We start from the raw sequence: 72,089 nt of genomic DNA, 5'->3' as shown, positions 1-72,089 counted from the left end.
TTTTACTACTTTTACAAGTAGTTTACTAATTTTACTTTATATTTTTCCGTCGATTAAGTGGTATGAGGGCTTATTTTTTGCGGGATAAGCTGTAGTTTTTAATAATACCATTTTGGTGTAAATGCGATGGTTTGATCACTTTTTATTTCATTTTTTGTGGGAGATTAGGTGACCAAAAAATAGACATTCTGGTGTTTACAGTTATTTTATTTTTTTACGGCGTTCACCGTGCGGGTTAAATAATGATATATTGTAATAGTTCAGACTTTTACGGACGCGGCGATACCAAATATGTTTATTTATTTATTTTTTTACTATGCTCTAGGGGGAAATGGGAAAGGGGGGGGTTTGAACTTTTAATATATATATTTTTTTTTTTACACAAAAAAAACAAACTTTATTGAACAAATTTTTACTTTTTTTATTAGTCCCCGTAGGGGACTTCATCCAGCGATCGTTAGATCGCTTGCACGATATACTGCAATAATGTATTGCAGTATATCGTGATTCTGGCAGGCATCTCAGGGCTTAATAGGTGTACAAAGATGGCTGACCTGGGGGCCTTTCATTAGGCCCCCCAGGCAGCCGTAGCAACCATCGCCCCCCCCCCCCCGCAATTGCGTTGCGGGGGCGCAGTGAGCTGTTAGAGGGGGTTGCCCCCCTCTTTCTAACTATTTAAATGCTGCTGTCTCTGTTGACCGCGGCATTTAACGAGTTAAACTAGCGGGATCGCACTCGAGCGCAATGCCGCTAGTTACTCTGAGGTGTCGGCTGTAACAAACAGCCGACAGCGGCATCGTATGAAGCGGGTTCACTCCGTGAGCCCGCTCCATACTTCCCCTACCCGACTTTGGCGTATGGATATGTCTACAACTACAACTGCCAGTATGTCCATACTGTTATTATGGGATATCAGAGGACATTACAGGAGAAGGTATAAGAGGAGAGGACTACAACTACCAGCATGTCCAGACTGTTATTATGAGATATCAGAGGACATTACAGAGAGGAGGTATAAGAGGAGAGGACTAGAACTACCAGCATGTCCAGGATGTTATTATGGGATATCAGAGAACATTACAGGGAGGAGGTATAAGAGGAGAGGACTACAACTACCAGCATGTCCAGACTGTTATTATGGGATATCAGAGGACATTACAGAGAGGAGTTATAAGAGGAGAGAACTACAACTACCAGCATGTCCAGGACGTTATTATGGGATATCAGAGGACATTACAGAGAGGAGGTATAAGAGGAGAGGACTACAATTACCAGCATGTCCAGACTGTTATTATGGGATATCAGAGGACATTACAGAGAGGAGGTATAAGAGGAGAGAACTACAACTCCCAGCATGTCCAGGACGTTATTATGGGATATCAGAGGACATTACAGAGAGGAGGTATAAGAGGAGAGAACTACAACTCCCAGCATGTCCAGACTGTTATTATGGGATATCAGAGGACATTACAGAGAGGAGGTATAAGAGGAGAGGACTACAACTTCCTGGCTCCATTTCTCACACAACTGCTAACAAAATAAAGAAAAAAAACACTTACCCTGCCCAGCGTTAATGGCTCCTCTCCCTCCGTCAGGCTTCTAGTGGGAAGCGGTGGGCGGTACTCGTAACAGACGTCTGCGCGTCACGTCTGCTACAACGTTGGGGGCGGAGCTTGTAGCAAAAAAAAAAAAAGTGGACAGCTCTCGCGGCACCCCGGTTGGGAACCACTGGCATAGAGTGAGGGACAGGAGAGTATCAAAATCATAAGGTCAAGAAATAAGGAAGATCATAATAGCGACAATGTGCATGGTTCTCACCCACACCAAAAAATATCCAAGATCCTGATCACATCTTACAAAGGTGTATTCCCCACCTGTTCCTGGAACCAGATCATTGATTCAAAGTAGCATTTTAATTTTCAGTTGAATATTATGTGGAAGCAATGACAGAATTAAATTTAAGCCTATGCGGAGGATTTGCAGCTCTATATCAGAAAGAGGGAACTCGACACGCTAGACGGTCTGTGAGTGACTTAATAAGGTGCTGGTCGGTTGTCTCCGGTATCTGGCGCCATGCTGACTGCAGTGCACCCCACATTTGCTGGAGGATGCTTGGGGGAGGATCCATAGAGCCAACAAGACTATCGAGGTGGATGCAGATGCTCAATTGGGTACAAGTCTGGCGAATTAGGGGGCCAGGGAAGTACTTGGAAGTCTTGGTCGTGCTCTTCCAACCACTGCCGGACACTTCTAGCCGTGTGACACGTCGCATTGTCTTGCTGGCAGATTCCATCTGCCCCAGGAAAGACAAACAGCATGTATGGGTGGACATGATCTGCAACGATTGATTCATACCCAAATCGGTTCAGAGTGCCCTCCACATGGATGAGTGGGCACAGAGAATGCCATGAAAAAATTCCCCAGACCATAACACTGCCGTCACCAGCTTGTGTTCTTCCAGCAATGGTTGCAGGGTGTTTGTTCTCTGATGTTTCTCGCCTGACACGCCAACGTCCATCCGTTCGATAAAGCAGAAAACATGACTCATCGGAGAAGGCAACCCTTTGCCAATCTGTGGTGCCGTGCAAATTGAAGCCTTTTTTCGGATGCCCCTTTGTTAGCATAGGAGCAGTGACCATCTGTCTGCTACGGAGCGCCATACGCAGTAGGGTTTGCTGAACTGTTGTTTAAGACACACGTCTGGTAGCCCCCTGGTTGATTTTCACGGTTAGCTGCTCCACTGTAGTGTGTCGTTCGTCGCTCGCATTCGGTTTTTTCCCAATGGTGCCATTTGTCCACTCAGGATACACTTTCACCACAGCAGCATGCGAACAGTTCACAAACTGCGCTGTTTGAGAAATACTGCCACCCTTGGCCCAAAAGTCAATAATCATCCATTTTTGCAACTCTGATAAATTGCCCCTTTTACCCACGGCAAAAACTAGTGATATGTGTTCAGACAGCCTATCACACACCTTATATACCCACCATGCCAGCCCACCACACATCACTTCCTTCATGGGCTACGCGCTGCCGACGTCGAAAGTAGGAGGTGGTCATAATAATGTGACTCGACTGTGTACTTTACACTGTGAACTTCCAATAATCCAACATGCGTGCCAGATTATCAGACATTCAAATTACTCATAGAGATGGACAGAATAAATATCTATCTATACCAGTCAGCTTTGCGGATTTCTGTGTGACAGAAATAAATATTGATAAAGTTTTGCCTCTTAAAGAATTGTTGTCATGAGGGAAGTACGAGGTTTGCTGTGGTGCTGATGTCATCCAACCATCCTGCCGAAGTGGCAAATTATTGGATTTCCTACCAATCTTGGCTCTGTTAGGTAGAGACTACACGTTAAACGGGCAGCCTGAGTGCGCATGGTGTGTTCTCATAGTCCAAGCGTGCAATGTTAATGCCACGGTATGCTGCTATGGTAGATTATACTGGTGGGAAATTGAAAGCATTTGTGGGTGGCCCTAACGGCATTATGGCAGCATCACATGACCTCTTGATACAGCACGGCCAATAGTCTGAAGCAGGCTTTAGTTTAGAAACATCTAGTAACCTCCCTTTTAGGGGACCTAGAACTTAGAAACCCAAAAATCAACATTCTAAGGGCTTATTTAGACGAACGTTATATACGTCCGTGCAACGCACGTTATTTTCACGCGCGTCGCACAGAATTATGTTAGTTCATGGGGCCGTGCAGACTGTCCATGAGTTTCACGCAGCGTATGTCCGCTGCGTAAAACTCACAACATGTCCTATATTTCTGCGTTGTTCGCGCATCACGCACCCATTAAAGTCAATGGCTGTGTGAAAATCACGCGCAGCACACGGAAGCACCTCCGTGTGACGCGCGGGATTCGCGCAACAACAGTAAAAAGTATGACTGTTTACATATATACAAACAGAGTGTCATAATGATGGCGGCTGTGCGAAAATCACGCAGCCACACATCATACGCAGCTGACACATCACGTTTTTCGTGCGCGCAAAAGGCACACGCTTGTATAATTCCGACCTAAGGATCATTCTAAGAAAATGGACTGTGGATGTAAATTGCGGCAATACGTGCATTTTGACCTCGAGGTGTGAACCCAGCCTTAGGCCTGGTTTACACAGTGCACATTTGAGGCAGATTTTGCAGCGGAATCTAAACAGAATAAATATATAAAGAAAGGCCTTTTAGGTCTCCTCTACTGGATCCAATTCTGGTTTTGGCTTAGAAAAGGCATGCAAAATCTGCAGCACATCTGTACCATGTAAATAAAGCCTAAGGCCTTGTTCACACTGTGCAGATTTGCTGCAGATTTTGCAAGCATTTTTTTAAGCCAAAACCAGAATTGGATGCAGGAGAGCAGGCATATAAGGCCTTTCTTTATATATTTTGTTTGTTTAGGTTCTGTCCCTGGTTTTGATTTAAAAAATATATGCAAAATCTGCATCAAAACCACATCATGTAAATCAGGGGTCTCAAGCACGCGGCCCGCGGGCCGCATGCGGCCCCTGGGGCTGTCATCTGCGGCCCACGGGACACAGAGCAACTAGTATCGGCTCTGCTCCGAGACTCTGGAATTCCCTGACATCGCTGTCCACATATGAACAGCGATGTCTGGGGCTTCCCCAGAGCCGGAGTCCCGAGCAGAGCGCTGGTGTCGGCTCTGCTACGGGACTCTGTGGAATTCCCTGACATCGCTGCCCATATATGGACAGTGTGTCAGGGTCTTGCCCAGAGCGGAGCGGAGCCGAGCGCTGGTGTCGGCTCTGCTCCGGGACTCTGTGGAATTCCCTGACATCGCTGTCCACATATGAACAGTGATGTCTGGGGCTTCTCCAGAGCCGGAGTCCCGAGCAGAGCGCTGGTGTCGGCTCTGCTCCCGGACTCTGTGGAATTCCCTGACATCGCTGCCCACATATGAACAGCGATGTCTGGGGCTTCCCCAGAGCCGGAGTCCCGGGCAGAGCGCTAGTACAGGCTCTGCTCCGGGACTCTGTGGAATTCCCTGACATCGCTGCCCATATGTGGACAGTGTGTCAGGGTCTTCCCCATAGCGGAGTCCCGGGCAGAGCGCTAGTATAGGCTCTGCTCCGGGACGTTGCGGAATTCCCTGACATATCTGCCCATATATGGACAGTGTGTCAGGATCTTCCCCAGAGCGGAGTCCCGGGCAGAGCGCTATTATCGGCTCTGCTCCGGGACTCTGGGGAAGCCTCTGACATCGCTGTCCATACATCGACAATGATGTCAGGGGCTTCCCCAGAGCAGGAGTCCCAGTGATGTCAGGAGCACAGCTGGAGTCCCAGGAAGAGCCTACTAGCGCTCTGCCTGGGACTCCAGCTCTGGGCAAGCCCCTGACATCACTGGGGCAGCCTCTACAGAGGGCACTGGGGCAGCCTCTACAGAGGGCACTGGGGCAGCCTCTACAGAGGGCACTGGGGCAGCCTCTACAGAGGGCACTGGGGCAGCCTCTACAGAGGGCACTGTGGCAGCCTCTACAGAGGGCACTGGGGCAGCCTCTACAGAGGGCACTGTGGCAGCTTCTACAGAGGGTACTGTGGCAGCCTCTACAGAGGGTACTGTGGCAGCCTCTACAGAGGGTACTGTGGCAGCCTCTACAGAGGGTACTGTGGCAGCCTCTACAGAGGGTACTGTGGCAGCCTCTACAGAGGGTACTGTGGCAGCCTCTACAGAGGGTACTGTGGCAGCCTCTACAGAGGGCACTGTGGCAGCCTCTACAGAGGGTACTGTGGCAGCCTCTACAGAGGGCACTGTGGCAGCCTCTACAGAGGGCACTGTGGCAGCCTCTACAGAGGGCACTGTGGCAGCCTCTACAGAGGATACGGTGGCAGCCTCTACAGAGGGCACTGTGGCAGCCTCTACAGAGGGTTCTGTGGCAGCCTCTACAGAGGGCACTGTGGCAGCCTCTACAGAGGGCACTGTGGCAGCCTCTACAGAGGGCACTGTGGCAGCCTCTACAGAGGGCACTGTGGCGTTATCTACAAGTGGGTGCGTGGCAGTATCTGAAGAGGACACTGGCATTATCTAGGGGTGTGCTGCATTATCTACAGAGGGCACTGTGGCCTTATCTACAGAGGACACTGTGGCCTTATCTACAGAGGGCACTGCGGCCTTATCTACAGAGGGCACTGCGGCAGCATCTACCGAGGGCACTGCGGCAGCATCCACAGAGGGCACTGCGGCAGCATCCATAGAGGGCACTGCGGCACTATCTAAAAAGGGGCTGCCCAATCTTGACATGTGTGCTAACTGAGCCGCCAGACTGCATTAAACTTGAAAGCTGGATTGTTGAAATAAGCACGTGGAAAAATATCTCAAATTTTAAACCTAGCGCTATTATTATAGTAATGTAGTATTGTAGTAATGTAGTATTATTATAGTAATATAGTGTTATAGTAGTTCAAATAACTAATTGATTAACAATAATTTTGTATTGTATCAAATTTGAAAGTAATGCGGCCCGTCAACTTCCCATTTTTTCTATATGCGGCCCACTTACCCGGCCGAGTTTGAGACCCCTGATGTAAATGAAGCCTTAGCAGCTTGAATAAAGTGGTGGTTGAGAATGCCTCTTGCCGTTCCTTTCAATGTCTATGGCACTGACGGAAACAGCCGAGTGCTGTAACCGGCTGTTTCCGTCAGTCCCATAAATTTTGACTGGAGCGGCAGGTGAATGCTCGACCGCCGCTACAAAGTCCTGCAGTCAAGCAGTGATTAGGAAGGGGAGGTTCAGGACTGCCGTTCTTGTAATCGGTGTGGGTTCTGGGGTCCACTCCGGTACAACCCCTTGAGGATTAGGCCAATTTTGGCCTTGAGGAGCAGAATTTTTTTTTTATCTGTCCACTTTGCACTCTGGCGGTTATAGCTTTTGTTATTTTCTGTACGACATAGCTGTATGAGTCTTTGTTTTTTTGGTACATACACATTAGCATTTCATATATATTAATGCAGGGTGTGGCTTCTTTGGTGAGTGTGCGTTATGGGATGTGACTCATATGGTGGGTGTGGCTAGTGGGGCGTGGCTTTCTTCCCAGAATTTCTGCATACAAATAACCAAACAAAACTTTCTGCACTAGTTTGGCTGACAACTACTATAGGGGCCAGTATCTCTCTCTAGTTATCCAGTTGTTTACAGGCAGGTGATGTCACTTTATCACTAGGGCTAGGCAATATGTGCTGACCACTACTGGTAGCGTAAAAACCAGCGTAGAAAGTTCCACACTCAGTGCCCCTTGTAGATGGTGCCCCACACTGCCCCCAGTAGATAGTGCCACACACTGCTTCCTGTAGATAATGCCACACACAGCCCCCTGTAGATAGCGCCACAGTGCCCTCTGTAGATAGTGCCACACACCCCTTTTTTAGATAGTGCCGCAGTCCGCTCTGTAGATAATTCCATAGTGCCCTCTGTAGATAGAGCCACACAGCCCCCCTGTAGAGAGAGTCACACAGCACCCTGTAGATAATGCCACAGTGCCCTCTGTAGATAATGCCACAGTGCCCTCTGTAGATAGTCCAGAAAAATAGTCAATTTTTGAGGGTTAGGAGAATTGTTGCGGTGGAAGACATCATTGATGATCGTCTCGATGAGATGTGTGATCGCTTTTTGGAGCGAGGTTTTCCTAGAAATGTAGTGAGTAGGCATAGGGAGAAGGTGAAGACGTATACTAGGAAGGAGATCTTATGTAGGAGGAATAACACTGAACGAAGGCCTAGGATCCCGTTTGTATCTAGCTATTCGAATGTTAGTAAAAAGTTGGGTAATATCCTTAAAAAAAAAAAACTGGGCTGTACTTCCACAGACATTTCCCGATGTTTTAGAATTTAACTATCCTTCCCTGATGTACTTTAGGAGGTCTAAAAATTTGAAGGACCATCTGGTGAAGACCGATGCCTTAGGCCAGAGGATTTCTGGTCATGGTAAAACAGGATGTTTTCCCTGTCAGGGTTGCTGTAATTCTAACAGCATGCAGAAGGGGAATCATTTTGTACACCCCCGAACAGGTAAACGTTACTCAATAAAACAATACTTCACATGCAGTTCTGAGTATGTAGGTGAGACTACCCAAGAATGTAGGAATAGACTCAATCAACATAAGTATACTATTCGTCAAAAGAAGCTGGACCTACCCATCCCCCAACATTTTGATAATCATCGACATAATGTTTCACAGTTGAGTTTTAGAATGATTGATGGAATTCCCGTGCTACGGGGGGAGGGGGGGTGATAGGGAAGCCATGTTGAAAAGGTTGGAGCTACGCTGGATTGTTTAGGACCAAGAGGCCTAAATCGGGAATTTAAAATGGTCTCTCTCTTCTAACTCTACTTTTATATATGTGTTCATATCATATTGCTGTGAGTTTTCTTTTAAACTTTAGTGCTAGAATTTGAAGTATTTTACCTAAGAGTCATATTGATCTGTTATGATGTTTTTATAACTTTATTGTTTTTGTTAATATTTTGTAATAAAATTGTTTTTCTTTTTTTCTTTCCTTATAGATTGTATACACACACTGGGATATTGTAAACCTTGTGGAGATGGAACTCCGGACTAATTTAATATTGTGTACCTCTTTTTGTTGTTCAATACCCCTCTGCCACACGTATTTTCTCCAAATGTCATTGATTACAATAAAATATTTTCCCTATATAGTTTTTGGAGGTATATGTACAATGCTTTTGGGTATAATAATACCTTTCCTTGATGCCCTTTCTGTTGGTGTTGACCCATTATTATTGGGTCGTTTATTATTGAGATTATGGTGCTAATGCATCTTTCTCATTTTTGGGGTTCCACTTCTATAAACCCTCTGGTTATAACCTTGTGGGCTGCCTTTTGGATGGCTCTGAAGGTGCTATGGGTGGGATTTGTGTGGGTTTCATGGTTTGTATATGTCCTGGGCAAACGCTGAATGACTTTACTCGTGATAAAGATGTCCAAAGTTGTAGGGAATAATAATGCAATCGACATGCCTCCTTAAAATAAATATATAAAAATATATGACATCGAAAAAACAAAATATATGACATCTAATACATAGTATATGATTACATATTCACATATAATACATTATGGAGTTGATATGCTGGAACGCAACTATGGATTACTTTGCTACGTACTCAATGTTTGAAGTGTGTAACCACGGAATCAGCATTTGATGACGCGACACGTAGTTTGCGGTCACGTGAGTGTGGTAACTAAGCGACAGCGAAGCTGTCATGACGTATGCTAATCCTGCGCAAGGGCAGTAGGGATGGTTGAACGCCGTTATATCAAAATGAGGTTGTATGAGATCTAGCCTTTTGCTTGATTTATCAGTCCGGTTATCCATCTACCAGGGTCTTGTAAGTGATTTTATTTGTATGTGAACTTATATTTATTGATGTATTTGGCATATTTGTCTAAATTGTTTTGCATGTGAATTTGCATATGTAATCACTGCTGTGATGTCATTTCCCCCCTTTATAAACCACAAGTTGCACTTTGTTTATTGCTTTGGATAGACCCACACTTGGGTTGAAACATCGCGGTTTATTTTGGTGAAATAAAAGTTGGACACCTTTTTGATACTTTGATAACAACGTGTGCTGCGGTCTCTCTATTTCCTCTGTAGATATGGCCACAGGGCCCCCTGTAATAGTGCCACAGTGCCCCCTGTAATAGTGCCACACAGCCCCCCGTAGATAGTCTTATCTGTATAGTAGAAATAGACATGGACCGCACATCCACTAGTTATACTTTGATCTATAGCTGCTAGGCAAAAAATTTTGAACATGAGGTTCTTTGTTAACATTTTGATCAAATTGTATAAGCCCACTTGCCACTTCATGGGACCTCTTAAAAAGTGGATCCCTACTCTATTGGTTGCAGCACCGCATGGCGGCCACTGCCACTGCAACACTGCTCTCGCAGAGGGAGAGGCCCAAAAACACCCATGCTGCCAGGCCACGCCTCCTTGGTGCTGAGCCACGTCCCCCACAACTGCAGCACCACAGCAACAGACACCACCCTGCAGCACCACAACATGTGAACAACTGAGAGCACAAACAAGAAGAGCAGAAACAATTATGAGGTCATTCCCTAATTAAAAACACCTGGGCCAAATGTGTGGAGTGCTGGTGCCAAGCAAAAAAAAAAAAAATGAGGGGATACACTACATACTCTTACCCTGTAAATAGTGCCACACACACACACACACACACACACACACCCATGTCGATAGCACCACACACACACCCCACCCTGTAGATAGACCTACACTTCCCCCGTAGATAGTGCCATTGGGGCTCCCTCCAGGAGCGGAATCCCCAGCCAGTGCGTTGCAGACGCTCTGGCCGGGGATTCCACTCCTGGAGGAGCCCCTGACGTCACTGCCCAAATCTAGACATAACCCAGTACCTGGGCGACTAAGTGCAATAAAGAGTAATCCCATATAAATAGAACATTCAAAGCCCAGGTTTATACACACAGTATCAAAGGTGCAAAAAATGGAAAAACTGCCAAACAGGCACGTTCAATGCCCTATGGCTCCATGTGGATAAAGGAACCCCGCGCATATCGCCAGACGGACGGCTTCACCCGGGGTGATTATAATGTATCTTTATTGTTCATAGAGAACTTGTATCTGGTATCATAAATGATATGGATTACTAGATAATGTAATGTCCGGACTACACTTCCTAGTATATACTTTCATTTACACCTAGCACAGATTGTATTAAAAGTTATTACGGATCTAGTGTCCCTCTGACATGTTTCGTCGCTACCGTGGCATCATCAGGGGAATGGGATAAAAGCGTAAATGTTCTTGTGTGCTTGTTAGGGTATGTTCACACGGCTTATTTTCGGAAGCAGAACGTCTCCAAACATCTGCCCATTGATTTCAATGGGAAAAACGGTGTTCTGTTCTGACGGGGCGTTTTTTTACGCGGCCATTTTGAAAAAAAGAAGTGCATGTCACTTCTTGAGCCATTTTTGGAGCCGTTTTTCATTGATTGTGAAGAAAAACAGCTCCAAAAACGTCCGTAAAAAACGCTGTGAAAAACGCGAATTTTCTTAAAAAACATCTGACAATCAGGAGCTGGGAGCTGTTTTCCCTTGAAAACAGCTCCGTATTTTCAGATGTCTTTTAGTAAGTGTGTGCACATACCCGTACCGGAGAAGTGGCTGCATATGCACACTCACTCTCCATGGCTGGATTCACACATACACACACAGCGTCTACTTGTGTTTTTATTAGTGATTTTGTGGCTTTTTTTTTGCATTTTTTCCATTGGCTTCTTTATAGGAAAAAAGTATTTACTAAATGACACATAAAAAAACGGCAATAAAAATGCATGAAACGCATGGTGTTTTTCTGCCTCAGGAACCTCTGTCACATTTGACAGAAAGAGTAGCGCATTATGCAGGGCTATTCTTTCCGTCATTACGACAGGCACAACATCGAAACCTGAAGGATCCCATTATTAGTCAAAGATCCGTTGGGCGCCGTTTGTGTCTGTCATATGACAGATCCGGCACTCTGTCATTTTCGTATGGGTCAGTTCACACTGATTTTTGGCGCTGATTTTGACGTTCAAAAAGAACATTCCTGAAGGAATTTTGAGGCAGATTTTTTTCTGCCTGCAAAAAACTTAATTTCTCAAGTATTTTAAAACTCTCTGGGTCACCACTGTTTTTTATTTTCATGACTGGGTGCGGTACAGAACAGAACACACAGTGCTCGGTGACGTCACACTCCTGATACATTATAATCATCAGTGTGTCATCAGAACGTGCAGTGACTCAGCTCCGCCCCTTCCAGTACCGCCCCTTATCCTTCCCTTCTGGGCGGGGCAGTGACGTCACCACACCCCGTGACGTCACAAAAGGAACTAGCAGCGCCTCGCTTACCTCTACAGCTGGGAACCCGGAGAGTGAGCGACACCCGGCCGCCTTACCCTAGCACTGGAGCTCTGTCACCCCAAACCCACACACGCGCAGGAGGAAGGGGGACACTGCCGAGGCCTCGTTCGTCCCGAAACCGGGCGGCCGCTCACTCCAGGCCGGGGATTACAGTAAGGCCCCTTTATCCTAAACACAGGGAGAAGCCGCCCAATCCGGACCAGGGGCCACATCACCAGCACTGGGGGCCCCATAGATTCAGACTGAAGCTTATAAAGCGCGGGGGCCCCTAAGTGTAGACTTAGGGTCCCAAAAGAAGGACAAGACCCCCTAATAATACCCCCCTCCTCCCACCCACAGGAGGTTGGGCCCAAGAGCTGACACTTACTGGAAACAAAGGAGCCTTGTAATCCTATAGGCACCCTCCTCCCCCCCCCCCCCACATAAGGGTGGGCCCAAGAGCTCACACTTGCTGGAGACAAAGGACCTTAATAGTCCTGTAGACTTCTACCCCCATATAAGGGTGGGCCCAAGAGCTGACACTCGCTGGTGATAAAGAACTTGCTGCTGACTCAATAACACCCCATCGCCAAATACTGAAAGGTGGGCCCAAGAGCTGACACTTGCCCTGGCTGTAGCTACGATAAGCCGATAATATCACCAGGGGAGACCGACGTTGTGGACAAAGAAACCAGACACTATCCGCATAGCTCCTTGTCCCGAGAGCTGACACTCGCTAAGGACCAGGGACCCTTTAACTAAGTTACCCCTGTTACGTGGCTCAGGACTAGTTGGAGATTTTCCCCAGTTGCCCCTCTAACTGTTTTCTCAGCCATGGCTCAGCAACAGATGACCAGCTCGCAGAAGGCGCTGATGCTCGAGCTCAAGTCGCTACAGGAGGAGCCAGTGGAAGGTTTCCGTATCACCCTGGTTGATGAAAGTGACCTGTACAATTGGGAGGTGGCCATCTTTGGGCCCCCTAATACCCTCTATGAGGGGGGGTACTTTAAGGTGAGTATGGTGCGGAGCGTGCCCACACTTCTATATAAATACTGGGATTTATTATTATTCTTGGCCTGTTAGTAAGTTACAGTGACAAACACTTCTATAGTGACTCCTAACATTATTTTTGCCTCGTTCAATTCTGCGCCTTTTTTAAGATCCCAAACTGCAGCGCCGCCAGAAACCCCTAGTCTGTGGGACTTCATACTCTCCTACTCGTGCCCACCTGACTACTTGTCCATAGTCCGACTGCAGACTGATCCGGTCAGGGTATTTAGCCACGAGACCTCCTGTACTGATCTGCGCAAGAGACCAGATACAGAATGAGCAGATCACGTGACTTCTACAAGAATGGCGTGCCGTGGCCAAAAACGTAGGGATCCCCAATATGCCACCGAGGTCGGCAGGCAGCACGCTAGTTTGGAATCTTGATAATGACACAGAAGTAAAACAAGTTAAGACATTCAAAAAGTAGTTTTTTTTTTTGAGTGGCAAATGAGAATGGATAAGCGTCAGAATTCTCCTCCGCAATTTTAGCGGTGATACATATGAGAAAAATATTTTATTTATACTTTATTTTGTTTTTTAATATGATTTTATTAAAAAAAAATTTTTTTTAGTACTGAACATGTTGTTATTTTTGATGGCACATCATGTTAGGAGATGGTATCGGTGTCCGTATTTCCCAGTAACAATATACAAGTATAATATGGGATCTTGATATTTTATCAATGTACAAATTATTGTAGACCAGTGCTCTGCCCACTAATGTCTGTAAGTATGCTAGGAGTGGTAGTTCCACAAAAGCCGGAAAGTTGTAGTACCCTACTGTGGACTCCAAAGAGGCCACTCCAGGGGGATTTCATAGAAAACAACCAAAAAAATGTAGGTTGCTTCAGCAGCAAAATCTTCTGCTGTTGGCATCTGCCTGCCCTGTTGGTTAGCTTGGCACAGGCTGGCAGAGAGGGTTGTTTGCAAGTTTGATTTGTCGGCTTCCCTGCGCACACACCACACGAGGAGACGGTTGCGACATCACTGCTGAAACTTGTTTCAGGAGTTTGTAAATTTGCATGAACTGTATCTATATAAATATATATGCGCCCAGCAGCACGTTTCCCATTGTCTCAGGGTACTTGTCGGGCAATGTGTCATCCCCGTAGAACGTGTTCCACTTTGTGCTGCAAGGAGAGAACAACAAGCGTCAGTAATGAAAATGCTGGGGCTGCTCCAGGGATGTGACCAATTCTTAGTATGGTCAGATTGTGGGCTGGGTATAATGTTGTCTGTTGCCGCCTTAAAGGGGTTGTCCATCCAGTATAACTCCCAGAGAGCTGATTGCCTGGGCTCTGGCTGCTGCAACCCCCGACAATCTCTTCTCGAAAGGAGAAGCTGCCGGGGAAGTCTTGTAGAACTTGGCGCCATTGATCATAAAGCACATGATCTAGAGGAAAGTGCTGTGTGGCGGACCCGCCCCATAAGACATCCATATGCCCTAAGGCACTTTTACTTGGACAGTTTCCTGCCCGGTAAGTAGTGCCGATAAGGACATGTCCACTGGCACTTGTTTGCTGTATTCCATCGAGCGATGATCGTGGCTGTATGGACGAATAATCTATAACACCCCCCCCCCCTACAGTCTTCATTTTGCCGACCAACTAATTTTCATGGCTGCATAAGACACAAATGGGCGACAAATTGCTTGTTTGTTGGCTGATCGTTGCCATGTTTACACCGGCCAATCAGAAACGGTCGTATGTATGAGTTCTCATCGGCGCCATGTAAGGGCACCGTAAATTGACAGCCCCATTAAGATTCAACTTGCATCTGGCAGTGATTATTTAGTGAGTGCAGTCAAAGATCTCGTCAACAAAGTTGCATCACTGTGGCGCAACTGGAAATCGAGCATGAAAGGTCGCCATGTATCCTCCATCCCCTCCTACCCTGTAGTCCTATCTAGGCCGTATTCACCCAGGACGGATACGCTGCGTAAAAGTATACCTCGTATCCACCCCTGAATTTGCTGGTGTTCCGGATGAAAAACTGCACCAGATTGTGGTGCAGTTTTTCTGGGCAGAATGTCCGCTGTGGAAAACGGCAGATCCAAAAACGTATACTTAACCCATTCTCTGTAGCCATGGCGACACGTCCCTCTGATGTCCATCCAGGCCGGCTTCCTGGAATGACGTTTCATCCCATGTGACTGTTGCAGCAGTCTCATTGGATGATACGTCATCCCAGGAGGCTGGTCTGGACAGACAACAAAATGACGAGTCGCCATGAGAACTGGGTAAGTATAAGCTCTTTTTCTGAGTTGCGATTTTTGCTGCGGGATCTCAGCTTTTCTGCTGCAAAAATCCCAACATTTGCTAGTTGTGGGTTTTACCTCCAATTTGAATTCAATAGGTAAAACCAGCAACAGAAAAGCAGCCATTCCGAAGCATAAATTGACATGCTGCGGATTAAAAAAACCGCACTGCAGGTCAATTTATGAACTTTTTTTTTTTTCCCGGCAGATTTTTTTTACGCAGCATGTACGTTAGATTGTTCAAACCTCATCCACTCTGCTGCTACGGTTACACGCTGCAGGCTTTCCATGATTAAATCCGTTGCAGATAATCTGCAGTGTTTGCGCCTCATGTGGATTACTATATTCACGTAAGGGTACGTTCACACACAAACTCAAAACGTCTCAAAATACAGAGCTGGTTTCAAGGGAAAACCACTCCTGATTTTTCAGACGCTTTTTAAGCCACTCGCAATTTTCACTGCGTTTTTTACGGCCGTTTTTTGGAGCTTTTTTCTGTGAAAAACGTCCCAAGAAGTGACCTGCACTTTTTTGCGGCCGTTTTTTTACGAGTACAAAAACGCTGCTAAAAACGCTCCATCGGAACAGAATGCAGTTTTCCCATTGAAATCAATGGGCAGATGTTTGGAGGTGTTCTGCTTCCGTTTTTTTATTTTTGGGCGTTTGCTGCCCGAAAAACGGCCGTGTGAACATACCCTTGGTATTAAACGTTTAGGAAGTATTTTGGAATTGGTTTAAGGCTAAATGCATATGTTGCCAAATATGTGGAAAATCCGCATCACAACCGCAGGTAACGTCCGCTCCTAACAGTGCTTTTTTTTTAAATCCATTTTTTGGTGCGTGTTTTTTTTTTTTTTCCATTTTTATGTGGAAACGGGTGCCATTCTGCAGGTTTTGTTTTTTGTTAAAGTTGTCCGATACAATTCACAGGTGGAAACAAACGTAAGATAAATTGACATGCTACGGATTTTAAAATGGGCGCGTCCGGTCAATTTGTGTGGTAAAAATTCTGCAATGTGTAGACGAGAACTTGAAATATAATTTTCTTTGCTGGTGCTGTATTAGGGTATGTTCACACGCAGTGTTTTCAGGCGTATTTTGGGGCAATTACACCACGAAAAACACCTGAAAAACGGAAGCTGAACGCCTGAAAACATCTGCCCATTGAAATCAATAGGAAAAACAGCATTTCATTCATACGGGGTGTCTTTACGCGGCTTTTTTTTAAAAACGTAGTGTAAAAAGACGCTCCTTAAAGTGCATGTCACTTCTTGCTGCGTTTTTTGGAGCGCATTTTCCATTGAACACCATGAAAAATGCCTTAAACGCCTCAAAAGAAGCTCCAAATTAAAAGCCGCTTCAAAAACTTCTGAAAATCAGAGGCTGCAGCAACATCTGCGTGGCAAATCCACACGTAATACGCATCGTGTGCAGGGGGCCTAAAAGTTTTTATTATTGGTTTGGGGAGGGGGTCATGTTCTCCATTACTCGCCTGTGAATAATTGGTTCGGCCTGCATGTTGATTCTATGAGGGAAGCCGATAAGGGGCTGCCGGGCACCTCTTGCTCTTACAAAATAAAAGATTGAGCGGTAAAAAATTCAACCTGACCTTTTTGTTTTCTCAGATGTCAGTTGGACGGTCTTCATACATGTTAAAAGCGGCAGGTCCTATCTAGAGGAGCCCATACACGTTAGATGCCAGATGAACCCGCAGGAATTTCAGCGGTAGCAGCTGACAATCTAATGTGCCTGACTCCACCGGCAGATTGTGGGGGAGGGATTGTGCATGTTGACTTTCACTTCCCATGCAGGGGGGGGATTAATAGCTGTTGCCCCTGACTGCTATCTAAGGTGTATGGTCACCTTTTAATCAGATGGCTCTGCCAACAAGTGTCTCAAAACAAAAATCACTAAGATAAACCTTATTTTCTGGCTTTCTCTGAACGCTGCCTGCAGTGTAAAGAATGGAGGTGTTTTTTTTTCTGTCATGGCCTCATCCAGGGTTTCTACTGTAATTGTTTACTAAACCTCACCGATGTAATATAGTTTGTAAGGGAAAAATTACTTTAATTTGACATCAGGCGCCATTTTATCAGAGATACTAGAATATTGACCGGCCATAACAAAAAGGCTATAAACCTGGAAGATCAGAAGTGGACAATACAAGGTTTATATTACAAAGCATTTTTTTTTTCTCCTCATGACTGTACAACTTTATTTATAATGCACAGCAGACTTGATTTCCCCCCCCCCCCCCCCCCATCATCGTAAATTCCGTACATCCATATCCCCACTTTGGCGCGGTTTTGGTTCACACTGTGCAGCAAGTAGGGACAGGCTTCAGAGGCCTGCACACAGCAGATGTTCTGTCCCGGGGCTCGCTCCTCCTGTTGAGGATATGTGGGGCCGGTCAGATCATCTCCATGTCTGCACTGTGCGACCGACATGTTTAGAGCAGCTCTGTGGTATTGTAGGTGCCATGTTGTGGGCACTACCCCTGCACTGGAGTGATAAAGGAAGGGTGCTGCACGCATGGCAGTATAGCTTATACTGGGGAGCAATATTGAGCGTCTCTTATGACGTGAAGAATCGTACAATGAGACCGTTCGTTGTTTACGTTCAGAGGCTTAAAATCTGTATAGTCCCAATACGTCTCACAGCTGAGGGTTTGCTTCAATTGCATCCAGTCTAGATACTTCGTGAGCTAAAACTCTTCCAGTACCTCAAGCTGATACATTTTAACTACACTTATATATTGTAGCAAATTAGGATTTATCTCAGAGGATTGTCTAGACTGGATAAAATCGCAGCAAACTCATCTGTGACAAGTATCCACAGATGGGACAACTTCTTTACAGGTAGCAGTTGTCTCCTTAACTTTGTATTTAGCCAGTGCAGTAGGGTTGTGCTATTGTCGGGTTGTCTTAATGCCAACTTGATGCGTTGTCGTATGTGGGATAACCCAAACAGCTGGTGACGTTACAAGGTGCTCGGCTACTGCAGGGTCTGTCGCAACGCAGAAGGTGACTTACCATGCAGGCAGCCTACACTGGAGTGACTGGTCCTCAGACTGTACTATTGTGTTTTGTGGCTATAATTATACGGTGGATGGGCATATGTATGGTCCACCCTGCTTTATAATATATACTGGGTGGCGGGTATAATTGGCACTGCATGGGATGACATTTCTGCTGGGACATTGTTGCTGTCTGAATCTGCCATATTGATATCCACTTGTCGTTATGTCCGGCTACAACGTTCTAGTACCCCTATAGAGTAATGTCTTCTATGGGCACTTTCCTGCTGACTGGCATCCATCTTACCAGCTGTGCCAGTGTCTCTGTAGTTCTTGGCAACCAGACTGTTGGCAGCTGCATTTGGCAAGTTATGGAGGTATGATGTCTGATCTCTTCCCTCAATGCGGCATTAATAGAAATGATGGCTGGCCGTAATCTTGCCTCTAGGGCAGACTGGACTGTCTACGATGTGAGGGTTCTATACGGGTGCGGGTGAAGGTGTCCGGATCATCCTGTCAGTCAGGCGCAGTTGACATTTGTTAGAACACGGCAATGGTTGCATTTTCTAATAGTTTGAGGTCTGAAATCCACTTGTTTTGTCAGTGCGTGCTACTGACGCACCCCCATGCTTTACATTGCCACCCTTCTTCATTAGGGCATGACTATAATTGGTGACTCGCACCTAGCCAAAGTGCTGAGTGTAGTATACTGGGCTTAGCTTATAATTTATGTCAGGGAGGCTGGTTCTTCCACATTGCCTTACACTGCAGCACTGCTTGCTTGCGTTGCCTGATGTGACAAAGGTGCTGTAAGCCCTTGGGACACCCGCAACACACTTATGGCGCTGGCAGACTGTTGTAAATGTACGGCACAGTGTCTGCTGGCCTGCCAGAGGACGCTTGTGATTGACAGCCGGTCTTTCGCGGCAACGGCTGAGATCGGCCGTTTAAACCTTTTTTGATGCTGAGCTCTATAGTGACTGCGATTGAAACAAACGGAGGAGGCTCCCTCTTGTCACTCCATCGCCAACTTACGCAATCTGATCACAGGACCCAACGGTTAAATATGGCAGCTAGGGGCCTAAGAGGCCGCCATATGTAGTTGCCTACCTGGCCTTGCCTTAAGGCCTTATTCACACGAACATGTTATATGTCCGTGCCACGCGTGTGATTTTCACGCGCGGCGCACAGGCCTATATTAATGAATGGGGCCGTTCAGACTCGAATTTAACGCAGCGTATGGGCGCTGCGTGAAACTCATGACATGTCGTGTATTTGCCCGTGTTTTGCGCAGCACGCACCCATTGAAGTCAATGGGTGTGTGCAAATCGCGCTCGGCACACGGAAGCACTTCTGGGTGCCGTGCGTGATTCGCGCAACAGTAGTAAAAACAATGAATGAAAAGCACCACATGCTTTTCTGTCTGTAAACCTAAAACCAGAGTGTCGTCATGATGCCGGCTGCGCGAAAATCAAACAGACGCGCACCTTATTCTGATGACACACGGACCGTTTGCGCGCGCAAAACTGACACGTCCGTGTGACTAAGGGCCATTTATGCGGGGCAAAAATTGCCAAACCATTCCTAGGTCGAACATTCTCAATCCTTGTCCGGTGTAAACGTGCAGCGAATGATCAGCGGTAATTCGCTCGTTTGTCGTTGATCGCCTCTTTCATAGAGATTTAAAGGGATTTTGCAGACGGGTGTTTTTTTTTTTTTTTTATACTGGTGGCCGATCCACAGGATAGCTCCTCAGTATTTGATCGGTGAGGGTCTGACACCATGACCCCGCACCGATCAACTGAAGCTATGCAGTGGTCAGTGCCGGAAGCAGATGACTCCGATCACATATCTCATATAGCGGCCGTGAAAAACGCGAGTGGCTATAAAAACGGCTGAAATTCAGTAGCTGGTTTCCCTTGAAAACAGCTCTGTGTATTTTCAGACGTTTTTGATTTTGTGTGGCGCATACCCTCATGGTGGCCAACTACTGTGAGGGAGACCCCGCAGCAAGGTCAAACAATCTGACCCCAACACGGTCAAACTGAAAGTGACTTATCTCTGTCTTGTCTTGGCCAGATGGGACAGTTCTTGGGAAAGCAGATAACTGGAATATAAGTACAATGGCTGTAATAAAACCTTTGCTTTTCATCAAGAACAATGCTGCGTCTGATCTGGGTTTTTACATCTCTGATCTGTAAGGGTATGTTCACACGCTTACTTAAAGTCTGAAAATACGGAGCTGTTTTCAAGGGAAAACTGCTCCTGATTTTCAGAAGTTGTTTTTTAAAGAGGCTCTGTCACCAGATTTTCAAACCCCTATCTCGTATTGCAGCAGATCGGCGCTGCAATGTAGATTACAGGAACGTTTTTTGTTTTTTTTAAAACTAGCATTTTTGGCCAAGTTATGAGCATTTTTATATTTATGCAAATGAGCCTTAAGTACAAGTGGACGTGTATTGTGTGTGTACATCTGGGCGTTTTTACTTTTACTAGCTGGGCGTTTTGAATGGAAGTGTATGATGCTGACAAATCAGCATCATCCACTTCTCTTCGTTAACACCCAGCTTCTGGCAGTGCAGACACACAGCGTGTTCTCGAGAGATCACGCTGTGACGTCACTTCCTGCCCCAGGTCCTGCATCGTGTCGGACGAGCGAGGACACATCGGCACCAGGCGACAGAGGCTACATCGACTTACCTGCTGATGCTGCTGCAGAATCAACTGTAGCCTCTGTCGCCTGGTGCCGATGTGTCCTCGCTCGTCCGACACGATGCAGGACCTGGAGCAGGAAGTGACGTCACAGCGTGATCTCTCGATCTCTCTTTAAACACGCCCAGTTGTACTTAAGAGGCTCATTTGCATAAATATAAAAATGCTCATAACTTGGCCAAAAATGCTCGTTTAAAAAAAAAAAAAAAACGTTACTGTAATCTACATTGCAGCGCCGATACGCTGCAATAGGAGATAGGGGTTTGAAAATCTGGTGACAGAGCCTCTTTAAGCAATTTGCGTTTTTTTACGGTTGTTTTTGGAGCTGATTTTCTATAGTCAATGAAAAACTGCTCAAGAAGTGACATACACTTTTTTTGCGGGCTTTTTTTTTTTTTTTTTAACGCGGCTGTTTTTCAAAAAGGCTGCGTGGAAAAAAATGCCCCGTCGGAACAGAACGCCGTTTTTCCCATCGAAAACAATGGACAGATGTTTGGGGGCGTCCTGCTTTCGATTTATTTTTATTTTTTTCCAGCCGTTTATGGCCCGAAAATAAGCCATGTGAACATACCCTAAGGGTATGTTCACACGCTGAGTCAAAAACGTCTGAAAATACGGAGCTGTTTTCACAGCGTTTTTTTATGGCCGTTTTCTGAGCTGTTTTCTATAGTCCATGGAAAAACTGCTCCAAAAAACGTCCCAAGAAGTTTTGAAAAATGGCCGCGGAAAAAAATGGCCCATCAGAATGTTTTTCCCGTTGAAATCGATGTGCAGATGTTTGGAGGCGTTCTGCTTCCGATTTTTCGGGCGCTTACAGCCCGAAAATAGGCCGTGTGAACATACCCTAATAGGGACAGGTTTTCAAGTATATTAGAGCAAACTTCCTGCAGCACTAAAGATGACTTGTACTGCGTAGAAAATGGTACTGTTATATGAGACGTTGACCTGCTGGCTCGCCTATACAGGTGACATGATTGACGTCTGTGGCGTGCTCTTCTGTAATGGCTCGCGCTGCTGCAGTCTGTCCTCTGGCTATAGAGGTTAAATGCTATCTGCTTCCATCCACGACTGCACTGGGCTGTGCCCAGATACAGGACTCTGCAGATTAAGATTACTGGCAGATTGGTGGCTGTCATCTGCTGGTGTATGACATGGCACCTATCTATATTTCTATGCAGAGTCCTCAGGCATACAGTGTTTATATTTCGTAGTTGGCTACGCTTTCCTATGTAGCAATCAAAAGTATACTGATGTAAATAAGCCCTACAAAGGTCAAAAGGACATTTTTTGGCCTCCGTCGGGTAAGCTGAGCCCTGTAAAGAGGTTTGGCATATATGCAAATGTAGGACCCAAATGCAATGTGAACCGAGCCTTGCATCGCTACGCTGCCCACACCCTCGAGCACATCTACCCAACCATCTTGCCAACCCTTCTGAGCCTCCATTGAAAATGAATATCGAGCAGCTGAGGTCACAAGCACGGTGGCCCTTGGATCTAGGGGATGAAGTAGATTGACCCACCATAAGCATTAGATATAATATCCATGTCTAATTTGGTGAAGGTCTGAAAATTGGGATACTCATTGATGCCTCAAAGGACCACATCCTTCCCCCACCCTGACTGGCACTGCTCGAAATTTCAGGAAATGCCAAATAGACCTATTTAATGACCACATATCCATACTGAACAGCATAAAGACTGACAATGATTATTTTTTGTTTATTTGGAAGCTCTTTACGATCACACGTGTATCCCAGAATGGTGCCCTGACAAAGTACAACTTGTCCTGCAAACAGCATGACCTCTTACAGCCACATCGGAAAAAAATGAGAATTTATGACCGAATGTGCAAAAGGCAAAATAAAACTTGGGTCCTGAAGGGGTTAAAAAAAAAATGACAGTTATTTTATATTTATTTATTTTATTTTTTTCCTTGTGCTGTCCTCCTTGTTTCTTGGAAATTTGGGTGACCGTAACCTGAGGTGCTTCACTACGTAGCTACGAAGTAATGTGACTTGTAAGTGTTTGGGAAAGCTGGGTGGCAACCAACGTTGCGCCCATTAGTTTCTGACAAGGTATCCACCCAGCTGTCCCAGACTCCTGAATATCATAGCTCTCTCTACTCTTCTTGCACTACATAACAAGGTAGATTTGTGTGGAAAAGCTGGGTGACATTCCCTGTGCGAGATGGCAGCCAGCTCAATTGATACCCAGCTTTCCCAGAATGCTTCGTTTTAGGGGAAATGCTCTGCTATGTTGTCCTTCAGACTGCAGAGGTGTCATTGTAGGTTAAACAGACGAGTGTGAACGGTGCCAGAGGTCAAAGCTCTGTGCTGTGCCATCGTGCTGGCACTCATTAAGGATATATGGGTCATCTGATGGCTTTACCTCTTTCTGGACGGGTAATTTTGGTAGTATTTTATATCCATCTATCGGAGATCACAGATCACATGACCCAGTAATGCTGGTCTCTCCACCCCCGGTGACCTGCTGATAACCAGTTATCGTTGTTGCATGTTTACTGTCAGTTGTCACCCTGTTTACCTTCTGTCTTCACATTCCCTGGCAGAGGCCCCTTGTGGGTCACCTGATGAGCGGTCAAACTAACGAGACCTCAAAAAACGCTTGTGTTGACGAGAAACTATTCTGTGTATATACTAGTCCTTCTCAATGAATTAATCAAAAAGTTAATTTATTTCAGTAATTCAATTCAAAATGTCTCATATAGTCTATAGATTCATTACACACACCGTGTGATCTATTTCCAGCATTTTTTTTCTTATGTTGAGGATTATGGCGAACAGTGATGAATGAAAACCCAAAATGTAGTATCTCAGAGAATAAGAATATTATATAAGCCCAATTTCAAAAATTATTTTTAATACCGAAATGTTGTCCTTCTGAAAATTATATCCAGTATATGCCCTCAATACTTGGTCGGGCTCCTTTTGCATGAATTGCTGCATCAATGCGGCATGGCATGGAGGTGATCAGCCTGTGGCACTGCTGAGGTGTTATGGAGGCCCAGGTTGCTTTGATAGTGGCCTTCAGCTCGTCTGCATTGTTGGGTCTGGTGTCATCTTCCTCTTGAAAATACCCCATAGATTCTCTATGGGGTTTAGGTTCCCTCTGCTGACGAGCTTTATGGAGATGATTTCATTTTCCAGCAGGACTTCGCACCTGCCCACACTGCCAAAAGTACCAATACCTGGTGTAATAACCACAGTATCCCTGCGCTTGATTGGCCAGTAAACTCACCTGACCTAAACCCCATAGAGAATCTATAGGGTGTTGTCAAGAGGAAGATGATACACCAGACCCAACAATGCAGCAATGGCTTAATTCCTGTGAAAGATCTAAAGGGTTAAGAAACTTTCTAAATGCTGTTTTAGGCCCCATGCACACGACAGCAAAAAACCTCAGTCCGGGAATTATGGAACATGTCCGTTCTTTCGCATTTTGCGGGCCGTGCTCCCATACTTTGTATGGGAGCACGGCCCGAAAATGCGGCTGTCAGTCAGCGGCCGGCCGTGCTCGCAATCGCGGGCCGTGATTGCGGGCACGGTGGTGTGCATGGGGCCTTAGACCTTCCTGACAGAGCCTCAAGTGGCCAGAGGGAAGGGGTTAAACGAAATGTGTTTTCATGAACTGGCTACATTCACACGAGCGTATCAGATTCAGGAGCATGAATCTGGTCCGTTATGCATCAGTGTTCTTCGCGAGATTCGTGTTATGGATGTACTTTGCGAGTGCATGAATATTTTATTTTTACATTTTTTTTTTCTTCAATTGAATTGATGCGTAAATCCCGCTCAGCACACGGATGTGCATCCGTGTGCTGAGCGTGATTTTCACGCTCCCATTGACCGATGGGTGCGTGAAAAACACACCAATATAGGACATGCAGTGAGTTTTACGCAACGGACTCTCGCTGCGTGGAAACTCCTGCATGTGTGAACGGCCCCATTTAAATCAATGGGTCCGTGTTCTGCGCGTGATTTCCCTGCCCAGCACACAAGTTTTTCACATTCGTCTGAATAAGCTCTTAGCAATAATCAACGTTAAAGAAGCTCTGTCCCCAGATTATAAGTGCCATGTCTCCTATATAATCTGATCGGCGCTGTAATGTAGATAACAGTGGGTTTTATTTTGAAAAACGATCATTTTTGAGCAAGTTATAAACCATTTTAGACTTCTGCTAATTTTGTTTCTTAATAGACAACTGGGTGTTGTACAGAGGAGTGTATGAGGCTGACCAATCAGTGACCAATCAGCATCATACACTTCTCATTGTTCCAGCCCAGCTTCTTTTACTGCACAATCACACTGTTCTGAGGATCACGCTGGGCTGGAACAATGAGAAGTGCAGGACACTGATTAGTCACTGATTGGTCAGCGTCAGACACTCCTCTGTACAACGCCCGGCTGGTAAAAAGTAAAAATACACCGTTGTCTAAAACCCATTCGCATAAATCTAAACTAGCTCATAACTTGCTCAAAAATGATTGTTTTTCAAAATAAAAACCACCACTGTTATCTACATTACAGCGCCGATCAGATTATGTAGGAGATAGGGCACTTGTAATCTGGTGACAGAGCCTTTTTAAAGAAAAAAAATGCCAGAAATAGATCACTGTGTGTAATGAATCTATATAATATCCGTTTCACTTTTTGAATTGAATTACTGAAATTAACTTTTTGATATTCTAATTCATTGAGAAGGACTAGTATAGTAAAATCCACTTTCTAAAATCTTACGGCTGGATTCACGCCGGATAGATGCTGTAGATTACAGTCACAGGCATGTGGACGGAAAGCTGAGCATGCTCATTCTGTTCTGGATGCTCACTGAGGATTATAGCCTTTTTCAATGTCGAAGGGGCAAAATACAAAGCAAAATATGCACATAATACGTGCAGATTTTGCAGTAGAAATGCGTTTCCAATCCATGTAAATCCGACCTAATTGTTTTTCTGAGCCTTGCAGCCATGTTTTTTTGCCTCCTATTGCCTAGTGCTGTTTAAACGCAAGGCTGCAGTATGACACGCCGCGCTGAATGACTGGGAGATCTGTTGCCCACATCATTGACCGTACGAACACGGTCTCTCCCTGTAGTACTACCTCCTGGTCTCGTCTTGTCAATCATGTAGGCACAGATAGTACTGCCTCCCTGTATGTCAGTGTATGCTATGTAGTTACAGATAGGGGAGACACAACTATCTGTAACTACATAATATACAGGGATGGATAAGGAGGAAGTTGACAAAGTACTATATAAACTTTGTGCGAGTTTGTGCTAATTTCTGCCTAAAAATTCAACACTTGTTCTTGAGCCCAATGGTTTGGATTAAGACCTAAATTACCTGAAATTCAGGTAATCCTATACCCAATAGCCTGGAAATGGAGTGACTGTCACTAGGTCCAGGAAAGGGCTGCAATGCAGATTTATAGCTTCCGATCACTTTTCTGTACGTCTATGTTGTGGGTGTCATTTCAGGGCTGTTTTCCTGGTCACCCAGTCCTGTCATCATTGCATAGTTCCAGCATGTTTTTTGTGAGATACTTATCTATAAAAAAAACAACAAATTCAAAATAAATGTCACTTGTTTCAGGGCTTATTCTAAGGAGTGACCGGTTAGAAGAAATGAGGTGGGTAGGTCAGGGAAAAAATATATATATTTTTTTTTTTTATAGCAATTTTCTGGAGATGTCCAAACTGACCTGAGCTAGGACCGTGTTTGTTACCTGCCGCTATGTTTCACACTCCGGTAAGGAGTGTAGGAGGGTATAATTTTTTTTTTAGTTACTGTGGTAAAAAATAGAATTGCTGCAGTAAATGCCTGCTGTACCCACAGTACATGGCTGCCTGTGTGGAGTCCATCATTGGCACATTTCTACTCCAAATACTACAGATTTTGCTGCCGGTATGAATTTGTAATTAACTGTTTTATACAGAAAAGTAAAAAATAAAATAAAAATTATATGGGAAAATTATTTATGTAAACAAATTATTTATATATATATATATATATATATATATATATATAATCGATCACCGCTACCGTAACGACCCGTTCTATACGATTACCATTTATTCCGCATGGTGAACGTTGTAAAAAAATTAATGGCAGAATTTGTTTTTAGTTCACCTCTCAGTCCTCCAATAAAAGCAATAAAAGTTTGTCATTTGTACCCCAAAATGGTACCAATAAAAACTACGTTTCGTCCTGCAAAAACGAGCCCTGTACGGCTATATAATAGGACAAATAAAGTTATGGCTTCTGGAATGCGGGTGGGGGGGATTCTGCGTCCTTTAAAGGTGTACTCCGCTTTGAAGAATACGTGCTTGTTAGAAGGCTCCGCTATCTGTAACATGACCACACTGTCCCCCTTCAGGGACCCCCAGTGATCAGCTGTGATCTGAGGGGAAACCTGGCAGTAAGTGATTTCTCCTGCAGCTCCACCACAGGGGAAATTAGGCATTACAGTGTCCGTTTATATCAATGATCAGTTTGTGTAATGCAGGGCAGGTCCTCCAGTGATGGACGCTAAATGTAACCGTTCTCCACTCTGGCCAAGAGACGAGGATCCTGAACAAAGGACCCCCCTCTCTTTAGTAACACAGAGTTCCCTAGTAGGTTACATGAAAGTGGATTTTCTATACTGGACAACCCCTTTTAAGGCTCAAATTAGGCCAAGCTCTAAAGGGGTCAAGACATAAGGAAAGTGGGATTATGACTCACTGCTTTTACTACAAATCCAGTCATTTTTTAATGAGTGAACAGTGGAGTAGTATGGAATATGTTCAGCAGTAAGTTTCTGCCCCTCCCTTTAGATATCCGGATAAGAGACTCCGAAATAATGCCCGAGTACCAAGAAACCGAACATAAGCTCCGTGTCCCACCCCAATAGCACTGCAGAATGTTTATGTGCGCTGTAATGGAGTGATGCTCTCCGGTCAGTGACTGTACGGCTGCGTTCTTGTGAATTATTTCTCCCGCTCATCTTGATTTTTATATATATATAATGTAATATTTTTTTTTTGTTAAACTCCTTTCTTGTGTCTCCTGAAACTGCGGCCTCTGTCCTCACCAGCTCCACATCATACGTGTCAGCCATTTATTTATCTACTAATGGCCCTGCAATTACCATCGGTCCTCCATGCCCTGGCCGGTGTTTGCAAACATTCCAGTGCTAGGTAAGCACCTCCGAGCCTGATGATATAGCAAGACTTTCAAACAAAACTGTCAAATTTCTTTGTTCTTTGAGGGGTATGTTCACACGCTTAACCAAAAATGTCTGAAAATACGGAGCTGTTTTTCACGGCCGTTTATGGAGCGGTTTTCAATAGTCTATGAAAAACGGCTCCAAAAACAGCGGAAGTGACCTGCACTTTTTTTTGCGGGCATTTTTTTTATGCGGCCGCGTGAAAAAAACGGCCCGCAGGAACAGAATGCCGTTTTTCCCATTGAAATTAATGGGCAGATGTTTGGAGGCGTTCTGCTTCCAATTTTTCGGGTGTTTACGGCCCTGAAAATGGCCGAAAATATGCCGTGGGCACATACTCTTATAGTTTTGGGCTATTTGTTAAATTTAACTCAACTGTTAATGGAGCAGATTCTCCCCCCCCCCCCCCACCACACTCTCTTCACAACATAAGATCCAATTCCTTATGGTTCACAGGTGGCAGAAACTCATGTCTGAATGAGGTTTGAAAAAAAAATTAAAAATACATGCACTTGCTGCAGAAAACTCCATTCCGATGGAAGTATGGAATGGATTTTCAGTCTCGAAGATTTGTTGTATAAAATTCTGTGTGTGAACAGTTGATTCAACACCGTCTGGAACTTGAGATAAGCAGTGATGTCCGTTCTTTCCTGATAAACCCATGTTTCTTCTCTTTGCTGTGTGAAAGCTACTTATCTTGGCTCTAGCAGTGCACCATGGCCTATTTGATGTGGGTTTTAACCCCTTAAGGATGCAGCGTAGTTTTGGCTTTAAAGGGAACCTGTCACCAGCATTTCACCTATTGAACTTTACATATCCCTCACTGGCCACTGCTATAAAAAGGTTAATTGCCGTTATCCCCTCTCCTAAACATCTCAGACTGTAAATAACGGTCTGCAAACATTTTGCGCCTTTTATCGTAGTAATCCGGTGTCCCTTTGTGCGCACACCCCAGAAAAGGACATCAATGCACAAGCGTGGGGTTTTGTCTGCTGTGGGAAGGCGAGGAGCTGTCAATCAAAAGTAAGGAGGCGGGGTTAACTCGGAAAGACTTGAGGAATGAAGATGTGACTCTTATGCTCATTCACATACTGTGTGGGAATACAAAAAAGCTGAATACTAAAGCTACAAAGCCGACTAAGACAATTATAGGTTATATAGAAATGATTTTTTCACCCACTAGTACCAGGTATCGCTGGTTTAATAGGTGAAATGCTGGTGACCGGTTGGTTCCCTTTAAGGCTCCGAGCCCATTTTTAAAATCTGACATTTTACTTTATGTGGTAATAACTTCGGAATGCTTATACCTATCTATCCAAGCGATTCTGAGATTGTTTTCTCGCAAAATGTAGAGAAAATGTGAAAAAAATAGCATTTTTCTAAATTTAAATGGATCTGCTTGTAAGACTTCTAGTAATAACACACAAAATAGTTAGCCCTTATTCACACGACAGGGTTTCCTGGCCGGGTGACGGCCGTTCATAAAACGACCGTCACTCGGCTGCAGTAGGAACAATAGACCCCTAATGGGGCTTTTCACACGACCGATTTTTTTTTTTTTTTTTTGACGGCCCGGGAAACCTGGCCGTCAAAAAATGGGACATGTCCTATTTTCAGCCCTTTACCCAGCCGCCCGGCTCCCATAGAAGTCTATGGGGCCGGGTAATACACGGCCATCACTGGAATGTGTCCCGAGTGATGGCCATGTATTCCGTCGCTCGCTCCCTCCTCACAGCGCAGAGTGCATGTGAGGAGGAGGAGTTTATGCCATTCGGACGAATGGCTGTACGCTGGAGGTAAGTTTATACACTGTGTGGCAGGGCCGGGATGTACAGCAGGTGGAAGGGAGCACTGCGCTGGCTCCCTTCCCTTGTTTTAAATGCGCCCTGGCCCAGCGACACCTTCTATGGCCGATGGCGTCGCTAGCTGCGGCTGCTACTACTGTAGCGACGCCACTATAGCAGAGCAGGGAGGTAGCCCCACTTTAGCTCCCTGAAGAAGCGGAATCCCCGTGTGTTCGGGGATTCCGCTCCTGGACAGAGCGCTTGGTGTCTCTGTCCATATCTGGGCAGTGACATCAGGGGAAACTCCTGAAGCGGAATCCCTGAACACTCTGTGACCGGGGATTCCACACCAGGCGAAGCCAGTAACGTTCAGTGTCCATAAATGGACACAGACGACAGGGGCTTTTCCTGAATTGGAATCACCGGCCACATGGGGATTCCAATTCAGGAGTTGCCCCTGATGTCACTGTACAGATATGCCCGGCCCTGAACGGATGCAAAACTAATGCAAACCGGCCGGGGAAAAAAATCGGCCGACACTCGGGCTCGGGCGGGACCCTGTCGTGCGAAAAAGGCATTAGTTCACACTTCCATATGTCTACTACATGTTGGCAGAACATAAGAAGCAATCTCTAATATTTAGAATAAAATTGCAAAAGCCTTTCTCTTTCCCTTTTTTTTTTTTTTTTTTTTTTTTTTTTTTTTCCCTTAGGGTTCAGTTCTGAAGTGGCTTTGAGGGGCCTCTATTTTAGAAACTAGACCCCTAAAAGTATTCAAAACAGCATGTAGAAAGTTTATTAACCCTTTAGATGTTTCACAGGAATTTAAAACAAAGTAGAGGTGAAATTTACAATTTTCTCTTGTAATGAATACAATAATCGTGGTGTTGGGTATTGAGCGCCATTTTTTTTATTTAAATTTTTTTAAATGTAAAACAGAAGGTTTTATCAGAGAAACGCATCTAAATACTTATTGACCAGGTTCTGCCGGTTTCAGAAATATCCCACGCGTTCACCGTGCAGGATAAATAACAACAAAATACTTTTTGTAGTTCAGGCCGTTACGGACGCGGCGATACCAATTATGTGTAGTTTATTTTTAATAATAGACTGCTAAGGGAAAAAGGGATTTGTACTTTTATTACTTTTTTAATCTTTTTTTTTTTTATTTTTACTCAACTGTTTTTTTTTCCGTTTTTTTTTTTGTCCCACTAGGGAGGCAGGTGGCCCTGATCGCAATTCTAATACACTGCACGACGTGCGTAGTGCAGTGTATTAGAGCTGTCAGCTACTCGCTGACAGCAAGCATAGTGGGTCCTGACTTTGTCAGGACCCACTAGGCTTCAGTAGATGGCATAGCCAGAGGCCATTGTTAGGCCTCAGGTTGCTATAGAAGCCATCGCCACCCGCTGTCATGTAGCGGGTAGTCTATGGTGGTTTAACCTCTAAGAAGCCGCGATCGCTATTGAACGCGATGTCTAAGGGGTTAATCAGCGGGGACCACCGCGATCGGTCCCTGCACACTGAGCTGTGATAGTCTGGTGTCGGAAACCGCAGCTATAACAGCTCATGAACGCAAACGGCACTGTTTCATGCAGGACATACTATTATGTCATGGAGCACGAACGATGCACTTATGACATAATAGTATGTCCAGGTACTATCCCTTGGTGATTAATCCAAGTAAATGGGGATTTACAAAAACCCCTGTTCACAAGTTGCAGAAAAAATCTGTTCAAGTTTTGGGGGCATTCTGCAGATTTTAAAATCTGCAACATCTTCTGTCACAAATTTGTGTACGATTTTATCCCTTTACAATTGTAGAAATCTATGTATGCAGATTTTTCCGTGGATTTGCCCTGGAACCCGTGCTTCGTTGAGGACTTACTGGCCACTGCCTGGCAATATAAGCTAACCCTGTGCGTTTGTCGGGAGACCCTTTTTGCTGAACTTGTTAATCCTCTGCGGTGATGGCGTTCGATCTTCTAGTGTTTGTTTTTGGGAAGCCGGAATGTAAGCTCTTAAAGGCTATGTAATCCTTTTGAAAGGGTTTTTTATATTTGTAATAAAAAGGTCAATCAGTGTGATTTGGTGGAACTTTATAATTAGTTTTTATTAAAAATTATTTTTATTTTTTGAGATACAGCTGCTTTGTATCATGTGTACAGAGCAGCTGTATTGTTCACTAAATCCTGTTCCAGTCAGGTCCGTGGGGATGACCAGTTCAGTGAAAGCGGGTCCTGGACCCATCAGGTCTGCGGGACTGACAGATACAGGTCTTGGCGAACGATATTGCTGGTCTGTATACAGGATACAATGCAGCTGTATCTCAAAGTTTTTTTTTTGTTTTTTTGTTTTTTTTTAATAAAAACAAATTATGAAGTTTAACCAATCACACTGACCTTTTTATAAAAAAAAAAAAACGCTATATATATATATATCTCCCTTTCAAAGGTGTACATAGCCTTTAAGGCAAGTGTAGAATTTGATTAAAAAAAAAAAAAAGTTCCCATAATGTGCCAGTTTGTTCTGTGTTTTTTAGTTTAGTATATTTTTTCCTTTCCCTATGACCTTGAGTGTTTTAGGCCTATAGAGCCATCCGGCTCTGTGCCTCCTGCCCCTGCGTGTTGATGATGTGCCTGTGTGGCCTTGGCTCTGGCCTTGTGAAGCTGGTCTTGAGTCGCCATGTGCTGACAGGGCTGGCTGCAAGCATAAATAGCCTGGCAGGGAGCCCATCACTGGAGTAATCGGCCTGTTTCTGCATCGTCCACTTGTGTCCTGCATGCTCCAATCCTGGAATTAACCCATTCTTTGCTGTCCTCCTGCATTGGGCATATGGGTTGCGTTCAGGTGCACAGGGGATGTCTATACGGTTCGCTTACAACTGAAGAATAGTCACTGGTCTTACCTGCATGTACTATTGATACAGAGTATAATGAATTGAAAAAAAGGCAAATAAAATGCATATATAGATATAATATATACATATTTTTTTAAATGTATGTAGATGGTATTTTATAGATCTACTTTGTAAATGGTCAGAAATGGTCTTGCGTGTGCTTAGTGTTAATTTCTTTTTAATTTAAACATTGTTTGCGTATTGCTAGGTTATGCCACGTAGAGATGCCCCCTGGAGATGTGCTGCCGATAATAATGCAAACTAATGGGGACCGAACGATCGTTCATCCTCACAGTAGAGCAATCGGCCCGTGTAAAAGGTCCTGTTGGCGAGCACTGATCCACTTGTTATATCGTTGATTGACGCATGTTGTGGTCAGAAATCTGCCTGTGTAAACCAGCCTTTAGTTAGGCCTCATGCACGTGACCGTAAGCGTTTTTACAGTTTGCAAATACGGATCAGACCGTTACGGATACACATCCGTAGCCAATCACGATTGCTGAAGCGTCCATAGACCTCTATGGACTAGTTCATGGCGAAATTGCGTACAAGAATAGGACGTGTTCCATATTTTGCGAGTCGTTTCTACGGCATGTACACACACCTGTAAATATACAGAAAGGTGTCGTGGCCAATAGAAATGAATGTGTCTGCAAGTTATCCGTAATTACGGATGAAAGCAACGGTCCTGTGCATGGAACCTTAGTCGGTACTTTCCTATCACCGCTACCATTTTTTTGTCCGATTGTAACCCCTGGAAAACACTAGGAGATTAAAGGCTTTTCCTAACCATGTGACCTCAATGTTTGGCCTAAGACAACACTTATAACTTCTTGTCATCGCATTACGAATATACTCGTCATGCTTATGTGCAAGTGTTCCTGTGTGATCAGGAGCGGGGCAACGGCTGTAATACACAGCGGCAGCCCGACTCCAAGGCCTTATTCACATGTGTTGAATACGTCCATGTGGTGGCCGTTAAAACCACGGCAGTCACACGGACACATGCTTTTCAATGGGGCCGTTAACACGGCTGTTTCAACGTATCATGTGAAGGTCTGTTGAAAAATGGAACCTGTCCTATGACCGGCCTCCTTTGAGGAACCTACCTTTTTTTTTCACAATTAATAAACTTTATTATATAAAGTCCCAAAACATCAAATAATATACACTACCGTAACGCTAAATCAATTAAGCCTCCCAATTTGTGGCTCTCCAGCCGTTGCAAAAGGTTATGGGTGATGTTACACGGCCCGACGTGGGCCGTGTAAACTAGCGCCGATCAACGAGACCGCTCATTTGTTCCCTTCCACAAGGAGCTATGTATGGGGACAAGCGATTGTTACTCCGATCGCTCGTCCCCATACATTTCTATCATGTCTGCAGCATATGTCCCTGTTTACTTACACAGGGAGATGTTCTGCCGACAACGATAATATTTGTGGCATGTAAAATGATGCAATCGGCCAATGAACGAGTGTTTTGCTTGTTCATCGTTTCCCTGTTTACACAGGGCCATTACCGGGAAAGAGTTCTGTGAACTCTCATTTGGCCGGTGTGAAAGGGCCTTCTTCCAGCATCCGTGACATGTAGAAGAGATGGGGGGCCCCCATGACAATGACCAAAATAAGTCCCCAATTATGGTGACTGGTTTTGCCACCCAGGACATAAGGGCCTAGTATTTATCACCTTCCTCCTTTCCATGACTCTTGGGCCAATTCCCTACCACCTTTTTTGCGAACCATGCAGTTTCCCCGGAGAGAGGGCTCTGTTCATGGTTTTTTTTTTATTTATTTTTTTCCACCTAATAGCATAAGGGCTATGTAAACTTTTTTTTTTTTTTTTTTTGTTCTAGAAGTTTCAAATAGACTTTTTTAATTAAATATTTTACTTCTTAAAGATGCAGCTTCTATGTATCCTGAATTCTATACATAGAAGCTGTGTAGTTCCGTCAAAGCGGATTCCGTCAGGTCAGCTGCACGGACCTGCGTGTCCCAACTAATTATGATCACGTCTAAGTTCATGAACTTAGATGTGAATGGTAACTGGATCATGCAGGACCAGCTTTCACCGGAGCCGTCAGTTTACTTGAATTTAGTCAGCGTGATGTGGCCGGCGCTGCACTAATGAGCGCCGGCCCTGAAGACAGACAACATGGTGGGCACACTGCAAAACACCCCAATGTTCTGTCAGTGTCGGCCGTATCACATCATTGTGTGTGCGCGCGCTCAGTAGTTCCAACTGTGGAAATCGGCAAAACCTCTGTTTGCCGCCGCCCTCCCTTGAATGCCGAGATCAAAACTGACCTCTGCATTCAAGGGAAAGAGGGGAGGATATCCTTGATTGCGTCACAGGGAATTCCTGTTATGCGTTCGAGGGACATACCATATATGGGCAGACAGCCCAAGGTCCATTGAAGGACCCCAGTGCTGTCTGACCATATTTCCTGTTAGGGCATTGGCTATGTCCTAACAACTGCCTGTGTACTATCTTCTTCCTCTTCCTTTATGAAATGGCCGCCCTAAACATTGCCTGCTACTGTATATAAGATGTAAGCCCTCTCAGTGTATAATCTAAACGTAATAATTTTTGCTATGTCCTGACTGTTATGTTTCCTCTGTTGCAGGCTCATATAAAGTTCCCCATAGACTATCCATATTCTCCTCCGACGTTCCGCTTCCTGACAAAGATGTGGCATCCCAATATATATGAGGTGAGGCATTTACTGCATCGTATGAACCATCCAGCGTGTGTAGGTGACCAGTCGACAGTCCAACTGCACCTCAATATTAAGGCTGGATTCACACAAGCACGTTACGTCCGTAATGGACGGAATGTATTTCGATACCATGTATGTGTTATTTGTTTTGACACTTTTACTAAATAAAACCACTTTTTGGGCAAAAATAGTTTTTATTTGATTTTGACAAATTTTTTTTTTTTTTTTTTTTGTTTCACAAACTTTATTTAACTGACATTTTTTTTTCTTTAAGTCCCACCAGGGGACTTCGCTATGCAATCTGTTGATCGCATATATAATGCTTTGGTATACTTAGTATACCAAAGCATTATTGCCTGTCAGTGTAAAACTGACAGGCAACCTGTTAGGCGATGCCGGAGGCATGACCTAACAGGCATTTGCTGAAGACAGACCTGGGGGTCTTTGTTAGGCCCCCGGCTGCCATGGAAACCCGACGGCGACCCGCGATTTCTTTGCGGGGGTGCCGATCGGGTGACAGAGGGAGCTCCCTCCCTCTGTCAAACACATTAGATGCCGCTGTCACTATTGACAGCGGCATTTAATGGGATAAACTGCCGGAATCGGAGCGTGCTTCGATTCTGGCAGGAGCCAGGCTGAGTATAACAGCCGTGCTCCTGCCGCTGATCGCGTGGGTACAGTGTCAGTACCCGCGCAATCACAGGATAGATATATCCGTCGTCCTGCGCAAACTAGCAGCTGTTGAGGACGGATATATCCGTCCTTCGGCGTTAAGGAGTTAATGCGAGGAAACATACGCCTCCTAGTGGTAGCCTCTATAAAATTAACAGGTGGCATCATTAATGACTTTGTTCTGTTTCTTAGAATGGCGATGTCTGCATCTCAATCCTTCACCCACCTGTAGATGACCCACAGAGCGGAGAGTTGCCTTCAGAGAGGTGGAACCCCACCCAGAACGTCCGGTAAGTGTGACGGTGGAGTAGAGCTGTAGTGGGTACAGATGGGTGAATCAGTCCATTATATGTAATCAACCTGTTTTATTGGCTTCGTTAGACGAATCTATTTTGAACTTTTGAGATTTGCATGTCATGATCTAAGGGTAAGGCCACACGGTGCAGTCAGTGCATTTATGCTGCATTTTTAAACTGCAGCAAGTCATTTTTCAATAGAAGTCAATGGTGAAATTTGTTATGGACAGACGGCTGCTATTCTATTACAATGTGTTTTTTGTGCGGTTGACTGCATCTTCATAATGTCCGACCGCATGCGGTTAACCCCTTCAGGATGCAGCCACTTTTGGACCTTATGACACAGCCTCATTTTTTAAATCTGACGTGTCAATTTATGTGGTAATAACTCTGGAATGCTTTTACCTAACCAAGCGATTCTGAGTGTTTTCTCGTGACATATTGTACTTTAAGTTAGTGAAAAAATTTGGTCAATATATTCGATATTTTTTTGTGAAAAAGACACATTTTGAGAATTTGCAAAAAATTAGCACTTTCTAAATTCAAATGTATCTGCTTGTAAGATAGTTATACCACACAAAATAGTTACTAGTTAACATTTCCCATATGTCTAGTTTAGATTGGCATCGTTTTTTGAACATCCTATCATTTTTTTAGGACGTTACAAGGCTTATAAGTTTAGCAGCAATTTCTCACATTTTCAAGAAAATTTCAAAAGCCTATTTTTTTAGGGACCAGTTCAGTTCTGAAGTGGCTTTGAGGGCCTTATATATTAGGAACCCCCACAAATCACCCATTTTAAAAACTGCACCCCTTAAAGTACTCAAAACAGCATTTAGAAAGTTTCTTAACCCTTTATGCGTTTCACAGGAATTAAAGCAAAGTGGAAGGGAAATTTGCAAATGTCATTTTTTTTTTTTTGCAGAAATTCCATTTTAATAAATTTTTCCTGTAATACTGAAGGTTTTTACCAGAGAAACACAACTGAATATTTATTGCCCTGATTCTGCAGTTTTTAGAAATATCCCACATGTGGCCCTAGTGCGCTACAGGACTGAAACACCGGCCTCAGAAGCAAAGGAGTACCTAGAGGATTTTTGGGCCTTCCTTTTCTTAAATTATATTTCAGGCACCATGTCAGGTTAGAAGAGGTCTTGTGGTGCCGAAACAAAGGAAACCCCACAAAAGTGACTCCAATTTGGGAAACTATACCCTTTGAGGAATTCATCTAGGGGTGTAGTGAGCATTTTGACCCCACAGGTGTTTCATAGATTTCATTATAATTGGGCAGTGAAAATTAAAAATTACATTATTTTCCAGTAAGATGTAGTTTTACCTCAACATTTTTTTATTTTTTTCAACAAATAAATGAGGAAAAGCACCCCAACATTTGTAAAGCAACTTCTCCAGAGTACGGAAATACCCAACATGTGGTCATAAACTGCTGTTTGGGCAAGAGGTAGGACTCTGAAGGGAAGGCACGCCATTTAGCTTTTGGAGCGCTGATTTTGCTAGATTCATTTCTCTGCACCATGTCGCATTTGTAAAGCTCCTAAGGTACCAGAGCAGTGGAAAACCCCCAAAAGTGACTCCATTTAGGAAACTACACCCCTTGAGGAATTGTGTAGGTGTAGTGAGCATTTTGACCCCCCCAGGTGTTTCATAGATTTCATTAGAATTGGGCAGTAAACATGAAAAATTTCATTTTTTTCCACTAAGACGTAGCTTTAGGTCAAAATGTTTCATTTTCTCATCAAATAAAGGAGAAAAATCACCGTAACATTTGTAAAGCAACTTCTCCAGAGTACGGAAATACCCCATATGTGGTAATAAAGTACTGTATGAATACACATCAGGGCTCAGAAGGGAAGGAACGCCATTTGGCTTTTGGAGAGCAGATTTTGCTGGATTGGTTTTTCTGCGCCATGTCGCTTTTGCAAAGCCCCTTAGGTAGCAGTACAGTGGAAACTACCCAAAAGTGACTCCATTTGGAAAACTACACCCATTGAGGAATTCATCTAGGGGTGTAGTGAGCATTTTGACCCCACAGGTGTCTCATATATTTTATTATAAATAGGCAGTAAATATGAAACATTACATTATTTTCCAATAAGACGCAGCATTAGTTAAAAAAATGTCATTTTCTCGACAAAGGAGAAAAAGCACCGTAACATTTGTAAAGCAACTTCTTCAGAGTAGGGAAATACCCCACATGTGGTCATAAACTGCTATTTGGACACACAGCAAGGCTCTAAAGGGAAGGAGCGCCATTTAGTATTTGTAGTGGAGATTTTATAAGATTCGTTTTTTGACAACATGTTGCATTGAGCTATAGTATCCGTACAGGGGTACCCCCCGAAAAATTACCCCATTTTGGAAACTAGATCCCTCAAAGAATTGATCTAGGGGTGTAGTGAGCATTTTGACCGCACAAGTGTTTTGCAAAAATGTGTAAACAATAGATGTTGCAGATTGAAAATTGCTGTTTTCCACAGATATGCCATTTCAGTGCCCAATGTGTTGTGCCCAGCTTGTACCACCGTAGACACACATCCCATAAATTGTTAAGCGGGTTCTCCAGAATACTCCATATGTGGTCATAAATTGCCGTTTGGGTACACTGCCAGGCTCAGTTGGACCACCATTTGGCTTTTGAAGCGCAGATTTTGCTTGGTGTATTAGTGGTATTTCAGCTTATAATGCGGGGGCATATGTGAGCTGTGAGGAGTACATCAGGGCATATGTGAGCTGTGAGGAGTACATCAGGGCATATGTGAGCTGTGAGGAGTACATCAGGGCATATGTGAGCTGTGAGGAGTACATCAGGGCATATGTGAGCTGTGAGGAGTACATCAGGGCATATGTGAGCTGTGAGGAGTACATCAGGGCATATGTGAGCTGTGAAGAATACATGAGGGCATATGTAAGCTGTGCGGAGTACATGAGGGCATATGTAAGCTGTGCGGAGTACATGGGGGCATATGTAAGCTGTGCGGAGTACATGGGGGCATATGTAAGCTGTGCGGAGTACATGGGGGCATATGTAAGCTGTGCGGAGTACATGGGGGCATATGTAAGCTGTGCGGAGTACATGGGGGCATATGTAAGCTGTGCGGAGTACGTCGGGGCATATGTAAGCTGTGCGGAGTACGTCGGGGTATATGTAAGCTGTGCGGAGTACGTCGGGGTATATGTAAGCTGTGCGGAGTACGTCGGGGTATATGTAAGCTGGGCGGAGTACGTCGGGGCATATGTAAGCTGGGCGGAGTACGTCGGGGCATATGTAAGCTGGGCGGAGTACGTCGGGGCATATGTAAGCTGGGCGGAGTACATCGGGGCATATGTAAGCTGGGCGGAGTACATCGGGGCATATGTAAGCTGGGCGGAGTACATCGGGGCATATGTAAGCTGGGCGGAGTACATCGGGGCATATGTAAGCTGGGCGGAGTGCAACAGGTCATAATAGGATGATGTAATAATGGGGTGAATGAATAATCCATGGATTGGTGTGGTACGCTTTGAACCAATCTTTTATACACAGGGCGGGTTTATTGGGTATTCTACAAAATATCTGCGCTCCAGTGTTGCCTTATATTTGACTTCTTCACTAGCCCTATAAGCCGCACAGGGCCCTAAAGTTTCCTCATCTCCGCTGCATCTACAGGGTCCACCTGTGGGGTCCAGCAAATGATGATGTGGGGTATTTAGTGAAATTCTACTGGACCTAAAAATGAGTCTGGGCCGTCATCATTTAGAATCATTTTGCATCATTGCGTTTTGAGAGTCATAACGTATTATTTTTCCGGTGACGGAGCTGTGTGAGGGCGCGTTTTTTGTGGAACGAGCTGTAATTTTTATTGGTTCCATTTTGGGGTACATGCGATTTTTCTTTTTTTTATCACTATTTATTCCATTTTTTGGGAGATGAGGAAACCAAAAAACAGCCATTCCAGCACGTTTCTTTTTTGTTTTTTTTTACAGTGTTCACCGTGCAGTATAAACAACATGTTAACTTTATTCTGCGGGGCGATACGATTACAGCGACACCAAATTTATATCGTTTTTTTACGTTTCACTACGTTCCCACAATAAAAAAACTCTTTTTTCTAAAAAAAAAATCATGTTTTAGTGTCGCCATTTTCTGACAGCCATAACTTTTTTATTTTTATTTTTTAGTTGATATCGCTGCGGTACGGCTTGTTTTATGCGTGACGAACTGTAGTTTCTATTGGTACCATTTTGCGTTACTTGCAACTTTTTGATCACTTTATTAACATTTTGAGACAAGATGACCAAAAAATAAAATGCGGTCATTGTGAATTGATTTGTACATTGCATTGTACCGGATAGCAGATCGGGGGGATAGTCACTCGTTTCTAGAGGCCAAATCGGAGGAATCTGATTGGCGCTGTAATGTAGATAACAGCAGTATATTTTATTTTGAAAAACGATCATTTTTGAGCAAGTTATGAACAATTTTTTAGATTTATGCTAATTAGTTTCTTAATGACCAACTGGGTGTGTTTTTTTTCCTTTTTTCCCAACTGGGCGTTGTACAGAGGAGTGTCTGATGCTGACCAATCGGCGTCATACACATCTCATTGTTCCAGCCCAGCTTTTTTCACTGTAACAATCACGCTGTAACAATCACGCTGTGCAGTGAAAGAAGCCGGAACAATGAGAAGTGTATGGCGCTGATTGGTCAGCCTCATATACTCCTCTGTACAACGCCCAGTTGGTAAAAAGTAAAAACACGCCCAGTGGGTCATTAAGAAACTTGAATCAGCATACATCTAAAACGGAAAAACAATCATTTTTGAGCAAGTTATGCACAAACTAAAAACCACTGCTGTTATCTACATTACAGCGCTGATCAGATTATGTAAGAGACATGGCATTTATAATCTGTGGGCAGAGCCTCTTAAAGGGAATCGGTCATCAAAACACCCTATCTTAAATGGATTGTCATTCTAATAAATATCACAATATAATTCAACATAAATAGTTATTGTAATTTATCTTCTGTTACAAAAATGCTCCAGCTGTGAGATATTCCCTTTACTACATTATAATGGCGCCCCCTGGTGTTTTGTCTGTATAGTATCGTGCACGTCCTCCTCTTGAGCTTAGTGCTTCTTTCGAACTACCACCAGCCAATAGAAAATGCCTTCTCGGCTTGTCCATAAAGGACAAGGTTATTCAGAAACCCAGTTTTTCAAGGTGTAAACGCCTTGGAAGAACCCCTGTAAAAAACAGAAGCTGAATGCCTAGAAACATCTGTCCATTGATGTCCATGGGAAAAACAGCGTTTTGTTTGGACGGGCATTTTTTTGTGCGACCGTTTGAGAAAAAAAAACGGCATGTAAAAAAACACCCCATATGAAGTGCATGTCTCTTCTTGTCAAAAAAAAACGTTTGTTGCTTTAAAAACGGCAGGAAATCAAAGGCTGTTTTCCCTTGAAAACAGCTCTGTATTTTACAGCTGTTTTTACTTTAGAGCCTAACAAGACCTCAGGGCATTTGTAAAGCTTCTCCGGCAGAGGTAGTGAAACAGAACGGCTGCCTATACAAGCTATGACCGAGGGAGAGGAGCTGCAGCAGTAAGTCTGGGAAGATCCCTGGATCCATGTAAGGGATCGTTCACATGGCAGTTTCTGGTTTTTGCAAGACAAAACACGGACCCTAGTGACTTCCATGTGCTGTCTGTTTTTTTTTTTCGTGGACCATGCACTAGAATGGGTGAGCTGGACCGCAGACACAGACAAGAAAAGGACACGTTCTATAGTTTTGTGGAAAGGACACACACATCTGTATTTTTTGTGCGGATGTGTGCATTGCCCCATAGAAATGAATGGTTGTGTGCTATCCGCAACAAAAAACACAACAGAAAATGGTCGTTTGCATGAGCCCTAAGACGATGGGCTGGTTCTAGCTATGCTATAAGGATTGTCATGCACTATACTATTAAGGCCCCGTTCACACGGCAGTATTTTTCATCAGTAATTTCGGACAGTAAATACTGACTGTAATTACAGACCCATTAATTTCTATTGACCACGGACACCTTTCAGTATTTTTACTGATGGGTGTCCCTGCTGAAAAAAATCATAGAACCTGTCCTATTCTTGTCAGTAATTACGGCATGGACTTTCCCATAGAAGTCTATGGGAGCTTCTGTAAATACGGATGGCTATTGATGTGCATCCGTCCTTATTTACGGAAGCATTGCTAGGCAACAACTTGATGACCTCATTTGCAATCTCCCTCTTTTTTTGTAAGAATCCGTATATATGGATGGAATACGGATGCATTACGGACCGTAATTACGGACACCCTTTCGTATATACTGATTAAATATGGATGCCTACTGATCCGTATTTACGGACAGTATTTCGGGATAGATGAAAATACTGTTGTGTGCATGGGGCCTAAGGGGAATCTGACCGCAGATTTGAGGTCTCAAAACTGCTGACAGAGCGGTATACGGGAGGGGATTGTAAACCTACCTTTTGTCTTGGTCACGCAAGTTGTTTGACCAAGAAAACGGTTTCATTTCCCTGGGGACGTGATCACAAGTGCCACTAGGGCGGGCACTTGATGTTCAAGTACTCCTGCACTGCCAGTCCTGCCACTGAGTGACTGCTCTACCGGTCTCCTGATTGTCCGCTAGAGCCGTCACTCAGAGCAGGGAGTGGCACTTGCGACCGCTGCACTGGTGGCATCAAATGTCAAGATGCATGACCGAGAAGAAAGATGTTTTACAATGCCCTCCCTTATATCACCCTGTCAGCAGTTTTGATGTCTCAAAACTGCTGACCGATTCCCTTTTAAATGGGTTATTAACCCCTTAGTGACCACCAATACGCCTTTTCACGGCGGTCACTAAGGGGCCTCAGGCTAGGCCCGCCGCCTTTTCACTGCGGCCCAGTCTAAGTCCTGCACGGGGATCCCGTGCAGGCTGGAGCCGGGGCTCAGCTGTCTTTTGACAGCCGGACTCCTGCTCCAACACCCGCAATCGAAGTTTACTTAGATCGCGGGCGGTTAACCCGTTAAATGCCGTGGTCAATAGCGACCGCGGCATCTAACTTGTTTTACAGAGGGAGTGAGCTCCCTCTGTCACCCATTGGCGGCCCGCAAATGCAATCGCGGGCCTCCGATGGGGTGTCATGGCCGTTTTTATCAAGCCCCCGGCTATCAGGTCTGCCATGGGCATATGCCTATTAGGACGCGCCAGAGGCACGTCCTAATAGATTGCCTGTCAGTTAGGCCTTATTCACATGAACGTGTATAACGTCCGTGCTACGCGCGTGGAAATCACGCGCGTCGTACGGACTTGTGTAAGTCAATGGAGCCGCTCTCACAGGTCGTGATTTTTACACTGCATATGTCCCCTGCGTAAAACTCGCGACATGTCCTAAAGTTGCCATTGTTTCGCCACTAACCCGTGCGTTTCGTGGGAAGCCCACAAATGAGTAATTCGTGGTACGTTTATCAAACATGGTGCTCGCTTGAAAAAGGAACGTTCTTTGGCCATCACCCTCTTACTTTCTGAGCTTAAGACTTTGGAAACTGCTCATAAACATTCCCACGATCCAGATTGTAAGGTGGCCCTTCAGAAACGTGAAGCCCTTAGCTCCCTCCTGTTATCTAAGGCTAAAACTTCCCTGTCCAAATGTAAACGTCATTTTTTATGAATACGGAAACAAATGTAGTAAATCTCTTGCTAGAACTTTGCGCATTCAGCAATCACACTCTTATGTGCCCTTTCTAACCCCCTCTCCTCGCCCTCGGGTCCACCTTCCATTGGACATAGCAGCCACATTTTGCGACTTCTATGCCTCTTTATACAACACTGACTCTACTAATCCAGCTACTCGCTCTAGTCATTTTAGATCACATATTAAAGCCTACATTGCTGAATCTGGCCTCCCCTCATCAGAGGATAATCCCGCTGCTTTGGAAATTCTGATTTCTCTACAAGAATTATCTCATGCCCTCAAACACTGCCAGTTGGGCAAAGCCCCCGGACCAGATGGGTTTATTCTACTGTACTATAAAAGATTTTTTGATACCTTGAGCCTGCATTTCTTGGCCTCCTTTGAACTCTTTTTCCACCTCTTCTACCACCCCTCCTGATGCACCTAGAGCACACATTGCAGCGATTCCTAAACCCGTTAAGGACCTCTCACAATGTGCTAGACCGATTTTCCCTTCTCAACACAGACTTAAAGATCTTTGCTAAGATTCTTGCTGTTCATTTGGCTCCACTATTGGGGGATGTCGTTCATGCGGACCAGGCTGGGTTCATGTCAGGAAGGGAGGCACGTGACAACACTACTAAGACCATTAGGGTATGTGCACACGATAACTACATTTACGTCTGAAATTACGGAGCTGTTTTCAGGAGAAAACCGCTCCTGCATTTCAGACGTAATAGCTCGTACTCGCGTTTTGCGAGGCGTCAATTACGGGCGTAATTTGGAGCTGTTCTTCATTGGATTCAATGAAAAACGGCTCCAATTACGTCCCAAGAAGTGTCCTGCACTTCTTTGCCGAGGCTGTAATTTTACGCGCCGTCTTATGACAGCGACGCGTAAAATTAAAGGTCGTCGGCACAGTACATTGGCAAACCCATTGAAAGCAATGGGCAGATGTTTGCCGACGTATTGAAGCCGTCTTTTCAGGCGTAATTCGAGGCGTAAAACGCCTAGTTTACGCCTGAAAATAGGTCGTGTGAACCCAGCCTAAATCTAATCCATAAAGCTCCGTTGTCTAATATACCACTCCTGCTCTTTGTCAAAAGCTTTTTTAGCGTCTGTGGAAGAGTTAACTGGATATACATGGAGGAAACTCTCCTCCGTTTTGGTCTTAAATCCTATATGATGGGTTGGATGATGTCCTTGTATTCATGTCCCTCTGCCAGGGTTCGTGTGAACGGCATCCTTTTGGACGAGTTCTCCATAATGGGACCAGACAGGGTTGTCCTCTATCTCCCCTAATTTTTATTCTGACCCTAGAGCCTTTTCTCCGCCACGCGAACCCCGATATTAATGGTATAAAACTGCATACGAGAGAGGATAAAGTTGCAGCTTACGCAGACTACCTTCTATTTTTCTTGACCAACCCATCTATTTCACTCCCAAACCTTATGCATGAGTTTCAGCAATTTTCTGAACTCTCCAATTTTAAAATTTATTTTTCTAAGTCAGAAGCCATGAACATCTCCCTTCCCCCATCTCTCTTACATCCCTTGGAACAGTCATTTAGTTTTAAGTGGGCCACGTCAGCTCTCAATTACCTTGGGGTTAAAATCCCGTCTGATCTGAAAGACCTTTTTAGATTGAATCCCCATCCCCCCCCCCTCCTTGCTAACATACAGTCTGACTGTGCTAGGTGGACAAAAGCTACTTTCACATGGATGGGTCGATGTACTATATTCAAAATGAATATTTTACCCAGGCTCTTGTATTTGTTCCAGGCTTTTCCTATAGCTATTCCTCTTTTGTTTTTCAAAGCGGTCAACTCTCTGCAAATTTTGTTCGTTTGGGCCAGCAAACCGCCTAGGCTTAAGCGCACGCTGCTGTGTAGATCTAAGGAGTCAGGGGTCTTAGCACTTCCTAATATCAGATCTTCTTACATTGCCTCCCACCTTTCAAGGGTAGTAGACTGGTGCAGGCATGCTCTCCTCAAACCGTGGGTATGTTTGGAACGGAGTTTCACTGAGATCCCTCTCTGACATACTCTGGTTAGACCGTAGTCAAATCAAACCCCTTCGCCAACGCCCTACATTGCTATCCTGCTGCTCCTCCTCCAGTGAGGTCCTCCCTACGCCCGGTCCACTCCTCAATGTATCCCATTTTGGGAAATCCACTCTTCCCTTCAGGTCTGGAAGATTTAATATTCCGGTCTTGGTTCGCCTCCGGCACCTTTTAGGGCCTCCCATTTCCAGAGTGGTCCGGATTGGCGCTCTATTGTTGAAGTGTCACATTTGCCCAATCTCACGCCTTTTGGGTCACTGGAGATCTTTTCAGCTTAGGCATTTTTGCTCCTCCCTTTCACCCCCTCCTTATATCAAGCCAGAAGGACGCCTCTGGAAGATTTGTGTGACGGATCTGGACTGATACCCCATACATTATCGATGATCTATACCATGCTTCAGAACCCTCTGGATCTACCTCCCCTAGCTACCTCTTGCAATGGGAGGTTGATTTGAATATTTCTCTCTGAGGCACAAAGATTCCTCATCCTGGTGCACAAGACTTCGATCAGTTCTTGTTACCAAGAAGTCAGTTATAAATTGCTTTCTCATTGGTACCGGGTCCCGGTTCGTTTACACCGCTTTTTCCCTTCACGTTCTCCTCTTTGCTGGAGATGCGGTTTGGGGGATGGTACCCTCCTTCACACCTTTTGGTCCTGTTCTCTACTTATGCCATTTTGGGATTGAGTTAAGCGGGGGATTCGCAAGGTTACGGATACACTTTTTGGTGGAAAAATACCTCTCCTCCTTCTATGACCCTCTGGATTTCCAGGGCCACTGATCTCATGCACATGGAAGACTTCACCTTTTCTCTCCATGACTCCTATAAGAAGTTTTTTCAAATATGGGCTCCTTGGATGGATTTTTAGAGCTCTGACTCGTACATGGATATCCTGCGTATGACTAATCTTGACCAGCAACCCGATTTGAGAATCCACTGTCCTCTCTCCTCGCCTCTCCGCCGCCTCGTCTCCTCGCCTCTCCGCCTCCTTGTCTCCTCGCCTCTCCGCCTCCTTGTCTCCTCGCCTCTCCGCCTCCTTGTCTCCTCGCCTCTCCATCTCCTCGCCTCTCCGCCTCCTTGTCTCCTCGCCTCTCCGCCTCCTTGTCTCCTCGCCTCTCCGCCTCCTTGTCTCCTCGCCTCTCCGCCTCCTTGTCTCCTCGCCTCTCCGCCTCCTTGTCTCCTCGCCTCTCCGCCTCCTTGTCTCCTCGCCTCTCCGCCTCCTTGTCTCCTCGCCTCTCCGCCTCCTTGTCTCCTCGCCTCTCCGCCTCCTTGTCTCCTCGCCTCTCCGCCTCCTTGTCTCCTCGCCTCTCCGCCTCCTTGTCTCCTCGCCTCTCCGCCTCCTTGTCTCCTCGCCTCTCCGCCTCCTTGTCTCCTCGCCTCTCCGCCTCCTTGTCTCCTCGCCTCTCCGCCTCCTTGTCTCCTCGCCTCTCCGCCTCCTTGTCTCCTCGCCTCTCCGCCTCCTTGTCTCCTCGCCTCTCCGCCTCCTTGTCTCCCCTCTGCCAGTCTCCCCGCCTCCTTGTCTCCCCTCTGCCAGTCTCCCCTCTGCCAGTCTCCCCTCTGCCAGTCTCCCCTCTGCCAGTCTCCCCTCTGCCAGTCTCCCCTCTGCCAGTCTCCCCTCTGCCAGTCTCCCCTCTGCCAGTCTCCCCTCTGCCAGTCTCCCCTCTGCCAGTCTCCCCTCTGCCAGTCTCCCCTCTGCCAGTCTCCCCTCTGCCAGTCTCCCCTCTGCCAGTCTCCCCTCTGCCAGTCTCCCCTCTGCCAGTCTCCCCTCTGCCAGTCTCCCCTCTGCCAGTCTCCCCTCTGCCAGTCTCCCCTCTGCCAGTCTCCCCTCTGCCAGTCTCCCCTCTGCCAGTCTCCCCTCTGCCAGTCTCCCCTCTGCCAGTCTCCCCTCTTCCTTTGTAGCTTGAAGCCTTTTTTTTTTTTCAAGTGTTCTGGGGTATTTTTATTTTGCCTTACACCCTATGTATGTATAGGGATTATTGTTCTAATTTATTTTTCATGTTGAGTACCTTGGTATTTCTTTCTTTGGTTCTTGTAATCTGTATCCCTTATGCTATGGAAATGGACCTAGGGGGTCATAAAAATAAAGAATTAAAAAAAAAAACCTTTTGTCTCGTCCCGCAAAAAACAAGCCTTTGACATTGACGGAAAAATAAAAAAAAATTGCGGCTCTTGGAAAGTGACGATGCAAAAACAAATAACTTTAGTTCAAAAGTGTTTGTATTGTGCAAAAGTCGTAAAACATTTTTAAAAAAAACTATACATATTTGGCATTGTCGTAATCGAAACAACCCATAGAATAAAGGTAACGTGTTATTTACGCCGCACGGTGAACCACTTCAATTTTAAAATGCATAGAACAATGGTGGAGTTTCAGGATTTTTTTTTCTATTCTCCCCCCCCCCCCAACCCCAATAAAAAGTTAATAAAAGCTTATCAAAAAATTGTTCCCCAAAATGGCGCCATTAAAAAGTACAACTACTCCCGCAAAAAAACAATTCCTTATACAGCTATGTCGATGGAAAAATAAAAGTTATAGCTCTTTAAATGCAACTATAGAAAAACGGGAAAAAAAATAGCTTGGACATTTGGGCCTAAAATAAGCTGGTCACTAAGGATTAGAAAATAAAGTCTGCTCACACCCTCCGTGACAGAGCCACTCTTATCCATGTCTTTGTCTGGTATTGCAGTTCAGGCCTATTACCTGGTATGAAGCAGAGCTGCAGTACCTGGCACAGAAAAATGGCAAACCCTATTTACTAATCCTGAACAATCCCATAAGACCTCATTCACGAACCGCAAACCGATTTGATCATTGTGAGGAATTAAAGCAGTTGCAGAACTCTTTATTCTTAAATTAACTTTATTTACATAAAATTGTATGCGCCCTTCATCATATAACAGGACACCTGAAAATATGGGATGCTGCACGTGTAATTGGTTGCTGAATAACTCTGCTACTTTGTCTCCTTGTACACCAAAATCTACATCCCATCTTCTCTCCTTTCCCAGGACAATCTTACTGAGTGTGATATCCCTGCTGAACGAACCAAACACCTTCTCCCCGGCCAATGTAGACGCTTCTGTAATGTTCAGGAAATGGAGGGACAGTAAAGGAAAAGACAAGGAATATGCTGAAATAATTAGGTGAGTTGTTAAATGTGGCGCAGTATTATGGAGCAGTAGTTACAGTATATTCTTGTATTTAAGGGGCAGTATTATAGTAGTTACAGTATATTCTTGTATATAGGGGCAGTATTATAGTAGTTATATTCCTGTACATAGGAAGCAGTATTATAGTAGTTATATTCTTGTACATAGGGGGCAGTATTATAGTAGTTATAGTCTTGTACATATGGGACAGTATTATAGTAGTTATATTCTTGTACATAGGTGGCAGTATTATAGTAGTTATATTCTTGTACATAGGGGCAGTATTATAGTAGTAATATTCTTGTACATATGGGGCAGTATTATAGAAGTTATATTCTTGTACATAGGGGGTAGTATTATAGTAGTTATATTCTTGTTCATAGGAGGCTGTATTACAGTAGTAATATTCTTGTACATATGGGGCAGTATTATAGTAGTTATGTTCTTGTACATAGGGGCAGTATTATAGTAGTTATATTCTTGTACATAGGGAGCAGTATTATAGTAGTTATATTCTTGTACATAGGAGGCAGCATTATAGTAGTTATATTCTTGTACATAGGGGGCAGTATTATAGTAGTTACATTCTTGTACATAGGAGTAGTTATATTCTTGAACCTATGGGGCAGTATTAGGGTATGTTCCCACGCACTAATTACGGACGTAATTCGGGTGTTTTTGCCCCGAATTACGTCCGAAAATAGCGCCTCAATAGCGTTGACAAACATCTGCCCATTGAAAGCAATGGGCAGACGTTTGTCTGTTCACACGAGGCGTATATTTACGCGCCGCTGTCAAATGACGGCGCGTAAATAGACGCCCGCGTCAAAGAAGTGACCTGTCACTTCTTTGGCCGTAATTGGAGCCGTTATTCATTGACTCCAATGAATAGCAGCGCCAATTACGTCCGTAAGTGACGCGGCGTTCAAGCGCCTGCACATGCCGTTACGGCTGAAATTACGGGGATGTTTTCAGGCGGAAACATCCCCGTAATTTCAGCCGTTACGGAGGCTGTCGTGTGAACATACCCTTATAGTTACATTCTTGTACATAGGGGTAGTATTATAGTAGTTATATTCTTGAAGATAGGGGCAGTATTATAGTAGTTATATTCTTGTACACGGGGCAGTATTATAGTAGTTATATTATTGTACATAGGGGCAGTATTATAGTAGTAATCTTGTACATATGGGGCAGTATTATAGTAGTTACATTCTTGGATATAGGTGGCAGTATTATAGTAGTTATATTCTTGTACATGGGGGCAGTATTATAGTAGTTATATACTTGTACATGGGGGAAGTATTATAGTAATATTCCTGTACATAGGGGGCAGTATTATAGTAGTTATATTCTTGTGTATAGGAGGCAGTATTATAGCTGAAATTTGCTTACCGAAATTTTCATTTCCTGGAGTCCGGAGGCAGCACACAAATGAGAGGTTATCTCCTTAGGTGTAATTAGAAGAGAACAGGTTAACAAGCAATAACCAATTACTAGTAATGCAAGGACCTCCTATATAAGGCCCAGAGAAACCCAACCTCCTTGTATGGTATGTAGCCGTTAAAATAATTAATCCGTGTGGGAAGCTGTGCTGCCTCCAGACTCCAGGAAATGACAATTTCGGTAAGCAAATTTCAGCTTTCCTGATTGTCTGTCGGCAGCACACAAATGAGATTTGTAAAGCAATGTTTATAGGGTGGGAGATCCAGTCACTTTATTTAGCACCATTTTGCCAAAGGCTGAACCCTCGGAAGCAGAAACGTCCAACCTATAGTAACGGTTGAAGGTGATGCCCAAGTTGCTGCTTTGAAGATCTGTTCTAAAGGTATACGACCAAATTCTGCCCAGGAAATTGCAGTAGAACGAGTGGAGTGAGCTTTTACATGGATCGGAGCAGTCTGCCCGGACAGAGAATAACATAGACTGATGGTGTCTTTTATCCATCTAGCCAGGGTAGCTCTACCGGTTCTTGGCCTTTGGCTTTGCCATGAAAATGAAGGAAAAGTGATTCTGAATGGTTGAGTCGTCTGGATGTCTCTGATACCTTCAGCGTATGTAGAGAGATTTGATGTTCCAATTCTGGTTCAGGAAAAAAGACCGCTAGGATGATTTCCTGTTCAATGTGTGATGCAGAAGGAATTTTAGGTCTGAAATTTGGAAGAGTTTGAAGGATGATGCAGTCATGTAATATGCGAAGATATCGCTCTTTGCATGACGGGGCCTGCTGTTCTCCTACTCTCTTTGCCGAAGTGATTGCCACTAAGAATAGAGAGTTGAAGGATATGTGTTTCAGGCTAGCTTGAAGAATAGGTTCAAACGGAGGACCTGTTAATGCTTGGAGGCAAAAGGACAAATCCCACGAAGGAACAGCATTATGAACCTCAGGTTTTATATTTCTTATAGCTTTGAAGAATCTACGGATAAGAGCTGAATTAGAAAATTTTGATTCTAATTGAGCATTTATGGCTGTGAAGTGCACCTTCAGCGTGTTGTATTTTAAGGCCTTTGTTGAAACCTTCTTGGAGAAATTGAAGAAGGGATACAAGAACATCCATAGAGACTGAGTTTGAGAGAGACCGTTTTTATAGATATTCCAGAATCTATTGTACACAGAAATGGTGGCTGGTTTTCTAGCCGCAAGTAGTGTTTTAATGACCACTTCTGACAGGCCTGATTGTTTTAGGGACTCCCGCTCAGTCTCCAAACCGTCAGATGTAAGTTGCGGACCTGTTGGTGAAAGTAACCTTTCTGGATGAGGAGGTCTTGATGGGCTGGCAGTTTCCAGAATCTGCGCCTCGAATATAATGCGAGAGAGAACCAAGCCCGGCATGGCCAGAAGGGTATCACTTCGAGGACTTTCTGAATTGGAGGAAGAGGCGGGAAGACCAAGATCAACTTGTTGGACCAACTGATCGACAGTCAGTCTATGGCTACTGTGTGACCTATTGGGGACAGAACAAACTTTTTTTTTTCGTGTTGTCCCATGATGCCATCACGTCTAGATCTGGTACTCCCATTCTCATGGTGATCGGTCTGAATATTTCTGGATTCAGGCTCCATTCTCCTGGATGTAGAGTGTTCCGACTTAGCCAGATTGCGTGGTAGTTGAGAGAACCCCGGAAATGAACTGCCGAATATTCAGAAGAATTGATTCGGACCATGTCATTATTATAGTTCTACACTCTTTGGAAAGTTGAGGACTCCTCGTGCCGCCCAGTTTGTTTATATAGTAGACTGTTGCCAGGTTGTCTGTCTGGACCATGACATTGCGATTGTGAAGGACAGAATTGAAAGCGGTCAAGCTAGCACTTCATAACTTTCACTCTCTTAGGTTGGATGAAAGGGACTTCTCCGGAGGTGACCATAACTGTTGGATCCAATGACTTTCTACATGAGCACCCCAGCTCAAAGGGGATGCATCTGTTGTGAGAGTCACCTGAGGATGATGAGTCAGAGTTCTGCCTGAGGAAAGTCTGGATTTAGCCACCATTGTAGATCTCTCATGGTGTGAGTGGAGAGCGAGATGACTTTGTCTAGACTTGTCAGGTTCTTGTTCCATAGGGCCAGTATGTTCGATTGTAAACATCTTATGTGGGCTCTGGCCCAGGGAACTGCGTCTATGGGCTCTATTACCCTCATGGATGACCGGATAGAGACTCTGCGGTCTGAGATTAAGTCAGTCACTTCTGTCACAATTCTACTTCTCCTTTCTACAGATATAAATAGGGTTCCTGATCAACTCCCAAAAAACGTTATCTCCTGTACCGCAGTGAGTTGAGATTTCTCCTGATTTATCAGGAACCCATGATCTTTCAGAGCTCTGTTACTTGAAGATGGAGAATTAGATCTTCTTTGGAGGGGGAGAAAATCAGACTGTCGTCTAGATATGGAATCACTGTTAGGGTATGTTCACATGAGGTCATTACGTCCGTAATTGATGGACGTATTTCGGCCTCAAGTACCGGACCGAACACAGTGCAGGGAGCCGTGCTCCTAGCATCATACTTATGTATGGCGCTAGGAGTCCCTGCCTCGCTGCCGGACAACTGTCTCGTACTGAAAACCTGATTACAGTACGGGACAGTTGCGAGGCAGGGACTCCTAGCGTCGTACATAACTTTGATGCTAGGAGCCCGGCTCCCTGCACTGTGTTCGGTCTGGGATTTGCGGCCGAAATACGTCCATCAATTACGGACGTAATGACCTCGTGTGAACATACCCTTTCCCCTTGGAGACCAAGAGCTGCAGTGAGAACTACCACAATTTTGGTGAACACCCGAGGTGCTGAGGTGATGCCGAACGGGAGACACTTGAATTGGTAGTGAAGAGTTTGTGACTTGTTCTGGATGGCTATCCAGAGATCTTTCCGGTGGCTTTGTAAGATGGAAACATGTAGATATGCATCCGTTAGATCTATGGATGCTATAAACTGTCTTTTTTTTTTTAAGAATGGCAAGGACAGATCGAATAGTTTCCATCTTGAATTTTTTTTTTGTCAACATGTTTAGATATGTAATGTGTATCTATAATTAGGCACCTCCCTTTTTTTTGTTTTGAGACTAGAAAAAATTCTGGAATATGTTCCTTTCCCTTTTTTGTTTGGATAGGTCTAATTCAAAGGCTGCTTTATTTATAAATTCTTGAACCAGATCAATCAATACTGGAGTTGCTTGATGAAAAATTTGTCTGATGGGAAGCGTTTTGAATTCTAGTGAGTATCCCCTTTGAATTGTGGAGGACACCCACTCGTCTGAGGAGGTCTTTGACCAAATGGACAAAAAAGAGATGTAGTCTTCCTCCCACCTGTGCTTTTACAGCTCTGGCGTCCTAAATCTTTGGGTTCTGCTTCTTTTTTAAGTTACCCGGGTTGTCTTGGCGAGGTCTGGACCGCCACTGCTTATTCTGGAATCTGGAATTCTTTCTGAATTTTGGGGACCTCTTTCTTTGAAAAGGACCTAAAACTGGGATTAGGTCTTTTCGTTTGAGGAAAGGAGTGACCATTCCCATCCGCAAGAGCTTTCAACTGTGGACCAAACAGATTACCTGACTGAAAAGGCAAATTACAACAATTTGTCTTGGCAGGAATATACTCATTCCAGAGTTTTAGCCATAGGGCTCTTCTGGCTGAATTAGCGGCAGACATTGCTTTAGATGAATTTTTAATAATATCAAGTGGAGCATCACAAAGAAATTCAGACTCATTTTTTTAATGAGCGGTAGTGACTCAAGTGTCATCTCTCGGCACCCCATCCTCTAAATCTTGGGTTAACTGGCTTAACCACACATGTATGGCTCTAGCCACTGGAACTGCAGAGACCCACTTTACATGAAGCAGTTGCAGATAAATAGTTGTTTTTTTTTTAACCCATCAGCCTTCCTTTCCATAGGGTCTGGAAGCAGGGTAGAATCTGCTGATGGGAATATGGATTCTTTAGAGCGCTTGGCATCTGTTTTTGTTACAGAGTCCCACTGATCCATATAATGAGAATCCATTTTATAGGTGAATTTAAACTTTGCACTTTGTTCAAATCTTTTTCCTGGCTTAGTCCACTCTCTGTCCTCACTGAGTGTTTGCAGAGTGGCCAGGAAGACCTTTATCTTTAGTGATAGGAAAGTAAAAGAGCTGGTCTTTTTTACAATTATCCTTTTGGTTCTTTTTTTACAATTTATCCTTTTGGGTCTTTTTTACAATTATCCTTTGGGTCTTTTTTAGACTCCATAGTGGCTTTTACCGCTTTAATGAGAGGAGGCAAATTCTCTTTCTTGAGAAGAAAAAAGATCGTCCGGATCATCAGTCTTCATCAGTAGAAATATATTCCCCTTCAGATGATGGGGATACACTAAAGGATGATGGGGAAGTTGCTCTGGCTGGGTTATGCTTCCTCTTTTTATGAGAAGATTTAACCCCTTCAAATGTGGAGGAAAGTTGCTCTTTAACCCAAGACAAGAAGGATTGGGCTTCAGCGTCTTCAGACAGGGGCTGGCTGCATTTCTCACATATTCTATGTCTAGATTTTCTCTTTTTCCACTGACCTGTCTGGAGGAGGACATCTAGCAGAAAACAGAGAGAAAGCCATTCGGATAACGAGGCAACACCTGCTATGAACATGCAACATAGAAGTGGAGATAGAGCCCAGAAAACCAAACTCAGCAAGTATAGACTAAGAGTTTTGGTAACAAGAGCAACAGCCGCTGTTTATAATGTATAGTACCCACAGTAAATACATCAAACTTTTTCCACAGATGACCATCAGACTCCCATAGGGACACTACTCACATGGCAGGAACCGAGGATTCCGCTGCTTAGGCAATGGTGTAATCAAATACTTGGCGCCAAAGTTTAAATATCCTCCTAAATCCCATGTATGCGCGCGTCCAAGCCCAGACTGCGACTACATCCCGCACATGCGATACGGAAACAAGCAAGGGATTACCTTAGATGGCGTAATCTTACGGCAAGCGAGATTGTGCACGCGCCGTCTTTGCCCGGAGTCAGATGGTCAAACACAGTCACCTTCTTTGCTCGATTCCAAGGAAGTGCATAGAGAATAGAAAACCATGTATGGCTGCCTAAGCAGGACACTGGTATATTTGTGTGTCCAATATGCCAGTTGGACACACACAGGTGCAGCAGATGCAGCACAGCCATAGACTTTACATTAAATCAAAGAAATAAAAAAAACAAGGGGGCATAATGGCTCTTCAGGACGAGGGACCCGAAACTCTTCTGGTATACAGCCTGGCATGATAGATAAAGTAGGAAGAAAGAAAAGGACTAAATAAGAACTCCAAAGAGTCCTACCTGTAGTCTTCTAAACATGAAGAGAAATAAAAATACAAGGAGGTGGGGTTTCCCTGGGCCTTATATAGGAGGTCCTTGCATTACTAGTTAATTGGTTATTGCTTGTTAACCTGTTCTCTTCTAATTACACCTAGGGAGATAACATCTCATTTGTGTGCTGCTGACGGACGATCAGGAAAGCAGTTATACTCTTGTACATAGGAGGCAATATTATAGTCGTTATATTCTTGTACATAGTGGGCAGTATTATAGTAGTTCTTGTGCATAGAAGGCAGTATTATAGTAGTTATATTCTTATACATAGTGGGCAGTATTATAGTAGTTCTTGTGCATAGAAGGCAGTATTATAGTAGTTATATTCTTGTACATATGGGGTAATATTATAGTAGTTATATTCCTGTACATTGGAGGTAGTATTATAGTAGTTATACTTTTTTTTTTTTTTTTTTTTTTTTTTTTTTTTTTTTTTAAATTTCATTTAAAGAGGCTCTGTCACCAGATTCTCAAATCCCTATCTCCTATTGCATGTGATCGGCGCTGCAATGTAGATAACAGTAACATGTTTTTTTTTTAAACTTTTATTTTTGGCCAAGTTGAGCTATTTTTTATATATATATATATATATATATATATATATATATATATAATGTGCAAATGAGGTTTGAAATGGACAACTGGGCGTTTTTTTTCGTTATGTCCAACTGGGCGTGTTTACGTGTATGACTCTGACCAATCAGTGACCAGTCAGCATCATACACATCTCCATTTATTTTCACAGCAGCGATGTGCAGCCACATAAACAGAGATTAACGTTAATCAAGTTTCCTGATAATGAATACACATGAAATCCAGCCTGGACGTCATGTGTATTCAGAATCCTGACACTTCTGAATATTTTCTTTGAGATTTCTAGCTAGTGAAACGAAATCTCGTTTACCTCCGTAATCTCGCGAGATTTCGCTTCCCTTGCCGGAGTCTCACAGAAAAGATTCAGAAGTGTCAGGATTCTGAATACACATGACGTCCAGGCTGGATGATCATGTGTATTCATTATCAGGACACTTGATTAACGTTAATCTCTGTTTATGTGGCTGCACATCGCTGCTGTGAAAATAAATGGAGATGAGTGTATGATGCTGACTGGTCACTGATTGGTCAGCGTCATACACGTAAACACACCCAGTTAAAAACACAATACACGCCCAGTTGGACATAAGGAAAAAAAAACGCCCAGTTGTCCATTTCAAACCTCATTTGCATATATATAAAATAGCTCATAACTTGGCCAAAAATGTTTTAAAAAAAACAAAACGTTACGGTTATCTACATTACAGCGCCGATCACATGCAATAGGCGATAGGGATTTGAGAATCTGGTGACAGAGCCTCTTTAAAGTGTTGCAAGCAGGATAAAGCTACACATCGACATAGATTTGCAATGCACAAACCGGAGGATATGACAAAGCATAGACATTCGAAACATTCTAAGTGCAATAGCAACATTTCCAAAGAGGTTTACAGTTATAAATCAGTATTAACAGGAAAAACAAAACCTGTTGTCTGTGCCACCTTTATAGTATATGCCCGAACAGATAAGAAAACCGCATCATAAAAAAAAATCTCAAGGACCTCATCAAGAGTCTCCATCAATAGAATTAGTGGTGTCCAACCAGCAGCCCCAAATTTTCTGGAACTTATCAGTACAGCCCCTATGTTGATAAACTAGTTTTTCATAGGGTATGATGGTATAGAACAACAACTTCTATTGTGAAAGCGATGGCGGCCTGTCCGCCATCCAATGTATAGCTATAATTTTCCTAGACAAAAAAAGACACTCTCAAAAACATGCGTGTACAATATGGCCATTGATCTTCTCCCAAAATCGCATTGCTGGGTATTTTAGATGGAGGCAAAGGGATTGGTAAAAGGGACGTGAGAAAGTTAAAGACCTGTGACCAAAAGGTAGAAATGTAAGGGCAATCCCACATAAGGTGCCAGAAATCCACCTCCAAACCATAACATCTGTGACATATTGCTGAGGTGGGCAGTCTGCCCATTCTTTGTAGTTTGACAGGTGTTAAATATGCCTGGTGGAAAATATATAATTGGATCAGCTTATTAGTCGCTGGAGAGACTGTTAAATAAGAGCTGAAGACATCATTTTTATAGTCTGGAGTAAGATCAGGGATTTGATAACGAATGAGTGTACAATGCAGATATGAGCCCCCTCGGACCCTGTGATTTTAATATGCCTATCAGGGGGTATACATGTATAACTATAGCATGTGGTGGAAATTGAGATTGGAAAGCATGGCGGAGCTGAAAGTAGCGGTACCATTGCAAATGAGGGAGACCATCTAGCTCTTGTAACTGAAGCAAAGTGAGAAATGACCCCTCCCTAAACACATCTCCCACCATCATCACTCCCTGAGGATCAGGCATGGTTAATAAGGATGGTAAAGTAGGGTTATGTCACAAAGGTAAATCTGTAAGGGTATCTCTAAAATGCAACCCGGTCTTAGAAGCTCGCCATACCATCAATGCTACTCTATGCAGAGGAAGAACCTCTGTTGATCGAGTAAATTGAGGGTATACTAAGTAACCAGGCTATTACCAGTCACCAGGGAAGCTATCAGGCGAGTCGAGTCCAAGGAAGGCACATCTAGAAACCAGTCACGCAATCCTTGCAACTGGCCCGCTAGGTAATACAGGTAGAGATCTGACAAAGCCATACCACCATCTGCTTTGGGACGCTGTAGGGTAGCCAAGTTAAGTTTAGATCTGGAAGAGCCCCATATAAACATAATAATTAAGCAATTCAAGGAGCGAAAATAAGACACGGGAACCGAAACCGGCATATGCTGTAAGAGGTATAAGCACTTAGGCTGACTGACCGTCTTAATAAGGTTAATGTGTCCTGCCACTGACAGAGGCAGTTTATACCACAATTTTAATCTAGTTTCTACATGGGTTAAAAAAAGGAACAAGAGAATTGGCCTTCTCTTCAGTATGATTAAGAACCATAACTCCTAAATATGTATATTTGGTAACCACGGCCAAGTCGCATTGTGAAACCAAGGGGTCTAATGTCGGGTGAAGGGCCGTATACATTAAAGCAGATTTTTGCCAATTAACCCTCAGACCAGAAAATTTGCGAAAAGGTATCTAGCAAGCGAACAGCCTGACCAAAAAAAATCATGAGGGTTGTGCAGGAGAAGGACCATACCGTCAGCGTACAAGCCTATCACAGCAGTCCGTCCCTCCCACTGCACACCAGTTACCAGAGGGGTGGATCTCAATCTAATAGCTAAAGCTTCAATAGAACATAAAACCGGTGATAAGGGACATCCCTGTCGCGTACCCCGTGCAAGAGGAAAAGAATCAGAGGGGATACCGTTGACCACCACATTAGCCATTGGGGATTTATAAAAAAGTTGGATCCATGAGATAAATTTTAGGACCAAGGCCAAAGTGGTGATGGCAGGCCAGAAGAAAGGACCACTCAACAGAGTCGAACGCCTTCATAGTATCTAATGAGGCGACAGCCCAAGGCAAATTACGCATTCTACCCAGCTGAATAAATGTCTGTACACGTTTAATATTTATGGTAGTAGATTTACCGGGCATGAATCCAGTTTGATCAGGGTGAACAATCGTTAGAATAACTTGATTCAGTCGTTTTGGCTAGGATCTTAGTTAGGATTTTATAGTTTACGTTCACTAGGGAAACTGGTCTATAAGAACCACAATCAATGGGGTCTTTATCTGGCTTCAGTAGCACTATAATAGAAGCATCATAAAAAGTAGAGGGAAGTGAGTGGGTGAGTAAAGCCTGGTTAAGAGTATCTAACAACATGGGGGCCCATATGTTCCTGATACCGCCTATAAACTTCAACAGGGAGCCCATCAGGACCTGGGGATTTATGGAGAGCCATTTTCCGAATAGCCTCCTGAAGTTCTGCCATCGTAATAGGGGATTCAAGCAATGTGACCTGCAATGGAGAGAGGGTGGGAAAAGTCAGATCACTCAAATCTAAAACGTCTGTCATTGTATGGTTAGTGGCAAAACTATATAAATCGGCATAGTAATTTCTAAATCTGGTGGAAATGGCATCCCCCACCGACAATATACGACCATCAGAATCCTGAATTTTTAAAACTGAATTAGAGATGTTATTGTGTCTAAGTGGGCCAATAACTGACTGACTGGATTGATTACCCATCTCAAATTAATATTGACGTGTAAAAAACAATTTACGCTTAGTCTTGAGGTGAAGCACATGTTTATATAATCGAGTGAAATGTAACCAACTAGCCTTGTGTGCGTCTGGGGTCAGAAATATACAGCAACTCTGCGGATGTCACACAGTCTTCCGACTCCCTCTTGGAGTGAGCCGTAGATTTCTTAATATAAGAAATTGTAGAACGCAAACAACCTCGCAAGTAAGCCTTAAAGGTATCCCACTTCAAGGTATGAGAAATAGGTGCATCATGTACTTGCAAAAATTGTATAATTTGGTCTGGGATGCGATCAGAAGGTCCGATAAGTGTCAACCAGAAAGGATGCAACTTCCAAGTAGGTAACCATCGCTGTCCAGGAAATTCCAACCTAACCATAATCAATCCTGGAGAGAGCCTGTCTCCCAGAGGAATGACAAGTGTATTCCAAAACCTGTGGCTGAAAATGTCTCCATAGATCAATCCAGCCCACACCTTCTATCAGCTGACACAGAGGAGTAGTGGGTATTAAATTATGGAAAGGATCTTGTGAGAAACGGTCCATAGACGGGGACATTAGCTGATTAAAATCGCCCATGTACAAATTAGAAGAGGTAGGAAACTGATGTGCAATAGCTGCTTGAAGGATGTAGGTATTAGCCTGCAGTGGATAATATATACAGAGAATACCATATGGCTTAGTGTCTATTTCAGCATAAACAAAAACGAAACGGCCGGCTGGGTATCTGCGCGTCTGTATAGGATTCCATCGTGGAGTGTGATGTATCAGCAGGGAAACCCCTCTAGAATAAGAAGTATGAAAGGAGTGGCACGCCCATGGTATCCAAGGTTTCTTAAGATAATTAGATCTTTTGCTAGTGAGGTGAGTCTCCTGTAAACAGATTAGGTGGGGGCTGGATCGCCTAATATGAGCGAACACCGAGGCCCGCTTAGACACAGTCCCCAAAACACGCACATTCCATGAGATAGTTTAAAGACCTCACCATACTAACAGCAAGAAAAATACAAAGTAACTGAAGAAAATAACCCAGAAATGTCCCCACCAAGAACCATAGGTAGGGCAGACACTTGGGGTATAAAAATTAGAATGGGGAATACCCGACTATATCGTGGTGAGTTATACATCCTTGCAATAGTAAGCATATAAGAAAAATTTTATGGAACCTTTTGATGGTGTTGTACCAGTGAATCCGATGAGAACAATGCCTAGAAAGGAGAATGACCCCCCCCACCCCCCTCTGGACCAACTGACCTGAATAATCAATGGCCGATATAGCGACATAAGGCACAGTATAACAGCAAAAAATATACAGCAAATCACCCATTAACGTTCACCATGTGAAGAAAGTCCGGCTGATCAGCGGAGCAGTCTCGAAGGGCCCACAGGCAAATGCTGAAGAGTCACTCAAGCCACTGGAGGATGCATCTGGAGCCACTCTCGCGCCTCAGCCGGGCTATGCAAGAAGACCACCTTGCCGTCCTAGGCAATTCGAAGACGTGCAGGGTATGCCATGGAGTATGGAATGTTACGCTCCTTAAACTTTCTTTTGACTTCCGTAAAGGTGGCACGCTGCTTCTGGAGGTCTGCAGAGAAAACAGGAAATATAGAAAAATATACGCATGGTGCACAGTATAGTTGAAATAGGCAGGTCTTGCCCCACCTGTGTGGCAAGAAAAATAAGGCAGCAGATAGTCTCCTTTTAACACAGTATGGCACACTGGTAGGAAATTAGAAATGGTAAGTGAGCTTTATAGACATAAAACCGGGTAGTCCCAGAGAGTATAGTGAGCAGATGAGCCAAATCAATGACAAAGATGTATATCAGGCATATATGTAAAATGGCTCTGTTAGGCCGCAACTCACCACTCCGATATACTTGCAACAATGGAATCTCAGGGTCCTCCCTGAGAGGAATCAAAACCCTCGTCCCCAACTGAGCCTGAGGTCCGTACTTGCGCCGGTTAACAGGGGAGATAGAGTAAGAGGGTTTCAAGCATGCGTGCCGTGCAGACACAGACCGGTCGCCATTAACCACCAGCCGCCACGAGGAACAGAAGCCCATGCGACCAGGACACTGGAGGCTGACCAAGAGGAACAACAGACACCGGGGAGAAGCAGGAGATGTCTGGGATGAACCAGGTACCTCCGAAGTAAGTGGATGCAAGTCCCTCGTGGTCTCCGAGGCTGCGTAAGTACCGAGTGGAAGTACGTAGAGCGCAGGCTGCAGCAGAACACCAGGCCACCGTGTACTGTCTACGTCCGCAGGGCCAATGAAGTCACTGAAGAACGTCCCCGGGTAGCCTGCGAGGGGGAGAGGTATGCCAAGAGGTTGTCCAGTCCCAGTATAGAAAGTTACCAGTCAGGATGACCGGATAATCCGCAGGAGAAGTTACGGTCCCCGGGAGCTCAGATACGACCGTACATGCTGCTTGCTGGCCACGCACCCCCTATAGTAGTTAAATTCTTGTACATAGGAGGCAGTATTATAGTAGTTATATTCTTGTATATAGGGGCAGTATTATAGCATTTATATTCTTGTATATAGGAGCAGTATTATAGCATTTATATTCTTGTACATCGGGGCAGTATTATAGTAATTATATTCTTGTACATAGGGGCAGTATGATAGTAGTTCTATTCTTGTACATAGCAGGCAGTATTATAGTAGTTATATTCTTGTATATAGGGGGCAGTATTATAGCATTTGTATTCTTGTACATCGGGGCAGTATTATAGTAGTTATATGTGTACATAGGGAGCAGTATTCTAGCAGTTATATTGTATATAGGGGTAGTATTATAGTAGTTATATTCTTGTACATAGGAGCAGTATTATAGTAGTTATATTCTTGTACATCGGGGCAATATTATAGTAGTTATATTCTTGTACATAGGGGGCAGTATTATAGTAGTTATATTGTGTATATAGTGGCAGTATTATAGTAGTTATATTGTACATGGGGGCAGTATTATAGTAGTTATATTCTTGTACACAGGAGCAGTATTATAGTAGTTATATTCTTGTACATAGGAGGCAGTATTATTATAGTAGTTATATTCTTGTACATAGGAGGCAGTATTATAGTAGTTATATTCTTGTATATTGGAGCAGTATTATAGTAGTTATATTCTTGTACATAGGAGCAGTATTATAGTAGTTATATTCTTGTACATAGGGGGCAGTATTATAGTAGTTATATTCTTGTACATAGGAGGCAGTATTATAGTAGCCATCTCTAATTGATTTAACCCTTTTTATCCATCTGTTATTTCTTGAAGTCTTAAGCTGTTGTCTTCTCTACACAGGAAGCAAGTGTCAGCGACTAAAGCAGAAGCAGAGAAAGACGGTGTGAAAGTCCCCACCACCTTGGCAGAATATTGCATTAAAACCAAAGTGCCTTCTAGTGACAACAGCTCAGACTTGCTTTACGACGACTTGTATGATGATGACATAGACGACGAAGATGAGGAGGAGGAGGACGCCGACTGTTATGATGATGACGACTCTGGGAACGAGGAGTCGTGACGCTCTCACCCGCGTGTGTTTTGTTCTCTTTCCTTTCTCACGGCCTGACCCTTAGACCTTCCTGCGCTCTCTTCCTCGGCCTCTCCCGCTGCACCTCCTCCCTTGCTGACAGGCCACAAATGGAGTAGTGTTGGCCTGGCAGGCGTCCTGCTGGGCCTGAGCTATAGGATATAAAGAGACCAGTTTTCTGCCGTATAGCGCAGTTACACACTTGGACTTTTTTTTTTTTTTGCTCTCTTTTTTTTCCTTGCTCCATTTCTATGGACCTATTAAGGAGAATACAAGGGATGGGGAAACTGGCACCTCACAGGATTTCTGAATTTCTTGCTGCCGACCTGCAAGTGTCGGTGCAAGTCTGTTCTTTACTTTTTCATTTCCTAGAAATCACTTCTTTCTTTCCCCCTCCTGTTTATATACCTTTAAGCGATATTTGAAAATTTAAAAAAAGCAAAAAAAAAAAAAACTGGAACGGAGTCTGACTTGTTTGGTTCACGTTTCAACCCGTGTGGATGTTTTCTGCCAGACAGATGTCCCTTTTCTGCTAACTCGCTTTTTAACCTGAGGGCCTAGTTTCGTTTTTGTGGACTTTTTTTTTTTTTTTGTTTATTTAGATATTTCAAGCTTTTTACCCTCTTCCCATACAAAAGACTGGTGTAATAGCTTCAGGTTCATGCCAAGGTCTCGCTCCAGTGATCATGTGTGTTCCATGTTATGTTTACCTCAGCCAGACCCCTCCCCCACAACTCCCTGTCTCCACCTCAAGAAAAAAACCCATCTGAGGCTGCATTTCCAATATGGCATCTTTACAGATCTGGAGTGCGCTCACTACTACTAGTACTACTACTGCTGCTGTTTGTGCTGATGACTTTGTGACGTCATTAATGGTTTGAAGAAAAAAAAATCTATATATATAGATATATACTGTATATATAAAGCTTTAAAAGAAGCAGAGTATAGAAAAGAAGATGCATTTTGGTTTGCGGCACAATTTTCAGCACCTTGTTGCTACATCCTTTAGGCTACCCCAGGAGATGTGTGCGTGCAAGAGGTCATGGCTTTGCAAATGTGTTTTTTTTTTTTTTATATATACTGTTTTTTTTTTGGTTTTTTTTTCTTTTTGTTTCTTTGTCACTCATGCCATCCCAACAGTTGCGGGGCTCTTGTGGTATGTTTGTATGTGGGGTGTCTATCACTGTTGTTAAGCAGAGGAGGACAAAATAAAGTTAAAATCCCAAAAAAATTTGAAATTATCAGCGACTGATGCTCTTTTTTTTTTTGATGTTGAGGGTTGATCTGAACCTCCAAATGCTGCAGAAGGAAAGTGCACTACCGTTACTGTCAAGACCCACGAATACCAGTGAAGCGCTGACTGCGTGGTTAGTTGTAGAATATACAATGAGATGCCAGGAAATGGTGGGGCATACATCGATTTCTGTTCTCGTCCTAGAGGATTGTACATGCCCCTGGATTTCAACAAGTGCAATTTTGTTTTTCCAGCAGGGGCACTGTATCTGCACAGTGGGTCCCCCAATTCTATGTGCTGGTAGTGTGAGCAGAAGAGAAACCCCCCCCTCTTTCCAATCTTCGGTTTACAGACCTAGATGAATTGTCCATTCCCGCTGAGTGAGTGGGATCTTCCTGGTGTGATGGCAGAGCTTAACTCTGTTTTCTGAACCAATTAGATATCCTTACTCTGCTGCCCACCAAATTAAAATAGACCGTATTCCTATGTTCCCATTCAGCGCTTGCATAATACGCCATGACGTATTACTGGGTGCTTTAGGGGTTAATTGTAACATGGCGGTGAAGGGGTTAATGGACATCCCCAGTGGTCTGGGAGATACATACCTGATGTTCAATTAATTACTCGCCGCTCTCATGGTTATCTTGTATATCCTCCTGCATTAAACATAGATGATAGCTGTATAGTTGCTCTTATGGCTTGGCAGAACTCTGCCCAATAACTTGCGGCGATTTTATTACGGTGTGGCCCAGTTTGCCTCCCAATACCTGGCCTCGGCTGATGCAATGAAAAACAACCACTAGTTCAATTTTATTTATTTTTTAAATAATTGTTGAAATCCATGGTCTGCACAATACGCAGTGAATCTGCAGCAGCAATTGGACGCGTCGTCGCACCAGGGGGGGGGGGGAGCTAAAGAATTTTCAGAATGTATTAGAATAAAGATCATTTGAATATTTTTGTTACAGGGTTATGGCCTTTGGAAAAAAATATTAGACTCTTAGGCCGCCAAATTCTGTGCTGAATATCTTCTTTATTTCTGTATAGGGGTCAGAGCGAGTTTTTAACAGCTCCACATTTCCTGCATACTGTAAACACGTTCGGTGTTTGTGCAGCAGACTGTGCTTTCCCATACAGTGTACTGCACGGTTTTGTGTTTAAATATTATCACCGATGTATGGTTATACAGTGATATGTCAGAGAATATTCCTGACGTATAAAGAAACAAAATTTGAACAGTGCCGATGTCCGTAATAAAGCAGTAAGCGCCTAAGCTCCCCCTAGGAGCGTCTGCAAATAGCCTCTGGACCCCCGCTAGATGACCTATTAGAAAAAGCATCTGATAGGAAGAAGGGGTTCCCTACACCAGGGAAACCAATGGATTCCTTTCGTCCCAGGAGGTTTAACTAGTTCATGACCGGGCAATTTTGAGCCTTCAGGACCAGACACCGTTTATCCCTTTTCAGCATGTGTTGGTTAAATGGCTATAACTTTTTTTTTTTTATTTGTTGGGCTAACGACGTGATTTTTGCGATTTTGTTTTTTCCGTAGACAATGCAGGTTTCTTTTTTTTTTTTTTTATTGCTTTTATACACAGTCTTTTTGCTATTTTAGACATTTTTATTCTTAAAGTTTGAAAATAATAGTAAAAAATATTTTTTTGGGTAATAAAATAGTTTTACCCTAAAATAGACCTTTTATTTGTGATAGTCATTGTCTACCATAAATTTTAATATATTACATTTCTATATTAGGGTAATTGGGTCAGCGCTAGCATTACAACGATTGGCGGGGGGAACGGGACTGGTTTTTTTTTGGGGTGGGTATTTTATGTGTGTACATTTTTTTTGCACTTTAATTTTAATTTTTTTATTACTATGGTCTATCCCGCAAAGGTCAAAAAAGACCTTTGGGGGAACTTTATGTATTTTTTTTTCCTTTCTTTTACACCATGCTTTTCCACTGTAAATGGAGCTGCACAGCAGCCCCGGTTACAGGGGAAATCAGCCCTCTCATAGTGACTATTGTCACTAATAGGGCTGTGCTGGGTCTAGTTAGACCCAGCAGCAGTCTGTCACGAACGGCACCCGGCGATCATGTGACCAATCACATGAACCCCGGGAGCAATAGAGACAGCAGCGCGGCCGCTGCCTCTATTCCCATACACAACATTAATTGAGCACTGTGTGCAAGTGATCCGAGAAGACAGAAGCAGCGAAAGCTGCTTCTATCCTCTCCTCAGGGTCCCCGGCAGTCACTGACAGCCGGAGACCCGACATTCAGCTGCCCGATCACTCGGGCAGCAAGCTAAAACCTGAGCCGTAAAAAGTCTATGGCTCAGGTTTTAAGGACCCTGACCGCTGGCCGTATAAACACAGCCAGCAGTCGGGTACCAGTTAATAAAAGACCTAACCCTAGGGGACAGGAGTCTAGGCCCTCAAAATTTCCTAAGAAAAACAAGGGCCCCCTTGTCAGGCCTCAAAACGACCCCAAAAACAGGGACCACCAGCAATGATGCCAGAAGGCCCATAGTGGGGAAGGGGGGGAAAGGGGTCGTCTATACAGGTATTACAAAAATTGAGAAGAAATAACATCAAATCCGTGGATTCTAGGAATTATAAAAACAGGTTACGTCCTGGAATTCAGATATCTTAGAGAATTTAGAGAAACAAAGTATTCGAGGCAGAAATTCTGTCACTTATAAGAAAAGTGGTTCTCATTCGAGTCCCTAGTACAGAGGCAGGCCATGGCTTTTATTCCCCTCTTCCTGGTGAAGAAACCAGAAGGGAAAAACAGAGTCCTAATAAATCTGAAAGATTTGAAATCTTATCTGACATACAAAAAATTTAGCATGGAGAGCATTCCTTCTACTATAACTGGTTCCCGACCGCTGGCTGTGTTTTTACGGTCCGGGTCCCTAAAACCAGAGCCATAGACTTTTTACGGCTCGGGTTTTAACTTGCTGCCCGCGCGATCGGGCAGCTGAATGTCGGGTCTCCGGCTGTGAGTGACTGCCGGGGACCCTGAGGAGAGGCTTTCGCTGCTTCTATCTTCTCTGATGATTTGTACTCAGCGCTCAATGAACGCTGTGTATAGGAATAGAGGCAGCAGCGGCGCTGTCTCTATTCCTCCCGGTGATCATGTGACTGGTCACATGATCGCCGGGTGCCGTTACTGAGAGACTGCTGCTGGGTCTTACAAGACCCAGCACAGCCCTATTAGTGACAATAGTCACTATGAGAGGGATGATTTCCCTGTGCAGCCCCAGTTACAGTGGATAAAGATGGTAAATATAGAGTGCAAATTTTTTTTTTTATAATAAATACACAAAATACCCACCCCAAAAAAAATACGTCTTTGTAACGCTAGCACTGACCCAATTACCCTAATATATACATGTAATCTATTACAATTTACGGTAGACAATGCCTATCACAAATGGTCTATTTTAGGGTAAAACTGTTATTAGCAAAAAAAAATAGCTGAAACGTAAAAAAGCTTATTTTTTTTTTACTATTTTCAAACTTTATGAATAAAAATTCTAAACTAGCAAAAAAGGCGTGTATAAAAACCATAAAAAAAGAAGCCTGCATTGTCTACGGAAAAAACGTCGCAAAAATCGCGTCGTTAGCCCAACAAATAAAAAAAAAGTTATAGCCATTTAACTAACACGCGCTAAAAAGGGCTAAACGGTGTCTGGTCCTGAAGGCGCAAAATAGCCAGATACTGAACTGGATAAATCTCCTCTCCAAAGATTGGGTGATGGCACCACTAGACCTGGAGGATGCATATTATCATGTGCCAATATGCAGTCCTCACCAGAAATATCTAAGGGTATGTGCACACACACTAATTACGTCCGTAATTGACGGACGTATTTCGGCCGCAAGTCCCGGACCGAACACAGTGCAAGGAGCCGGGCTCCTAGCATCATACTTACGTACGATGCTAGAAGTCCCTGCCTCGCTGCAGGACAACTGTCCCGTACTGTAATCATGATTACACTACGGGACAGTTGTCCTGCAGCGAGGCAGGGACTCCTAGCATCGTACATAAGTATGATGCTAGGAGCCCGGCTCCTTGCACTGTGTTCGGTCCGGGACTTGCGGCCGAAATACGTCCGTCAATTACGGACGTAATTAGTGTGTGTGCACATACCCTAAGGGATGCAGTGACCCTCAACAAGTCTTTGTTTCACCTTCAGTACAGAGTCCTCAACTCTGGCATTTCACAAGCCCCAAGTGTGTTCTCAAAGATAATGGCAGAAATGACATCATACATCAGGACGAGAGACATCCTCCTGATTCCCTACCTGGACGATTTTCTAAAAGTGGCAGAAACCTCTCAGGCCCTGATCCAACAGATAAAAATAATTTGCTCTATCCTAACGAATTTGGGATGGAAGATATATCTAAAAAAAAGTCACATTTAATCCCATCAACCAGATGTATCTTCCTAGGGATTCTGCTAGATTCCTCCAGGCAGATGTCCTTTCTCCCAGAAGGGAAGATCAATCCCCTGATAGACAGGGTCTCAGAGCTATATTTAGGCCATATAACTTCTTTCAGGGAAGCTATGTCCCTGCTGGACCTCATGACATCATGCATCCCAGCAGTATTATGGGCTCACTTCAGAACCAGGGCTCTACAATGGGACATTCTAAATCAGTGGGACAAGAGCAGTCTCTCCCTAGATCAATCCCTCCACATCTCAGCAGCCAGGCTGTCTCTCAGATGGTGCTTGAACAGGGAACCCCTCAGGTGGGGCATCCCATGGAAAACAACCCCTACACCTAAACATAACTATGGATGCAAGTCCTTGGGGGTGGGGAGCTGACTACGACTCCTCTTTTCTTCAGGGTCAGTGGGATCAACAGGCCACGCAGATGTCCTCCAACTTTAAGGAACTTGCAGTAGTTTTTGAAACTCTGAAAAACTACAGCAATTTCAGATCAGAATTTAAGGATATATTCAGACAACACGACCGTTGCTTATATAAATCATATGGGGGGGACGACGAGATCTGTTCCACTGATGGATTTATCTTCCCAGATATTTTCTCTGGAAGAGCACCATCTGTTGACCCTCTGAGCTGTCCACTTGAAGGGAATGGACAACCAGGTGACAGACTTCCTAAGCCGAGAAAGGTTACGCCAGTCATAATGGTCTCTGAATATGGAAATATTTCAGAAGATTGTTTGTTTAAAGATGGGGGGGGGGATCCCCTCAATAGACCTGTTTGCATCCAGAGGAAACAGGAAGGTCAAGAGATTCTTCTCCCTGGATCCATCAGAACACCCTACCGCAATAGAGGCATTCTCCCAGTGTTGGAGTCAAGAGATGGGTTATAAAATCAGGGAAGACAAAGCTTCAATAATCCTGATAGCCCCCTTCTGGCCAAAGAGACTGTGGTTCACATGGTTAAGGAAAATGTCCTCAGACCAACTGTGAATTCTCCCGAACATAACAGATCTCCTATACGAGGGCCCAGTCAAGCACCCCGAAATTCAAAAGCTTTGTCTGACAGCCTGGAGACTGAAAAGGGTAATCCAAAGACAGAGGGTTCTCAGTCTGTCATTTCTACTCTGCTAGCAAGTAGGAAAAAAGTTACCTCTGAAATATAAATATATATATATATATATATATATATATATATATAGCAAACAAGAAGGCAGCAGCACTCACATAAGAATGATCGACCAGGTGCCCAGCAAAACGTCCCGATCCTCGGACGTATAATAATATAGAAGAAGAAAATTTGCAGCACTCCAACATGAAAAAAGTGGTGGTTTATTCAATCCAAAACAACAGCAACGTTTCAATCCTACAATAGGATCTTTATCAAGCCTGATAAAGATCCTATTGTAGGATTGAAACGTTGCTGTTGTTTTGGATTGAATAAACCACCACTTTTTTCATGTTGGAGTGCTGCAAATTTTCTTCTTCTGTATATATATATATATATATATATATATATATATAGGGCCTGGAAAGCATTTACAAATTTTGCAGGGGTGAACATACAGTAAATCCTCTAACCAAACCAGATATCCCTTTTGATATTTGATTTTCTCCAGGCAGGATTAAATAAGAGCCTCAAGCCTGGCACCTTTTTTAACCCCTTCAGGACTGCGCCTATTTTGGCCTTCAGGACGAAGCCGATTTTTCAAATCTGATGTGTCACTTTATGTGGTAATCACTCTGGAATGCTTTTACCTATCCAAGCGATTCTGAGATTGTTTTCTCGTGACATATTGTACTTTATGTTAGTGAAAAAATTTGGTCGATTTTTAAATTCAATATTTATTTATGAAAACCATCAAAATTTAGAGAAAATTTGCAAAAATTAACATTTTTTGAAATGTAAATCTATCTGCTTGGAAGACAGATAGTATTACCACGCAAAATACTTACTAGTTTATATTTCCCATATGTCTACTTTATATTCATCGTTTTTGGAACATTCTTTTATTTTTCTAGGATGTTACAAGGCTTAGAACTTTAGCAGCAATTTCTCATATTTTCAAGAATATTTCAAAAGGCTATTTTTTCATGGACCAGTTCAGTTCTGAAGTTAGTTTGTGGGCCTTATATATTAGAAAGTTCCTATAAATCACCCCATTTTGAAAACTGCACCCCTCAGTATTCAAAACAGCATTCAGAAAGTGTTTTAACCCTTTAGGCATTTCAGAGGAATTAAAGCAAACTACAGGTGAAGTTTACAAATTTCATTTTTTTTAGCCAAAATTCATATGTAATCCATTTTTTTCTGTAACACAGAAGGTTTTTTCCAAGAAATGCAACTGAATATTTATTGCCCAG

The 72,089-nt window shown here is 43.9% G+C and overlaps 1 protein-coding gene across 1 annotated transcript; it reads left to right on the top strand.

Annotated features, from left to right (window-relative positions):
* Positions 1 to 11,857: 11,857 nt before the first annotated feature.
* Positions 11,858 to 65,275, top strand: UBE2R2 (ubiquitin conjugating enzyme E2 R2). Its single transcript, XM_075840364.1, has 6 exons — positions 11,858 to 12,090; positions 12,750 to 12,928; positions 35,488 to 35,574; positions 36,445 to 36,542; positions 49,316 to 49,450; positions 63,806 to 65,275. The coding sequence occupies exons 2-6, from the start codon at positions 12,752 to 12,754 to the stop codon at positions 64,023 to 64,025; spliced, it is 717 nt and encodes a 238-aa protein (XP_075696479.1). The 5' UTR covers positions 11,858 to 12,090; positions 12,750 to 12,751; the 3' UTR covers positions 64,026 to 65,275.
* The last annotated feature ends 6,814 nt before the right edge of the window (positions 65,276 to 72,089 follow it).

This window comes from Rhinoderma darwinii, chromosome 1, assembly GCF_050947455.1.
Source record: "Rhinoderma darwinii isolate aRhiDar2 chromosome 1, aRhiDar2.hap1, whole genome shotgun sequence".
Taxonomy (NCBI): Eukaryota; Metazoa; Chordata; class Amphibia; order Anura; family Rhinodermatidae; genus Rhinoderma; species Rhinoderma darwinii.
The sequence above is the reverse complement of the archived record's forward strand: the minus strand, read 5'-3'. Positions and strand labels throughout refer to the sequence as shown.

What these genes read in the sequence shown, in the direction of transcription:
- UBE2R2 (XM_075840364.1), top strand. Translation starts at nt 12,752, where the DNA reads ATGGCTCAGCAACAGATGACCAGCTCGCAGAAGGCGCTGATGCTCGAG. An exon ending in GGCATCCCAATATATATGAG is followed by an intron (nt 35,575 to 36,444) that starts GTGAGGCATTTA and finishes TCTGTTTCTTAG; the next exon opens with AATGGCGATGTCTGCATCTC. An exon ending in GAATATGCTGAAATAATTAG is followed by an intron (nt 49,451 to 63,805) that starts GTGAGTTGTTAA and finishes TTCTCTACACAG; the next exon opens with GAAGCAAGTGTCAGCGACTA.